Source organism: Leopardus geoffroyi, chromosome B3, assembly GCF_018350155.1.
Source record: "Leopardus geoffroyi isolate Oge1 chromosome B3, O.geoffroyi_Oge1_pat1.0, whole genome shotgun sequence".
Taxonomy (NCBI): Eukaryota; Metazoa; Chordata; class Mammalia; order Carnivora; family Felidae; genus Leopardus; species Leopardus geoffroyi.
In genome coordinates, this window is record NC_059337.1 from 21715125 (window position 1) to 21785757 (window position 70633).

At 51.6% G+C, this 70633-nt stretch overlaps 1 protein-coding gene across 1 annotated transcript; it reads left to right on the forward strand.

Annotated features, from left to right (window-relative positions):
* Nucleotides 1–7854: 7854 nt before the first annotated feature.
* Nucleotides 7855–58866, forward strand: KLF13 (Kruppel like factor 13). The gene is made up of 2 exons (XM_045448889.1): nucleotides 7855–8955; nucleotides 52816–58866. The coding sequence occupies exons 1-2, from the start codon at nucleotides 8364–8366 to the stop codon at nucleotides 53103–53105; spliced, it is 882 nt and encodes a 293-aa protein (XP_045304845.1). The 5' UTR covers nucleotides 7855–8363; the 3' UTR covers nucleotides 53106–58866.
* Nucleotides 58867–70633: the final 11767 nt, after the last annotated feature.

Consider the following 70633-nt stretch of genomic DNA (forward strand, 5'->3'; position numbering starts at 1 on the left):
TCAGACGGGGTGTGTATGAGTTTTCTATGGTGTAACAAATTACCACAGGCTTAGCAGCTTTAAACATCCATGTATGATCTGGCAGTTCTGTAGGTCGGAAGTCCAGGGCTGGTGCAGCTGGGTTTTCTGCTCAGGTTCTCATGAGGCTAAAATCACGGTATTGCCCAGGCCATATTCTCCTCTGGAGCCCAGGGCTCTCTTCCAAGCTCACATGATTGTGGTTGAAGTCTGTTCTTTATGGTCATAGGGCTGAGGTCCCCAGTTCCAGTTGGCTGTCATCTGGAGGCCACTCTCAGCCACCCAGGTTCCTTGCCACACAACCTTTCCTCCATCTTCAAAGCCAGCAACACAAAATATTCCCTACCTCAAATCCCTCTCATGCTTCCTATCTCTCTGACCTCCCATCTCTGACCCCTAGACCCAGATGAAAGGGGTCATGAGACTGGGTCAGGCCCACCAGATCACCTTCCCATCTTAAAGTCAGCTGATTTGGGTTACATCTGTAGAATGCCTTCACAGAAACACCTGCATCAGTGTTTGACTACATGGGAGGGGGTATGTGTAACCAGGGGCTGGAATGTTGGGGCCATCTTGGAACTCTATCTACCACAGAATGATCACATTGCTACCTCTTGGGCTTTCAGTTTGGGTTGCTGTTGGTTATCTCCCCATATGTAGATGTGGACTTAGCTTCCTTTCGTCTTGCCTCCTCTGCCCACATGTACTCCTCAAAAGGCCCCACTAGAATAATATAGAATAGTTCATTAGATCAATGCTCCATGTTTGTTACTCTTATTATGAAAATGCCCCCTGTAACTGAGCCAAGTGGTCAACTACAATGGACTTTCCTTTTGTTTTCTTTGGAGCTCTGGCTTGTCTTCTTTTCTGTTCATTTAATTTTCTATCTACTTACCATTAAGTCAATCCCAAACTCTTTGCCAGTTTTCTCAATAGCCTCAGAAGTCACATTTTGTAGAAGTCACAGGTTTTGTGGAAACTGTTAATGCTTCACTGAATAGCTCAGCTCCTTGCCTTCTGGGGACATGATGGGTCTGCACCTGGCTCCCTGTGGGTAGCACAGTCCTTATGACTGTTACGAACGGAAGGGACTGCCAGTGTTCCAGAGAATGGCTGCCCCACTGATCTGGATGCTGGGTTGAGGGTGATCACCCACCAGAGTAGTTCCCCAGCCAACCTTTGATATATTGAAAACTAACCTTTTGGTATTTCAAGTGATGGAACTTTTGGCATCATTTGTTACTATAGCATAACTTAGCTGCTCCTGACTGATAGAGAAGGTTAACCAAACATGGGGTGCTGCTGCAACAAAAAATAATATTTGTAGCATTGGCTTAAGGGTTGACTATCATGTATCCAATGGTAGAATATTTGTTAAATTGTCACCTGGGATAACTTGGAAGAACTAGTGAAAAGAGACAAGGGTGTCATTCTACCATCAAAGATCAAGAAGCTCAAAGAACCTGCAATTAAGTTGAGAGAGAAAAGCATGTATTAAAAACCACCATGAAAGCAGCTCTCAACAATGAAGCTAACTGGAATCAAATAGATTAGGTAAGAAGTTAACCACATTTAATTGAATCAGTTAGTGATATTTAAAATGAGAGAGAGGGAGACACAGAATCCAAAGCAGAATCCAGGCTCTGAGCTATCAGCACAGAGCCAGACACAGGGCTTGAACTCATGAACTGTGAAACCATGACATGAGCTAAATGGATGCTTAACCAACTGAACCACCCAGGCACCTGTGAAGTTCAGCCTTTTAATGTGGGTCTGAATGCCTCAGCTGTGGAGCCCCAGCTGCCAGGCCATTCAGTGTACCCAAGTGTTGACTAGGGGTATCTAAATAGCAGAGGAAAGCTACCACAAGAGAATGTCCACAACAGTCATGAAACACACCACAGATAAGGAGGACACAACAGGAAGAAATAAAAATTATAATATTCATACACATTAGCGAAACCATGGAGAAATAACATTTCCAGACCTATGACTTTGCAAGTTGATAATGTCCCTCTGTATCTTTAGTGTTCTCAAGTCTTAAGGCATTAAAAGACCTTTAGGGGCACCTGGGTGGCTCAGTTGGTTAAGCATCCAACTTTAGCTCAGGTCATGATCTTGTGGTGCCTGAATTTGAGCCCTGTGTTGGGCTCTGTGCTGACAGCTCAGAGCCTGCTTTGGATTCTGTGTCTGCCTCCTCTGCTCATGTTTTGTCTCTCTCTCAAAACTAAATAAACATTAAAAAAAAAAAAAAAAACCTTTAAATATGCATCTCATATGCTGTATAAATACACCATCTATAGTTACCTTTTTATTGTCATTGCAGAATATTTCAAAATTCTTCCTTGGTTATGATATTTTTACCAAAGAGACATGTAGCCATCAACATTGAAACTTGAATTTCGTTGCGTTCTTATATGGATTAAAATGGTAAAAACTTAACTGTTTGCTCTAGAGACTATGTATCTTAAGAAATCATATCTAAAATGCCTCTCACATCTGTTCTATTTTTAAGTGACACACATAGACTATATTTCTTGTCTTCCCCATGTTTACATCAGTGTTCTGTTGAAAATATTCTGAAAATACAGTAATTTAAGAATAAAAAGAAGAGAAGCTAACTATATTTTTGAGAGAAACTAGTAGTCCAAAGAAACCACGTACAAAGACTGATAGAGCTTGTGGCTGGAGTTTATAATTACCCTTAATCTCCAACCTTCTACAGACGGAAGTGGGCTGGGAATTGCCCAGCCCCCAAGGAAGGTGTATTTCCAATGCCTGGCCCCCCACCAGTGCAGAGGAGGAAGATGATAACGAAGAAAACCCTAAGGGTGAAACAAGACTCCAAGGAACAGTGACTGGCCAGTCCCTCCCAGACAGCAGGATTGGGATAATTCCAGGAATATCCTCACTCCTGAGCAGGGGAAAATATCTGCCTAGCTGGATTTTAGAATTGCTAAGGACACCATCTACTGGGACTCCTCCACTCCTCTGCTTTATGAATCAGGGAGTTTGTTGTGTTATCCTGTCCATTTCTACCACTGTGTGTTGGGATTGTGTATTTGAGGAGCGGTGGGGTGGGTGTGGAGGGCACAGACAACTTGTCTTCAGATCATAGGTTTCTAGACTAAGAAGAGCCAGCCACATGAACCACACACATGATGAAACCACTGAGCCTCTTATGGAACTGGACTATGTTCCAGGGAGACTACAGAGTCTCCCTCACCTCGAAACCCTGTCATCTTTTGGTTTTGTATTTCCCTGTCCCTGGCCTCTAGATTCAAATTTAAAAGGCTCATGAAAGTGGGTCAGGCCCATTTGGGGTGGGAGAGAGTAGATTTTGTGTGTGGGAAAGAAGGCATGAGTGATACGTCTGGGTCAGGGCTCTCACCGTGGGTCTTGGTCTGCCATGATGACCAGCATGTTCTAGATGGACTGCTTCATCAACCTACATGTCCCTGGGTGCCTCACTATAGACTCGCAGCATGGCCAGAAATAAACCTTGGAGATTTGCAAGTTGTTTGCACTGCACATGGCCCAGCCTCTCCTGACTGCTATAGGGATTCTATTTTACCTTGTGAAGAGGTGTCCCCAGAGCTTCTGACCTGCTCCAGCTTGGCCTAGTGGCCCCCTGTGCCTCTCCTTCCCTCCTGTGGGGATTGCCTGCTTCCTGGACTGCACGCCTCCCTCTTTATTGGCTGAAGTCTTCATTTTGGAAGAATTGTTATTGCTGGTAGCTTCCTACAATGACACAGGATGCATGGAAGGTAAATTTTGTGAGATATTGTGCATCTCAAAACATTTGGTTTGTACTTGGCGTGAAGATAATTTTGCTTTAGATTTCCCAAGGCTTTGCCCCTTGCCTTCTAACTTCTACTTGTTATGGAGAGTCCCAGAGCCATTCTGACTCCTGACAGTCTCTAAGTGACCTGCTTCTATTGTCAGGACACTTTCTGTCCCCATTATTCTGAACTTGAACAGAGATCTGCTTTGGGGTAGGGCTATTTTTTCCCAGTGTGCTGGGCTCCCTGAGGGCTCTTTCAACACACATTCTTCAGTAGTGGAGACTTTTCTTGGATTAATTCCTTGATGACTCCGCCCACTCCCTGTATTTTTTCTCTGGTCATTCTTTCCTGGTTCCTATGATTTGATCAATGGACTTTCTGTATGGTCTTCTTTTTTCTCTATTTCCAATTTTTGGGGTTCTTTTTTGTTCTACTTTTACAGGGATTTCCTCACCTGTGCCTTCCATTCCCTCTCTTGAGAGTTTTTTTTTTTTTCTTTTTCCTTTCTGATATCTTATTTTCAATTTCCAAGAACTGTTTTTGCTTGTTTGTTCTCTGAATGTTTCTTTATATGTGTCCTGCCTTCATGGGTTGCAATATCTTAATTTCTCTGATGACGTTATTGGTACTTATGTTGACATGTACTTCTCTCTGCTAGTCTCTGTTTCTTCCAAGTTGTTTAAAAAAAAATCCACTGGGGCTTTAGATTTTATGACACAAGGCTTTCCTGAGATGCCAGGTCAGCTTTGGCGGTCTGTAAAAGACTGATTAGAAACTCTGTACACATGTGTGGGGCTTATTAACAGTGGCCTCTCCTTTGGGTGATCTGGCTTAGCTGGACAACCACAGATGTCAGGAAGGTGTTCCCCTTGGCCTGATCTGATGCCCCAGAAAAGACCCTTTGTCTCCTGGCTCCTGTAATCTGCAATCCCAAAGGGGGACAGAGGTTGGTCTCAGTATCCAGTATCTATGTGCTCATTTAATCTCCCTGTTCCTAAGCTGTCAGTTGTGCCTGGTGTCTCCCAACCAAGATGCTCCCTTTTACCTTCTTTAGATAATAATTTTCCAGGACGGCGTAGGCCGCACAGAATTAGGGAGGGGATCTGGGCAACTCAATTCTTCTTAATAAGGCTTTCAGCCTTATTCTTATTTTAGCCCCTCATTCACATTCATGTCCAGAGGTGCCTACTGCCACCCATTCGTGAAACTTCTGGAGATTCCAGTTTGTTCTTGGCTTTTCCCTGGCTATCGTTTTGGGATTTCATGTACTCTGGTCTGCTAAGTATTTCAGCTTTAAAAATTGTGTCGTCATTACATCCTCCCTTCCTCTCCCCATCCTTGCCAATTTCTGTCTTACAACAAACAAACTTGCTGTTGTTTCAGGGGGCTCCAGAAGGTAAGAGTCAGTCCACCACCTTTACCAGAAACCCCAGCCACCTTTTCAGTCTTTAACCTCTTTACTCCCCAGACATGTCTGCATCTACTTGTTCTCATGTGATCTTCCCTACTCTGCTTTTGAATATTCTGTTCCTTTCTTCTGACACTTGATCCCCACCCATCCTCGTCTATACATGAGCTACGTCTGACAAAATCCTATTTAGCAAGAGAAACATGGACTCCTACCTCTGAGGAAAAGAAATGTATCTCTGGATACTGGAAGATATTTCTACATGGTAAAGGCTGTAGGCCCTGAGGCTTTCAGTGAACAAGGATCAAATGCCTGAGAAGCCAGCCAAAGCCCTGAGTTTTGCATCCAGAATGCCACAGGGCACAGGGGAAACCCTTAGGGAGGCTGCACTCAGCACTCCTGGAGAGCCCTAGGGAATGCTTTAGGCTGCGGATGGGGATGGGCTGTGTGTCAGTGCAGAAGACCTCTGACCCAGGCTGGCTTCACCTTACCCAGGGCAGGGGTCTTGTCCATGGCTGTGGCCCAATGTCTAGAACAGTGCATACTTGTGGGAGGACCGCTAGAGTGTGTGCAGGCTGGGATGTATCAGCAGGGGTCATGGAGAAACCAGAGAGATGTGGTACCTCAAAAACTGGGCAGAATTCCCCTGGCTGAGAGGGGATGGGTGCTGGCAAGTCGGTGTAGGGCCAGCTCCATCCTTAACGAAGTGACTGATTGTGACATGTGGTGGGATTAGAGGAACATTCTGAATCATTATTTGGTCAGAACACAAATCTCTTAAATGTCATCAACACAATCTGCCTGGCAAAATGATTACTTCCTGCCAAGAAGAGCCCCTCTTAGAGGGACTTGACCCCTTTCCAGAGCCCATCCCAGCATCCCCCCCCCCCCCCCCCCCCCCCCCCCCCCCCCCCCCCCCCCCCCCCCCCCCCGTCCCATAGTCTTCCCAGGGCGCACCAAATTATCAGTGAGAGGGAAGTGGGAAGTGTAGGGTTTCAGTTACAGACACCCAGGGTGTTCAGTCGTCCAGGCCAGTTTACGGTTCATCATAACATGAAACAGAGAATGTCTGTCTCAGTTCTTTCCTCATTACCTGGAAAGAAGTTTTTTTCTATCCAGGCCCCAAATTAATTTGGTGAGAAATGGCTGGTCTTAATTTGTGCTCAGGATGACCTTGCCCCACCCACCACTCTTCTCAGGTCCACAGGGTTTGAGTGCCTGGGCTGCCTTCATCCAGCAGGCTTCCCTCGCTGTCAGCTGACACGTGTGAACGTCCTTTAAGGCAAACCACCCAGGGACTGCAGTCCCAGGCCTCGGTGTTGTGGTTGGGGGGGGGGGGGGGGGGGGGGGGGGTCTTGTGGTTCAGGAGCTGCCTGAAGGGTCCGGAGCAGCGGTGGCTGCGCTTCATTCTGCGGCAGTAGGAAGTTATGTACTGACTTCTCCAGTGATGGCCTAGGCCTGTATAAGAACAGCTGGGCCGAGGGTTGGAGAGTGGGGGCGACTGTGAAAGTCAAGGGCAAGTTGGCAGGGGCAGGGCAAGGAGTGCGCGCGGACCCGGCGCAGTAGAGTATTTCCTTCGGGAGGCCCAGACAGTGGGTGGGTGGGTGGGTGGGGCGTGGTGGGCGGGGTCCTCGCAGCTGGTGGCTTTTGAAGCCTTCTCCACCGCGGTGGGAGAGGGGCAGCCTAGAGAAGTTGGCTGCAGGCCTGGGGCGGGGAGGAGGAAGGGGCCCCGCGTTCCCTGAACAGCGGCGCCGGCTGCACCAGCACGTAGTTCACTCCTGCAAGCACAGGACGCGGTGGGCACGTCACCCACGTTGCCAGCTTAACCACCAGCCTGGGGCCAGTTCGGCTCCGGCTGACCTAGGCTCACCGGCAGCGCGGTCCCCTTCGGGTCCCTAGCCGCCCGGGACCAGTTTGGGGAGCAGCCGATCCTTCCAGCGGTAGAGGCCCCGCCCCACCCGTGACCTCGCTCCCAGCCTGGCCGCACCATTGCCCGGAGCTCAGGAGAGAAAGAGCACGGAGGGGGCGAACGGCATGGGTCTCGAGACGCGGCCACCCAGGAACCCTCTTGCGGCGGGGTGCACGAAGAGTTTTTTCCGCCCCCAGGCCAGGCCTGCTGCCTCGCGCCCAGCCTGAGCGGACACGCCTCCCCGCCGTGCAAACGTCGCTCTGGAAGAGAAGCGGAGGCGAGCCTCGCCGAGGCGCACCCATCCCTGGTGCCCCTCACAGGCAGGGATGGAGGGACAAAGGGACGCCCTGCCGAGGGCTCACTTTCACGCCGGGGTTCCAGGCCGCCACCACACAGAAGCCCTGGCAGGAAAATGCCCCCGCGGGCTCCCCGATGCTTGGGGGTGGGGGGTGGAGAACGGCCCCCGCGCAGCCACGCCCCGGCCCGCCGCCCTCGGACGTCCTGCGTCAGCGTGCCCAGCTCCCGGCTCAAATTTCCGCTCCTCCTCCCGCCGGCCAAGAGGGCACGCCCATTGGCGAGGGCAGGCCCCGAGGCCGGGCCGGTCCTTCTTGCGGCCTGGATTGGTCCGGCCGCCTACCTACGAACCAACGGCGTCCGCCCCTGCCCTAGGCCACGCCCCCTCCCCAGGCGCGGGCGCGCGACCGCTGTATCCTGACGGTGCGCGCTCTGGGATCCCCGCCCCCTCCGCGCGCGCAGTTCCCCGCGGCCGCCGCCGCCTGTAACCTGCGCCGCCAGGATGTGGCTGGGGGCTGACGTCGGGTCCAGATGTGGCCCCGGCCCCGCCCACCCCCGGGGCCGGGCCGCCCACACCGAGCCGCGGCGCGCACGGCGGCTGTCCCGCCTGCCACAATGCGCGGCGAGGCTGCGGCCGCGACTTGGCGAGACAGTCACTAACGTCGCTGCTCGGCATCCTTAGGACAGGCCGCCTCTGACACCGCGCGGGGACCCCACGGGCCCGCGCCCCCCATGCGCTCACTCTTTGGTGCCCGGCCGGGCGGGCGCCTCGCGGACGCGGAGCCGCGCGGGTGACGGCAGAGGCGGCTGCGCGCCTAGCCCAGCCCGCGGAGAGGGCGCGCCGCGCCCCCGCCCCCCGCCCGCTCTCCGTAGGCCGTGGGTGCGGATGCGCCGCTGACGACTCGCAGCGACCAGCAGTGCCGCCGGCCCGCCGGCCGGAGACCGCAGCATGGCAGCCGCCGCCTATGTGGACCACTTCGCCGCCGAGTGCCTCGTGTCCATGTCGAGCCGCGCGGTTGTGCACGGGCCGCGGGAAGGGCCGGAGCCCGGACCCGAAGGCGCGGCCGCCGCTGTCGCCGCCACGCTGCCCCGCGTCGAGGAGCGCCGCGACGGCAAGGACAGCGCCTCGCTCTTCGTGGTGGCGCGGATCCTGGCGGACCTCAACCAGCAAGCGCCGGCGCCCGCCCCGGCGGAGCGCAGAGAGGGCGCCGCGGCCCGGAAGGCGAGGACCCCCTGCCGCCTGCCGCCTGCGCCGCCACCCGCCCCCGAACCCGCCTGCCCCGGCGGCGAAGGTGCGGCGGCCGCGCCCCTCAGCCCCGCGTGGAGCGAGCCCGAGGCCGAGCTCGAGGCGGGGCTGGAGCCCGAGCGGGAGCCAGGGCCCGCGGGGAGCGGCGAACCCGGCCTCAGACAAAGGGGCCGGCGGGGCCGAAGTCGCGCCGACCTCGAATCCCCGCAGAGAAAGCACAAGTGCCACTACGCGGGCTGCGAGAAAGTTTACGGGAAATCCTCGCACCTCAAGGCGCACCTGAGAACTCACACAGGTCAGTAGGGCCGCCCGGGCGCCCAGAGCGCGCGGACGGGGACAGCGCAAGCCACCGGGCCACGCCCCCGGAGCCGCCGGCCGGGCGCGAGGGGCGGTGGGGCCGGGAACGGTCGGGGCCTCGCCCCTTCCCCCCCGCCACACGGTCCCGCGGCCGGCCTCGCGCGCCGAGCGAGGCGGGTCCGGGAGCTAGGAGCCGGCGCCCACCCGGCGACCGCGCCCCCGCCGGGCACGCCCCCTCCCCGGGCACTCTCGGGCGGGGCCGCGGGGGCGGATGTCGTCATCTGGGCTGCGGGCGTAGACCCCGCCGAGGCCGGGGGGCGGCGCGAGCAGGTGCGGGCGAGCTGGGTGGGGGCCGCGCGTGCTGCTCTGGGAGACAGGCGGTGGGGGCGCCCCGGGGCCGCGGGGGGGGCGGGGTGCCCTCGCCGGCCCCTCCCCTGCGGGCCCCTCCCTCGCCGGCCGGGCGCGCGCTCGGGATGGGAGGGACCCGCCCGGCCCGGCCCGGGCGAGCGGCGGGCGAAGTTCACGCGGGGACAGGGCTCTCTCCAGCCACTCGGCACATTCTTCACTCTCCTCTTCCTGTAATTTTTCCAGCGCTCTAAGGTTTAATTTGTCCAAACCAGAGCCAGCGGCGGCCGACGCGGGTGGCGGCCCCGGTTCCCCGCCGGAGGCTCTTTGTGGGAGCCCCGCCCATCCGGCCGGCGGGGGCGCGCCCGACCCGAGGGGGCTCCTCGGCCTGGGGGCGCTTTCTCCAGAAAGGAGCGCCCTGTTCTCTGCCGGCCGTGTGCGCCTCCCTCTTCCCGGCCCTGCTCTCACCTGCCGGGTGCCGGATGCGTGCGGGCGGCACCAGCACCGGGACGGGCGGCCTCAGCGGACCGGGGACCTCGTAGTTGTTTTTTCTTTTTTTAAACACAAAGGTGGGAACAATGTTTTAAGGGATGGTAACCTTTCTCTTTCAGTTTGGCTTAAAGAATTGTGTATTTCCTCTGGGCTCACGTTAAGTCTTCTGGTACACTTAATTCTTTCGCATTTGGAGCAGGTTAAAAAACCCGTATAAATATACTGTTACCTTCCTTGTTACCAAAGATTTAGACTTCACATTTGTACAATAGTTCGGAAGCTAGCTAAAAACTGCAGTCCTGAAGACCCTGGAGCTGAAGGACCCCCGTCTCCTGGTAAATTTGGAACTGAGCTGTCTCCAGGTCTGCAGGTGTCAAGGCCAGCGGATCTCAGACAAACCTTTACCTCAGAAGCTGCCCCGCGGTTTTGGTCCCTTGGTGTGGCCGCCCCAGATGGCTCGGCCGGTGGTGGGGTCGAGGGTGAAGGCGGGGCCATTCTATTCATTCTCAGTCGGAATTTAGGGTGTGTGGACCGAGATAGGGGGTGGGGTTAGTGTAGGGGTGTTGGTTCAGACTGGGAACCTTACTGCCAGGGTGGGTGTGGCCGTGGAGGAGGGGCCAAACTACGTTCGGATCCTGTAGCACCCAGATTACGGGGGCGGGGGCAGTGCATGGGGCGTGGCTCGAGGACCTCCTTGCGGGGGCGAGGCCAGTACAGGGCAGGTAATTTAAGGATAGGAGACTCTCTGCATCCTGTTTCACGGTGGCTTTCCACTCGGCTAGTCGGGTTCGAGAATTGTGGAGGGGCTGGTTGAGGTCCGGGGCTCGCTGTCACGGACCGGGCAGGCTTGGATGGGGGCCTTAGCTGGAGGATAGCGTCTGGGTTTGCTTGCCCCCTGATCCAGGCTGTAGTGTTCCTGAGTGGGCCCCTTGGCTAGATGATTGCTCCTAGGCAATGAGAACTCGGGTCTCCCTCAGTGGGGTGGAACCCAGCCTCTCTGGGGGTGCTCTGAAACCCGAAGCAAACAGAAGAGGATGGAACCAACACTCTGACTGTAGTGTGCTGTGTCTAAGAGCAGGGAACGGGGCTTGCCATCCCTGTGTGCAGAAACATGAGGCCCTACCTCTGGAGGAGATGTAGATTTCCAGGTCCCAAATACTGACCTTCAGCCAAACACTACAGTTTAAGTGGTGCCCCAGGTGAATCTGATGTATGAACCAAAAACTCACCTCTGGAGGGAGTCTGGTTCAGCTTCTGGTGGAGGGCATGACTAGGGAGCCCATTTCCAGCCTGCCCCCAAGTGTGCAGAACATAATTAACTGGTGTTCGTAGAGGAGACAAGGGTAGCCCACAGGCCACAGTGGGTGACCAAGGGGCCACGCTACCCTGGGAAGACCTGAGCAGCAGCCCCCGGTTCTGAGATAGCTGTGGTTTGGTTTGTGTGCTTCCAGCAGCTTTCTGGGGGGTCTCTGCCGACAATGGTTCAGGTCATGCCAGGCCCTCTACTCCACTAGGAGCAACCCCCCACCCCCCAACCCACCCACCTGCAGCAATTTCATGGCAGAGGGTGAATATCAAAATCACTTTAGCCAAGAAGGCAGTTCACAACTTGCTCTGTCTAGCTCTGTGACCAAGGACGGGTCCCCAGACCTCCCTGCAGCTTGGTCATGTCTCGCCTGACCACTTGGAAGGTCTGTGGGAAATGAGGCTGTGTGTTTGAGAACCCTTTGGGAAGTACAAGCCTCAGCCTTGACTCTGGGGAGACCTGGACTTCCCTGACTGCTGCGATCTCCCAGAGCTGCCTGGCCTGCTTAGTTGTGTGGCAGTGTCCTGAGGACTGATTACCCTGTCACATTTAGGTAATTGTTGATGTTAAGCAAACACGTGATCAAACAAAGACACTCACATTTTTGCAACCCAAGCTGCTTCCCCCCCCCCCCCCCCAAGGCACTTATTATTTAGCTAATCAGAATTTCCAGCCCAGATCTGGGAATTTGCTAAGTCTTGCCTTGGGGAGTAGCAAGACCAGGAACATGTTTTCTTGGAGGCTGAAGGGCTTTGATGTGAACATTCAAGGACTTTGAGAAGGAAAGGCCTCTGGCCTTCTGAGGGCAGATCTCCACCTGAGCCAGCCAGGAGATTCCTGCTTGTTGTCTGGAGTGGTGGGGCTTGGCGGGTCCCCAGCAGTAATGGCCACTCAGTCTTTCTTGGCAGAGGTGCCTTGAATACATTCCTACCTATTTGTTCCCGCAAAGAATCATTTTCAGAATGTCTCTGTGCCCTGTTTTCCCTGCAGCACTGGGAGCTAAAAATCCAATTGCATGCTGCATGAGCTGGGCCCATTTCAGCAGCTCTGGGGGCCTTGCTGGAAAGGGGGGCACTGTGTTGTGTACAGCCCCTCCCTCCTGCAGACATCCAGAGACATGCCTAGTCACCTGGCCCTCTTTTTGGAGGTGGAGGTAGACTTAAGATTGCATTCTCAGCCATTTCCTGTAATAATTTGGGTGGGGTTAGTTTGAAGTTTAGCCACCAAACAAGGGATTTGATCATGAGTGAGATTATTGGGGCAGGGTATTCAGGGTATTTAGGTCCCCTCCCCCAACACAAACTCTGGCTATAGAGCCTGGTTTCTAACCACATTCCTCCCATGTACCCCTTGAAGGTGCTTCCTAGTGCAGCTGCTTTGGACAGGCAGCCTGTCAGGGAGTGAGTGGCGGGGATCTCCTTCACCCAGGGCAAAGCCATGCTGGCAGAGGGCCAGCACTTTGTTCGGGACACATCCACACTGGTGGGTCCCGTCCCGTCTCCCTCATAGTCCCAGGCTGCCAGTGGGCCAGTTGTGAAACTTCAAACAATGCAGAAGTGTGTAGACAGAATGTGCCAGCCTTCTCTTCCTCTGGCTAACCACTATCACCTCCTGTTGGTGTCTCCCTTTACAGACCCTTTTAGTGGATTTGCATGTATGCATGCGTGTGCATCCACACAGACATCTGAAAACTATACATGTAGGATCCTAGCAAATATATTCTACCACAGGCTTTTTTTCTGTGTGCTTATTTAACAAGGCACCTTCGTTCTTTATCTGGGCTGCATGGTATTCCCAGGTGTGGCTGCGTGACTGTACCACAACTTGTTTAGCCTTTATCTTGAAAGGATAGTTATGTTGCCTTCTCATTTTTTATCGTTTCATGCCTGTGGCAGTAGAATCCAGTATGTGTGTTGGTGCAGAGGAGCTGGCATTTCTGTAGGATTGAGACCTGGCAGTGTTATTGATAGTAGTGTAGACAGCATTTACATGCATTGTGGAGTTACCATGTTAACTTAAAAGACATGTTATGTTTTTAAAGGAAATAGCACATTATGTTTTTAAAGGAAATAGATGGAGGTCTTGGTCTCCCCAGTACTGAAGTTTCTGCTGTGTTGCTGACTTCTTTTTTTTTTTTTTTTTACTTCTTCCAGTTCTTCTTTTGCATATGTGAGATCATCATATTGAGAACATTTAAAACAACCCTAAAACCACCATTACTCTCTCACGGCTCATGACCAGCTCTCCTGCTGCCATCTGTTTTTTTTTTGTTTTTTTTTTTTTAATTTTATTTACTTATTTTGAGAGAGAGAGAGAGAGAGAAAGAGAACGAGAACTGAGGGGGGAGGGGCAGAGAGAGAGAGGGAGACAGAGGATCCGAAACAGGCTCTGTGCTGACAGCAGAGACCCTGATGTGGGGTTTGAACTCACAAACTTCGAGGTCTTGACCTGAGCCAAAGTCGGACACTTAACCTGCTGAGCCACCCAGGTGTCCCTCTCCTGCCATCTTTACTTGGCTTACCCTGCAGCCTAGCCTGGGTAAGGGCTCAATCCCTGCAGCAGTCAGCTGTGCCCTCGCACCCTGAAGTGCCTCCTGGCTTGTTGGCACTGGGGGAGGGACTGATGTGATGCCTTTTGAAACTGTCCCTCCCCTGGCTAAAAGAGGGCTGGAGCCCTTCCTGTGTGAGCAATCTGACAGGACCACCCTTGACTTAACCAGAGGTACCATGTGCAAGGCTTCAAATCTGGAAGACAGCCCCACCTCTTCAGAGTTGGCACTGTGAAGTCTGCTCACCGAAATGAGCTCATGACAGCCCCGAGACTGTAAGGGCCTGTTTGCTTTGACCTTATTCTGAATTGAGTTGGTCGTTAGGTTCCTAGATGTAGCAAGTTAAAAGGGGAAAGGGGAGATAAGATAGCAGCTACAACCAAGGAAGGAAATAAGCCAACAAGTTATTAATATGTATATGTGTGTGTATGCACGTGTATCTAAATCTATAACTCAAGAAACCCAACCCAGCCACACTGCTGGAACGAATGTGGCGCTGTTTGTGGAGGGGCCTGTAGTCCTCCTCAATAGTCCCCTAGGCCTGCATTCTATAATAACTGACATTTGTAATAGCGGTCTTGACATATCAGGGCACTATTAAAGTGTGTCTGGTTTATGCTTTAAGAAAGCAGTTAAACTCATTTTTGAAATGAAAACTTCAGGGATGATACACTCAGCTCTCTGTTGTATCTAATAGCAGGCTGCTTGCTAGGGACAGGCATTGTTCTGTTTGCATTCATTCCTCATAAGCTTTTTAATCTTCACAGGACCCTATGAAATAGGTACTGTTGTTATTACTAGTCCTCAAATAATGATGCCAAGGCCCAGATGGATTAAGAAATATGCCCACAGTCACACAGCAAATGAAGGGGGAGCTGAGGTTTGTGCCTGGGCAGCCACACTTCTGAGTTTGGGTCTGCCCGCTGTGCCTGGCTGCTCTTCCTGCCTGGACCTGTGTTCCAGGGGAGGGCAGGTGCCTCCTGGTATTTAGAAGTCTTCCTGTCCCAAGCACACTGCTTCCCTCACAAATTCTTATTGTGAAATGTTAAGGGAGTAATACAGTGAACGCTCATACGTTCCTCTAGACTCCTCAGTTAAATATTTGTCACCCTTTTATTTTTATCCTTTTTTTCCCTTTCTCTACTGTATTTTCTCCCTTGCCTATCTCTCCTCTCTCTTTAAATAGTACATATTGTGTAACATACAGTCCATATTCACTTCTAATGATCGCCAAGATGTCCCATGTAGGGTCTGGAATCCAGTTCATCACACATTGTGTATGGTTGGCATGTCTTTTTAGTTTCCTTTAGTCTGGGACAGTCTTGGCCTTTTGTTGTATTGGCATTTTAGGGATCCAGATTAGTTGTCTTGTGGAACATCCCACAGTCTGGATTTGTCAGATTGCTTCCCCCTGATTAGATTTAGCATAAACAGTTTTTGGTGGGAAATACGACACAGGTCATATAATGTTGGGCACTTGCAAGCACCACAGTGGGGGCTCATGTGGTCAGGTTGTCTGATTGCTGGATCACGTACGTGGTTAAAGTGGCGTCTGCCAGGTCTCTTCACTATAAAGGGACACAGTCCTCCTGATAATAAGTAACTGGTAGGTAGGGTGACACTCCAAGACTGGGCTTTTGGAGGGTTAGGGTGCTGCTGGTCCTGCATGTACAGCCAGGTGCTGTGTTGGTGCAGGTGCAGTGTCTGCCCATCTCTGTTCAGCCCCCTTCTGTCTGGTCCACCTGGTAGGTTTCTGTTTCATCTTCCGACTGGACAAGTCCATTGACTGGACAAGTGCTGGCATTTCTGGGTCCTGCTGTTGGAAGTCCTTTTATAGTCAAAGGACAGCTCAGCCTAGTCTTAGGAGCTCCCTTCCCAAACAAACAACACGCCCTGATTTTATTTTGAATGAAAGTCTTTCCAGATGGTACCTATAGCCTTTTTTTTAGTTAGCTCACCCTGGCTCTGTGGCCACAGGTGACCCATCCCCCAGGCCTGGTGTGGGGGGGGGGGGGCGGGCGTTGGCCTGCAGCCAGTGATACCCTTAGGATCTTGGTGGGTCTCTACATGCTTTCCAGAAGAAAATAAATATTGATCTAAGTTCGCACACCCAAGCCTGTTTTACTTCCCTTTCATAGCACCAAGTGGGGTCATTTTCTTGAGAAGTCAACTTCCCATCAAAATGGAAATAAACTTTGAAGTGTTGTCTCCAGCCTGTCAGTTGAGAAGTGACTGCTGTGATGGGACTAGGATGGGGGTGGTGGGGGTTTGGCTGCCATGGCCCCTGGGGGGGACCCTGAGCCTGGAAGGCCTTCCCCTGTTCTAGGTCAATATAATGGAGACTCAAATGCTAATTTTTTACTCTTTTGACAGTGACTTGACACTAGGCACTTGATGTAAGACAGAGAAATCTTCACCCAACCAAAAGCTCTGTCATTTGGCTACACTTACACACACGTAAATGTGCTCTCTGGTTTGATGTTGCATCCAAGCCCGGAACCTGTGATGGGACCCCCCCTTTACATGGGACCTGTGATTCTGGTTCATTTACTCAGTTTGATCTCAATCCCGTCTTCCATCATCTGTGGATCAGCCCTGTGCCAGTCAGCCTTCTTGGAGGCATGGAGTCCCCTCAGCTGAAACTAGGCTGTGATAAAGAGGTTGGTCATCTGCCCTGCTATCCCCCTTGCCCCTTTTAGTGTGCCCTGGCACTGGTGTGCCTTCCATTCAGCTCCTGTTCCCCTTCTGCCCCAGGGCCTGGACATTATCGCATTTGCTGTTGGACATCGTGTGCATGGTCGGGGGAGCAGCCTTGACCAGTCCATAGTTTTAACTAACATCATCCTGGACAAACAGAACAGAGGGTACAGGTTTTTATTTTGGGGGTGTGTGTGTTGGGGGTGGGGGCGTCTGTTTATTGTTCTTCTTTTTTGAAGTTCATCACACAAAAATACTTGCTAACCAGGAACTTGGCCACACTCCGTGGCGATTGGCCAGTGTGTCCCAAGGTGACCTGTTTGGAAAAGCACTGAGGCTTGATGCCTCAGATTAAATGTCCCTGTGCTGCTGCCACAGGGGTGTGGCCTTCCTGCATGGATGGGTGACCCATGGTCCCCTGAGCACAGGGTACAAGCTCATCGCCTTGGAGCTAGAGCCCAGGGAACATCATGGAAGAGCTTTGCAAGAAATAGGGGCCCAAATTAAAAATCACTCACCAGAGAGCACATGGTTCAGTACTTTTGTTGGGCTCCTGTCCCAGGAGCTTCTGAAGGTGGAGTTCTGGCACATGGCTGTCTCCTGCAAACATGGGGCCAGTTGGAAGGAAGCTTGGGAATGGGGAGAGGATGAAGTGGGCTTAGAGGAGCTCAGGGGGCTTCCTGCTCCCTACCCAGGACCACCACATCGACGTGGAGGGGTATCAGCAAGGCGATGGCTAGACAGCTTGGCTGGTGGTCAAGGGCCTAAATTGGGGCCTTCTGACACTCTTGTGTTAGTAGGACTGATGTCATTCTCCTTGAGTATGTGTAGGACCCTGTACACTTCCTCTCTGACTTTTTCACTTGTCTTTAACTCTCTTTTATGGTATAAATGCTTGCTCACACACACACACAAAGGATAAAGGGAACTTGGTTTGGGGCTAGAGGTAGAAGTTAGTTAATGGCAGATCAAGAATAGAGGTTTTTGCAAGGAAGTGTTGGGAAAGAGAGGAAACAGAAGAGACATACTTGAGCCTTAGAGCTCAGCCCTTTAGGGGAGAGAAGCAGGGGCCTAGGCGCCCAGGTGTGTCCTTGGCACAGAGTGATGTTTGACCTGGGCCATTGGCTGTGCTAGTTGTTCAAGACCATGTCTGGGATTAAGGGAAGGGTCTGGGAACTGGGGGTTGGCACCATGGGTGCACCTCAGACATCTTACCGGTAACAAACTCAAATGTATTTTCATTGAAGGAGAAATAATAAATGTTAATTTATTTTTTTTAATTACATAGTTGCCCTTGTAACAAGTGATGGACAATCTGGCTACTTAGCAGTCTGTTGTCTTAGTTTACATTCTGCTGTCTGCTTCCCTGCCTTACTGCCTGTTGGCCTCATTCCCTCGACTGGCCACATCTGGTTTGTCCACTATTCATTGTGGTCCCCATGTCTCTCCCCACACCCCTACGTGGTCCGGGAATACTGAATGGCGGGTGGCGGGGTAGGTGGGGACCTGGGCCCTGGAGACACCATGCACTGGTCCTGTCCATCCCATCATGGAGATCTTGCCTGCTCCTTCCAGTGGCTTCACATTCTGGATTTCCTTGTGCTTATTCATCAGTTGCCATTTTTGTCTCTGAATGGTGTGGTGGAGGAGGCGGCCCCTCATAGCAGCCTGTGGGGACCCAGAAGGGACTCCTGCTTGCAGCCCTGTGTGTTAAGGGCAGTTTCCCAAGGTTTCTTAGTCTTTTCCAGAGTGCATCTTTTTGGCTGCTTGCATGGCATGTCCTGCTTTCTAAAATTACTTTGCTGATTGGCCATAGGCCTCTGGGGTGAAGAGGAGGGTCCAGGGGCTTTGTAGGATGCTGTCTTTTATCCTGAGGAGATGTAGTATCAGAATTTTATGCCATGCCCTCTCTGTTGGGGTGGGGCTAGGGTCTGCCATCGGAGGCCTTATGCTGTCCTGGTGGTGAGCACAAAGGTCATTGTCTTGAGTTGCTGTTAGGTCTTTGGGTCTCAAAGAAAATCCAGCCTCAGCTTCTTCTAGGTTCTGATTTGAAGCTGTTCTTCCTTGATGGTTGGTGGGTGTTACATGTTAGCATTTTGCTTTGGATGGGTTGCCTCATTCTGAAGTGTACTAACTTTAGCCTTTGAAAAACTTCCACTTTCATTTCCCTTTCCCTGATCTCACTGGTCTCCTTGAATCTGAGCTGAGACTCCTTCCTACACTCAGGCCCTCCTGTCCCACATTCAGTACTGCACCATGGCCTCAGAAGACAGATATTTATGTGTGTACCTCTGTGTGTGTGTGTGTGTGTGTGTGTGTGTGTGTGTGTGTGTGCGCGCGCGTGCGCATGCACTGTCAGCTGCCCCCAAAGCTCAGGAGATTGTTCCTTTGGAAGTAAGCCAGTCACAAGGCATCTGGCCAGGTGGTACAGGCTGCAGCAGGGATGGTTTCTTCTTCATGACCCCCAGTGGGGCTGTATCACCTCAAAGCCAGGGCCTTGCAAGAGCAGAGAAGGAGGGAGTAGTATGTGCTGGATAGGGTGGGGACCCAGGAGCCAAGCTGGAGGGTGTGCAGTCCAGGTCCCTGGTGGAGTTCTCCTTCTCAGGCCATTCTGCCCTTGACCTTTTTCACTGGGGCAGACAGTCTGGTATGGGGGCCTGGATGAGGCCAGGTGCATGGAAGCTCTTTGCCTACCCAGCCGAGTGTGCAACCTGGTGTGCCCTCACTTCTCATACTCCACCACCACCTCCTGCTCCTTGCTTCCCCTCCTCTCCTCCTTTCTCCCCTTTCCTACTGTTCCCCCGCCCACCTCCCCCTTCTCTTGCTCCTTTCCTTTCCTCCCTTCCCTTCCCCCCTCCTCCCACCCCCTTCTGCTTACCCCCTTCCCTCCTCCTTTCCCTTCCTCCTCTTTTTCCTCCCCCTCCCCTTCCCCCTCTCCTCTCCTCTCCCTCCTTGCACCCTGGGACTAAGCACATTTTTAACTTGCTGTCAGGGGTTTCCAGCCCACAGGACTAAGGCAGGAGGGTGTACTGGGGGAGTAGGGCCCCAGGAACTTGAGGAGAACCAGTGAAGATACCTCTCCTTTGTGCTGTAGTCCAGGCTCAGCCTGGGAGACCCTGTGGGGCGGCTGTGGCTTCCTCCTTGCACCCTCTGGGGATGCCCTGGCAGCTCTTCCCTGGGAGGTAGCCTGGTGGGCTGTCAGCCTCCTACACAATGAGAGGTAAACAGTGGGTCACCTTGGCAACTGGCAGAGCTGGGGCTCAAAGTGCTTGTGGCAAGAGAAGTTCTCATTGTCTCAAGTTTCTGGGATGGCGTTCTGTTTTGATTTTTTCTTTAATTAGCTGGAGTGACTAAGATACCAAAATGACTGACCTGGTTCCTATAATTTCTTAATAAACATTTATATTCCCTTCATAGGAAGAACATTTCTTCCAGTGATTCATTGACTTTTTCTTTTAGACTATGGCAAGGCCCTGGCGAGGTAGGGTGGGGGTGGCACAAAGGGCCCCCACTGCCGACAGCCGTGCCAGCTGGCGAGGGTCCAGTCCCTGGGAGCACTTATGTAAACACCACACCAAGATTGTACTGGTTTTGAGGTTGATTATGTTCCATGGAAAATTTGGGGGCGATGCCTCTCTTATCTTGGGGTGTTCAGATCCCCATAATTGGAGCTTCCAGAAGTCCTCTGAGAGACCTGTAAGTCTTTCTGAGCCTAAGCAGTGCTCTTTTCACCCGATGCCAGATTCTCCTGGGAGGCCAAGGTGTGAACTAGTTTTACGTCTTGGTACAAGGTGACGCTTCAGCGTGTTTGCTGTTAAACAGTAACTGCCCATATGTGCGTAGCTTGGGCTGGATGTGCCAGGTTGGGTGGCCTCCTGCCACCCTGCTGGCTGTCTGAGGGAGTGCCAGGCCACGCAGGGCCCTGGGAGGTGCTGGTGAAGCTCAGCCCCAGGTTCTTGTGCAGGCCTTGCCCTTTACCTGGGGCTTCCTTGGGCCTCTCTGCTTCATCCCCCTGTCTATTACCCAGTACAGTCACCTGCCCCTATCGAGGAGGAGCTTGGTGAGTACGTCGGAAGGCTGAAAGTTGACTTTCTTCGTTTTATCATCGGTAGAGGTGATCCAGGTGGCCGGGGCTGGTGGTGTGTCCTTTGAACTGCTCTGCAGTTCACACCTAGGCCTGCATCCAGAGTCCCTTCTTCATCCTGGGCACGCAGGGCCCCTGGGACCCCTTCTCTCCACATAGGCTGAATTCTTGCTGGGTTGGGCCGGGCTGCCCTGTGGCCTCATGGCCAACACCCTGTGTGTACCTGTGTCGAAAGCATTTCCCTGCAGCAGGACTGTTGCCATCACTGGCGGTGGGGGGGGGGGGGGGGGGGGGGGGGGGGGGGGGGGGGGGGGGGGGGGGGGGGGGGGGGGGGGGGGGGGGGGGGGGGGGGGGGGGAAAGTCCACCAACCCCAAACTGAAGGAAATGTCTATATTTGTTGCATTTATTTGTGGTGAGTCTCTGGTGTTACCTGTTCATGTACTGTGCCTTTCAGCTTTTCCAGATTTTTGTGTCAGTTGCTGGGCAGCCTCCCTACCTGGTCACTGAGAAGCCTTGTCATCCTTTCTCCCTTTGTACGAGACCTTTTTCAAGGATGTCCGTAGAATTAGATTTTTTTTTTCTTGGTGAAGAATTTACATTTTTTATGATGTTGAAGAAAAAACACAAAGGTGTTGAAATGGCATTGAAGAGTGTTGAAAGTTCAAAGCCCTACTCCATTTGGGAGTTTTGTCAGAAATTCCGGTGCATCTGTGTGCCCTTTGTCAGTCCTAACAATTTGGGCTTTGGACTTTGGGCCCCACCCCACTGCCCTCTCCTCCCAGCAGCAGGCAAGTTTGTGTGCCCAGTGTTACAGTCAGCTCCTGAGGGAGCCTCTCAGTGTTTTTATCAGAGAAAGTCCTTTTTGCCTGATTATGCTTTGTCATTTAAACAGAGGGACTAAATGGAATGTTGATGAGGACTCCAGGCTTTGGAGTGAGAACAGATTGAGCTGGCCAGGGTTCTTATCTGTAAAGCAGGTTGGGGCATGCTGACCTCAGAGGGAGTAGAATGTGTGGCGTATGAATGTGTGGTGTATGCATCTGTGTTGCGTGGGGGTAGGGTTTGTATGTGTCTGTGTGGTGTGTGTCTGTGTGTTTAACCTGCAGGAGCAGAATTTCACCCACTACAGTGATGCTCTTGGGTACCCGAATGAACGTTTTTGCTGCCTTCTCTTTTGAAAAAGGAAAAAAAAAAAAAAAAAAAAAGAACAGAACAAACAACAACAGACAATTTAGAACTACTTTTTTGAAACAGGTGCCAGCTCACGTCCCCACCCTCTGGCACCGCATGTGGGGTGACCCTCACCGGCCTTGTGGCCCCAGCCACGCCCCAGTCCATAAAATGCCCGTCTTGAGTTGTGGGAGGATGAAGCAAGAGCCTGCCACAGAAAGGCAGGTTCCTTGAGCATCTTGTTGCTATGGAGACCTGCTTCCTGGGGAGCTGTGCTCAGGCTAGGGCGGCCCCCTCTCAGGTGAGCCTCATTTGTTACTGGGTAACCGTAAAGGAGCCCTCCCAGGCCCCAGCCAGCTGTACCTGGCCTGACTCTTTTTAAAAAGCAGAAGCAGGGGCGCCTGGGTGGCGCAGTCGGTTAAGCGTCCGACTTCAGCCAGGTCACGATCTCGTGGTCTGTGAGTTCGAGCCCCGCGTCGGGCTCTGGGCTGATGGCTCAGAGCCTGGAGCCTGTTTCCGATTCTGTGTCTCCCTCTCTCTCTGCCCCTCCCCCGTTCATGCTCTGTCTCTCTCTGTCCCAAAAATAAATAAACGTTGAAAAAAAAAAATTAAAAAAAAAAAGCAGAAGCAGCTGAACGGGAACCTTGAGGTGGAAGACCCCATCACTGGTCACCAGAGCAGTTCTGGGTGTGCCCAACAGCCTGAGGTGGACTGAGGCCTAGCAGCATCTCCCTTCCATGGCGTCAGACAGGCTCGTGGTGACAGACACTGTGCCAGCCCTGCCCAGTGACTCCACCTAAATGGAAGGACTTTCTGAGTCCAGGTGTGCTCTGCGGGAGACTTCCAGAAGCACTGAGTTCATACCCGCAGCCTAGCTCTTGAGTCCGAGGGCAGCAGAAATCCTGCTTGCCATGAAACTTGCTTCACCCAACACTCCCAGTGGCTCCTTCAAGTGGAGAGCGCCTGGTTCTGCTGCTAGAGCCGCTTAGACACGGACGCGCGCAGCCAGGGAATCCCACTCAGGACTCATATTTGCTATTTTTGTAACTTCCTGGGCTTCTCTGGTTTCAGCACTCATTCTGCTTCTTGTTTGCAGGAGTAATTGCTTTCATGAGCTTTGGGCCATCTGTGGATTTCTTTTCCCCTCTATTTTTTTTTTTTTTTTTTCTTTTTTGGGGCAGCAATTCTATGTTCGCAGATAGGAGAATTGTTTCCTAAAGGGAAGCATGAAAGCGTTCTTGAGGCTGGCTTTTCAGCTGTCGAACCACAGTTTCATACCCTTTTCCTGCTTGCTTTTCATCTTCGTGTGAATGTGTTTGGCATCAAGATGCTTCCTGTGTGGTCTGAGGTGACTATTTTGAATGAATGTAAGGGCTGAGGGCATCTAGTCTGAGATGACACCTGGGCACTAACGTGGCCTTCCTTGCTCTCTCCTGGTATCTCCTTGTTCCAGAAGATATTTGTGAACATTGGGTTGGGGCAGGGGTTCCCTTTCCTTCTGCGGACCCCACCCGGCCCCTCTGCTCAGACAGGAGAGGCAGCCAGGGGCCTGTGCTGTTTCTGTCTCCTGCTCGAGTGGCCAAGTGGGCCTCCTCCCTTTTTGGCTCTGAGTGAGTGGGCTGTGGTGAGACCCCTGAGCTGACCCTTCTGGTTCAGGTGCAGCTGCTATAGCTGTCTGCTCAATGCCACCTGGGAGAAGCAGCGGCCGGGTCTGTGGTGGCCAGGTTTGGATGCCCTTCAACGTGTAGAGATAGGCATGTCCCCTGTCCTTCTCATAGGGGTGGGGGAGCAGAAGCCAGGGCTGTCTGTGCAGCAGCCTGGACAGGTGCAGTCTCCAGTAGAGGTGGCTGACCTGGCCTCTGCAACCTGTGCTTTCCCAGTCAGCACCCCGGGTGAGTGGGGAGATTGCCTGCAGGGTGCTCACCTGTGTGGAGAAGGCAAGGGGGCTGGAGGGGTGTCCAGCCTCCTATGGGGCCCAGCGTAGGGAGGCATTTCATCCAGTAGCTGGCCTGGGTGCTCAAGAGCCCTCGCAAGGCATGGGCCCACCTGTGCTAGCCGCATCCTGGGCTACAGTGGTGTAAACTGGATTTCATATGTTAGGGTACAGTGTTCAACAACGTGGAAATGGCCTGGGAAATTTTCCTGCTTATGCTGCCCGTTGTCGAGAGCTGGCCAGCCCTGGGTGCTCAGTGTGCTCTCTGGGTTTTGGAGGTTCTGACTCTGGTCTGCCGTGACTCCATGGAAGATAGTCATGCAAAGGCCCGAGGCAGAAAACCCCAGGGCGTCTTGGGCTCTCAGGCACAGAACTGGTGTCACCTGTTTCCGAATCAGCTTGGGAAGGCCAGAAGTGTCTGCCGTCTCAGTTTTTCTGGAGGGCAGAGTCACCCCTCTGCGGCTCCTGCCCAGCCCCGGGGTGCTCCACGTGGTCATCCTGCTTTAATGTATCTTTGTTGAGGGAGTATCTTGTCACTGCCCCCTCTGCACCTCCTTTTCCTGTGGCTGAGTTTTGCATAACAGTCTCCTCCCAACGAGGCAGGTCACACGGATGAGTGAAAGGCCCCGCCTGCCCAGCAAATACTCAAAGGCCCCGCCTGCCCAGCAAATACTCGTGGCACAAATAACTGGCTCTCTGAGATGACGTTGACCTTGGGGGATGCTCCCTGCTTTTATTCAAATGTTTGTGTCCACCCCCCCCACCCCAGATTCTTATGTTGAAATTCTAATGCCCAATGTGTTGATATTTGGAGGTGGGGCTTTTGGGAGGTGATTAGGTCATGAGCCCTCATGAACAGATTAGTGCCCCTATAAAAGAGGCTCCCCAGAGCTCCCTTGCCCTTTCTTCCTTTTGAGGACACAGTGGGAAGACACCAGCTATGAACCAGAAAGAGGGCCCCCACCAGAACTCGACCATGCTGGAGCCTTGATCTTGGACTTCCTGTTCTCCAGGACTGTGAGAAATATATTTCTGCTGTTTGTAAGCTACCCCGTTGGTGGTATTTTGTTCCAGGCTGAGCAAACGAAGATGCTCCCCAACTCCTTTGGGCAAATACTCAGCAACACTTCCCCAACTACCTCAGATTAGTGCCTTGTACCTTCAAAGTCCAGAGCCTGTCACTCCAACTGCAGGGGCAGGACTTGTTCTCCCAGCCCTGCCCCTGAAGATGGGGGCACCCCAGGTCAATCCTGACAGCAGCCTGCACCTAGTCTCCCACCTGGCCTCCCTCCCTTGCAGCAGGGCTGGTGTCAGCAGAGGAGTCTCCTGAGTATGTCTTCATCACTCCCTTCACCTGAGTTTTTCAGGATGTTGACACTTGAAATGGGCTGTGGCTCAGAATTTTCTAAGCATCCAATTCGCAGGGGTTCCAGGGAGGGGATTGGGGGTGTTGAGATCAGGGCCAGGAACCAGCAGCCCCCTAGGCACTCACCAGACATGCTTCCTCAGTACTCTAGCTGGTGACCTTTGCCTTGTGGGGTGGCCTGTCATGGGCTGGGCCCACAGTGCAATGAGGGGTCACCCCTTTCTCAGGAGCCTGGCCTGAAGGTACTGTTCCTACCAGTGAGAAGGGAGAGCACTGGAGGACTCTCTGGAGGACTGGGCTGTCATTCCATGCCCTATCCCAGGGCCAAACATGGTGGTCAACAGGATTTGTCCCAAGAATGTGGGGAATGAGTTCTGGTCCTTGAGTTTACAGGTTTTTGTTTTTTTCTCCTAAAAGCAGTAGAATCTTTCTTTCGACCAAATCCCATGGATTCCAGTGTAGGACGGAGTTGGGGAGGATTGCTGTCTGGCTCTGGAGGGATTTTTGGCTGTGGAGTCTTCTGTCACTGAGCAGTCCTGGGCACCCTGCACGTACCCTGAAGACAGTCCCAGTGGGGTTGGCTGTGTTGTCCCGAGGCTAGCATAGGGTCCTGCTTCTGTACCTAAGTGACTTGGGGGAAGGAAGCGAGATGAATGGAGGTCAGCCCCCAAGGCCACAGGTGCAGGCTAACCCTTGGGGCTGGGCCAGGGAGTTGGGCCCTTATGGTCTGTGGCAGGTTCTTCTGGGGTCTGTGGTCAGTGTCCTGTTGCTTTTCAGAGGGTGTCACTCTGGCTGCCCAGGCTTTAATCAAGGGTGATTGGGTTGGGACTCTATGGGGTCCAGCAGGCAGAGGTAGTGATGAGACCCTGGCCAGAGCATGGGGCAGAGTGTGGTGGACAGAGGCACGTAAGGTCACAAGATGGTGGGCAGGGGAGTCTCAACCCACCCTGCAGCCTGGCTCAGAAGCACTGGGCTCTCAAGACGGGAGAGAGAAAGTGGCCAGGGGTCAAGGCAACGGTCTGGCAGGTGTGGAAGTGGGGTTGACCCCGCCATTGATACACACTGGACTGGTGTGTAAAGCTGCATTTGTGGGGTGTCAGCAGACAGTGTCAGGGTGGGGGCATAAGGCATGGGGTTTTGTCACTCATTCCCTGAATGCCACAAGGGTCCTGGCTCTAGCTGGTGCTTCTGCCCCTTGAAGACTTGGTGTCTGAGTCCAGCACCATGTGACCTCATCCCCACATGCTGCTGTGGGTGGGGGCACGGGGTGGGGTGGGGTGTGGGTGTCTGCATCCCTTGCTGTAGCCCTTCCTTCACCTTGGACACTCCCACCCATCCCACTCAGCCAGGCCTTTCCCTCTTTCAGATGCCTTTTCAGAAAGCAGTGGGGGTGGGGGCAGATCCAGGCCCAAGTGACCACTGTGTGTCTAATAGTGTGTGATGAGTGGACAAGCCAGAAGTGAAAGAAAGCACTTCAGCGAGTGTGAGGAGAGCCAGAGAGGTGAACTGCTCTTGTGGCTGCCTTTCTCTAGTGCTTGGAGCAGCACCCCGATGTCCCCGGATGGGTGTACTGTGCCCGGGGGCATCATCGCGGTGATGCCATGCTAGGTCTCCCACAGCCCGAGGCTGCTGTGCCCAGCGGTGCCAGCGTGCTGTCTCCACAGCTGGGGGTAGGTGGTAACCTCTCTGTCACAGGATGGACAGTCCTGGGCCAGTGCCCACTTCTGACCAGTGTGTCTGCTCAGCCAACCTGGTGGAAAGTCTTCAAATGTTTTTAACCACTGAAATCCTGTTCTCCCCACCCATTTATAATGGGCCGACCTCCTTGGCTCCTGTGGCCCCTCACCCCTGCACTCCTACCAGCTTATCACTTCTGCCGCCCCATGGATAAAGTTCTCAGCTACTGACAATAATGACGTTCTGATAAACATGCTGTGATCCTGGTTCTAAAGGAAGAGTATCAGAGGGCAGACATTTCTCATGACCTCCCCAGAGTTCAAATGGAGCTTGCGTGCAGAGGGGATATGACACCTGAGTACCCGTGTGCACCCAGCATGAGCCCCAGTCCTGGCACATGGACCCACTGCCCAGTGCCCCTCATGAATCTCCAGCCTGTCCCCATGGGAATCCAAACCTGTTCTGCACAGGACACCAGGTTGATGATCTCGACTCTGTTGTTTCTGGGAAGATCATCCAGAATCACCCATCTGTGGTTCCAGAAAACTCCCTCTTCGTTTCTCTGAAACGTGGAGATTTCTCCCCCCCCCCCCCCCCCCCCCCCCCGCCCGCCGACTCTGGAGCATTGCTGTGGGCCCCTTACTGTTCCGGCTTGGGTCATCCCTCATGGCAGAAGGAAGGCTGCACACCTGGCCCTGTTCTGGCCATCCCCCAGTCACAGTGTGGCCCTGTCTCGTCTCCCACGGGCCCTGTGCTTGGTACCCCTGCACCCCTGTCCTGCTGGTGACCCACTGCCACCTTTCCTTTCTCTTCATTCTCCACCTATCCTACCTGGTCTCCTGGCCTCTCAGGGTCCCCGGGGGCTCCCATGCCAGGGGCTCAAAGACTCCTGCTGCCTCCCCCCACAACCACAGCCTCTGCTCTGGGGCAGGCCTCCCATGATGCAATGACCTGCTTTGTCACAGTGGTTCACTTCCGTACCTTTTTTTCTCTTGCAAAGGCATCATCTTCAACTGGAAGAAGAAATGAAAACACCACCTGTGCCTCAAAACCATTCAGTTTCTAGACAGGGAAATGCCAGGCAGTTAGGCCTGGCCCACCCTTGTCCTCCACTCCTCATCACCCTCCCGAGTGCAGTTAAAGTTGGGGGTCAGCAGCCAGGCCGCTGAAGGCAGGGAGGTCAAACTGGAATGGTGATTTGGGTGGACAGTAGGGGAGAGGGGGTGTCAAGCACAGGAGGGGCTCTGGGTAGGAATCTCAGGTCACCTGGCCACTGGTCTTTAGTTGGGTCTGTGGTGGGGTCAGGTCTGGGTCGGGGTGGCAAGCTCAGTAGGTAGGAGGATTTGCAGGCTTGAGAAACTAGATTGGTTACGCGAGGAGTTGGGGTTTGGACCCCCTCACCCTCACCCCAGAGTTGTGCCGGCAGCACCAAGTCTGAGGAGAAGGCTTCTGTAGCAGGGTCTTGGGATTGCCTGGGAGTCCAGGGCCACCAGGTGACTGGTTTCTCTGAGACCGAGCTGGACTGACTGGGAGTGTCCCTCATGCTTGTGTGTGTGTGGGGGCGGGGGGGGGGGGCTGGTCTTTTCCAAGCTCTGAGCGAGGCTTATGTAGTTGAGGGGGTGGCGTGGAGGTAGACCATGGGGAGCATGACAGAGGCTGGGTAGCAAAGGGCAAGTCTGTGGGAGGTCTGGGGACCCATCCGCAGGGAGAGGCATTGCTTGGCAATGAGAGACCAGCCCCGAGGCATGGAGATAGAGAGGATTGTGCTGCTCCTGAGAGATGGTGGGGAGAGACTTCCTGGGCAGCCCTTTACCCCTGGGGTCTGGGTTGGGTGGGGGAAGCACCAGAAGAGGGGAGATGAGATAGGAAGGCCACATGATTGGGAAACCAAGGGGAGAAGAAGGAAGTGGGTGTCATGGTGTCTGGCCTGTCCTGCCCTTCCATGTCCCCTGGCTTCTGTGCTCTGTGGCTGCATGCATGTCCCCTCTGTGGGCAGTTTTGGTGGAACATTCAGGAATTTTGTTGGCTTCTCCCAGACTGAACATTCCTCAGGCCACCATCTGCCCCGCCTTCCCTGAGGATGGCCCGCACGTGAGGAAGAAAGGTGGGTTTCCAAACGTCATGTCTGGTGTCTCCTGTGTGATTATTTCCCACCTTGCCTTCTTGACCAGCCCTGGAGGACCTGCCTCAACTTTGGCAGCTTCTTCCTGCTCATTCTGGGCACCTGTCATCTATCTCCGAAGGCAGGACTGACCCCAGGCTTTCCTATTGGTGGAGGAAAGTGGAAAACACACAGGACTGGCATGTGGGACACGCTGCTTAGCTTTTGTCAGGATGCCCACAGGAGCAGTCAAGTGTAGAAAAGGAAGATCATGCAGCAGAAGCAGGCCAGGGTGGTGGGAGGCTCCTGCTACTCTCTTGAATTTGACTTTGTGCAGAAGTGACAGTGGAACCCAAGGGTTGGGGTGTGTCAGCCCAGCCTGAGTGCTTTCTGGGAAGAAAAATAACATGCATGGCACACACATGCACACACATCTTTATTGAAAGCGATATATGAACTGCAACAATTCAGAAAATATAGAAGAGCTCAAAGAAAAGATTAAGCAGCACACAGGGGTTTACCTACCTGAGACCACCATTGCTCAGCCCTATTCTGACCTCCAGTGAACCTGTAGTTCACAGACACTCAGCCCCAGGAAGCCCCTCCTGGCACCCACAACATGGCTGACCGTGAGGGCGGTGCACAGCCTGCCTGCACCAGACTCGGCCAGCTTCGTTTCTGGGAGCCCGGGGCTTAGACTGCATGCCAGGCCCCTGTGCCTTGGGCTCTGGTGTACAGCCTCAGCCACTGATGTTGGTTTTGGCATCATCCAGGGCCATTTGTGGAGGCCCGATATTGACTCGGGAACCAAGGAGTGCAGATGTGTGTGGGGCAGGATGCTGTATTCCCTGTGGGCTCATTGCCCCCACTTGAAAGGGCTTTTTGATGCTTGAGTTTGGAGAGTTATGGTCTGTGACTGTAATTCCATTTGGGGGAATCCTGGGGTCCATGGAAATGCTGCCCATTGCTTTCCTTACTTGGGCAGGTCCTGGCTTTGGCATTGTTTTCCCAGAGCTGGGAATGGTCCGACTGGGGATAGGCCGACAGCAGGTGGGCCACCCACTGGCCTGGCCCATTTGGAAAGCATGTGTCCTGCTGGGCTGCAGTGGGGGGTAGTGGCTGTTGTGTGGGCTGAATGGTGAACAGTTAGGGGGACCAGGGATTGAAAGTGCACTTGCCCCTTGCTGTGCCTGATTCTGGACCTGAGTCTCCAGGCCCCGACCAGGCATCGGTGGTGTCCAGCCTCTGCTCAGCTGCCTCACCTCTGATACTTCCACAGGCCTCTCGCTATGTGAACATGCTGGTGGTGAGGAGGAAATGGGTGGCCGCCAGGCCCCTGGGGGCTGAGTGCGGGCCAGAAAGATGGGTGTCAGGAGTCAGGAGCAGGGATCCTTGGGTGTTTGAAGTGCCTTCAGGCCTCTTTCTCCAGGGGCTGGAGGGCTCCCCAGGGCTTGGGGGGAGGGGGGTCACAACTTCCAGTACCCTCCTGCCAGTGCAAAGTTGGGCACGAATTAACAAAGAACAGATGAGTTCGGTTGTCCCTGGAATTCCACAGGAAGCTAGACGGTAGAACAAGTGATCAGCCATGTGTCCTTGGCTGAACCAGGAGTACTCCGAGAGTTGCTGAAATTCCCAAGTCCTTCAAGAAGCTCTTACAGAATATGTGAACATTTCTGTGGGTGATGTGGCTCTTCTCCACCAAGTGAAGCCCTACAGAGAATTCCCCTGACCTCCCAGAACGTGGAGGGTGGTGTGGCTTGTGGTCTCTGTTTTCAAGCCAGTATGCAAATTGGAAGCTTGGAAGGGGAAGAGTCTGCCCAAGTCACAGTGGGGAAGTGGGCTTCCTGGGCCCAGGGATCCTGGCTTGGGGAGGGGAGAAGAGGCGGTGGAGCCAGGCCAGAACCTGCCCTGGGCTCCTCTGCCAGGGCCACAGGGGGATGGCTGGGAACTTCATCTCATTACAGATCTCAGGGTGAAGTGTATGAGGTTCCAGGCAGGGATGCTCCCCTTAGGTTCTGTTTTCATCAGATGCTTAAACTTGAGGTGTAGGGAACTGTGTCCCCCAGGATGTGGGGTAAAAGAAAATGAGGCCCAGGGCTTGGTGTTTTGCACCTGTTTCACCCACACAGTGTTTAGAAAGTGCGGTTTGGCGTGTAAGGCAGCCTCTGGTCTGACATGAAAGGATCCACAGGGTAACTTTGGTCTGGGTACAGCCCTCTAGGCGGGCTTCAGAGGAGGCCTCATGGCCAGGCCGACACCCAGGGCCCAGGGTGCTTTGGGGGCTATAGCTACCTTGTCGTGGTCTTTCTGTGAGAACATGGGGGTAAGGGTGAGAGTCAGGACACTGGATGGGGGCATATTGGTGGACATCCAAGTGGAGAATCCCACAGCATCTCCAGGAATGACTTGCCTTTCCAGATGACCCAAATCCACCATCCCTGAACCCATGGCAGCTTCTGAGTTGGGTCTAGTCAACAGTCAGAAAATGCATGCTCCACCCATAGCATGCACTGGGTTTTGGTGCTCTGGGAGGGGGTCAGATGTGTGTTCCTGTTTCTCATAAGAAGTTGGCTTGCTGAGGGACTGATTTCAGTGCAGTGTGTTCATTTTCATTTCCGATTATAAAAGTTGAGCGTGTTCGTGAAAAAGGATTTTGGAAACAGAAAAGTATTAAGACAAAGATTAACAAAAAGGAGTATTGATAACTTTTATCGCACCTGCCCATGAGTCACCACAGTCAACATTTTTGCCTTTGTATGTTTTTAGTATAAGACTCAGGATTGGGGCTCCTGGGTGGCTCAGTTGTTAAGCATCTGACTTCGACTCAGGTCATGATCTCACAGTTGGTGAGTTAGAGTCCCACACAGGGTGAGCTCTGAGTCCTGCTTCTGGTGAGCACAAGCCCCACTTCAGGCAAAAACATGAGCCCCTGGTGAGCACTGCTTCTCTCTCTCTCTCTTCTGTCTCTCTCTGCCCCTCGCTCACTTGTGCCTTCTCTCTCTTAAAAAAAAAAAAAGACTCGGGATTGTCTGATGGAAGTCCTCTTATGATCCGTACTTTTCCCATGGTAACATTCCATTGCGATCACATCCCTGAGTTGATGACTGGCTCTTCTACCTGCGCTTGCCACATGAACCCTCATTGGTCATCTCCAGTGTCCTAAACAGGCCCTATGGTCGGGTGGCTGTGACATGTCCAGTGACTTGCTCGTCTGGAATATTTCATGACTGACAGCCATCCACAGTGGGCTCAGGTTCATTATTTTCACAGCATGGACTCCTGGGAGCAAGTAACGGAATGTGCAGTCAGGGGCAAATTGCCTTTTAGAAAGGGAGAACGAGCCCCTCCCCCACAGCCGCACAGGCGAGCACCCAGTCTGGCACCGCAGCAGGGAGGGCATTATGAGATATCCAAATGGGTTTTGCGGTGAAAACCCTGTGTTGTGTAGAGTTCACAAAACAAAAGCCCCAGACCCACTCTTTGCCCTTAAACTGTCCTGTTGTGTACCCCACCTCCGGACCCTCATGGCTGTAGGGTATATGGTATAGGTAGCCTCAGACACCAGGAGCCTTGAGATCTAACCAGGGAAGGGTGAGTTTTTCCTACAGCAGCATACAACCTGGGAAGGTGGCTGTTGGGAGCATTTCTCATCTTTAGGGCTCCAGCCACGCCCAGGGGTTTCCATCACTCCTCTTAGCTCTGTGGTCTACCTGGGGCCCCCCATGTGCCCTGAGGGACAAGGACAGGAAAAGTCAGCCTTGGACTTCGAGATGCTGCCTCCCAAGCTCCCCTGGTTCCCAGCATCAGCCCTGCTCAGTGCATAGACCTGGTGGCCAGGGTGGTGGCCAGCTGGGCTCTGGTCAGAGCTTGCTGGAGATATAAATGCAGCTCAGGGCAGTCCCCACGGTAGAATGTTATTCTGAGCCCACCAGTGAGGAAGGCCTGGTCAGACCCAAGCCATGCGAGTCCTGCCTGGCCTAGGTGTGGCTGGGGAACTGGTCTGTTGGCAGCTTTGGTGACTGTTGAGATTAGCACACATGTACAGTGGTGCCACTTGGTGTGGCTCCAGTCCCTGGTCCTGGGCCAGCCCCGTGGAAGAGCCTCTGGGCACCTGCTCTGTCCTGCAGACAGGAGCCCCATCCTCAGGGCCAGGGCTCCGTGTCTCCAGGCTCCTGTGTGCTTTAGTCAAAGGCTGTATTAAGTCCTGTGCATCACATGGCCAAGCTGAGTATCCTAGGAGTTAAGGGAGGACATTGTTTCCAGGTCCCAAGCTGCGAGCATCAAGATAGATAGAATCCCAAGACGACTGGGCAGTGACACCTCCAGTCTGGCTACTTGGGAGTTCTGGGGGAAGGTGGCCCCTGACCATGGAGTGGTGTTGAGGCTGGGCCGTCCTCCCCTTGTCTGTCTGTGGTCATCCTGCAGCTGGCTCACCTTGGGACAGCCAGGAGTCAAAACTGCTGCATCCCTTGGACTTGGGGCCCAGGGCCCTGGCCTCACAGCCATGCCTTGCTGTGGTCAGGGGCTCTGTTGGGCTATGTTTTGTCAGGGTTAGGGGTCCCTAAGTGTGTAGGTAGGCCTTCCAGAGGAGGAAGGGTTGCAGAAAGTGGGGCAGGGGCACTGGGCAAGGAACTGGGCTCAGGGTGGCTCCACTGTTTGGTGGCGGTGTGACCTGGCATGTCACAGACCCTCCTTGGGCTTGATTGCCTGCACCGTGATTTAGGCAGTTTACTGGGTTGTGTGAAAAGGCAAGTGCCCATAGGACCAGAGCAGGGGCTGGTGGCCTTGGTTACACGGCACAGTTGCTGGGGGATTTACAACTGCTCATGCTGGCCCTCCCAGGAGTGGAATTCAGAACCAGACTAGTGCCTGGGAACCCTTCCGAACCTTCTGTAACTCACAGCTGTAGGTGTTCTGGCTGTAGACCAGCTCACAGGGAAATAGCAGGAAGTCCTGTGGGAGGAGGGGAGCCCTGGAAGGGTCCTGGGCTGAGCAAAGTCCCTGCCATCTGGCCTGGTCTACCCGCAGCTGACCCAGTGTCTGCCTTGCTCCCGGCAGGGGTTGGGCTGCTTCCAGATTTGTTTTCATTTTCAATTCCCTTTATTGCTCAAACCACCTCAGGGCCGCAAAAAACAAACCGTTATCCTCAGCTGACCTCAGATTCCTGGCCTCAATTGTTTGCCGTTTGCTAATTTTAGCTTCTGATCATTTCCACCCTTATCCTCCCCCCACCAAAGGGAGACACAAACCAAGAATAGCTGCTGGGAAGGGGGGCTGTGGTGTTTGTGGCCAGAGTTCCCACAGTGATCTGGCAGGGTGCATGGGGCAGTTCCATGCAGCCGGCCTTCCCCTGGTGGGTGGGTCTGGGGGGAGCCCTCGATGGCAGGACTCCCCTTCCCCTGGCCCCTTTCTCACCAAGAACCCAGCACCCACAGGCATTGACATGCAGAAAAGAAGAAGGACTCTTATCTGAATGTTTCTCCTTTTAAACAGAAACCAGGCTGCTTCTTGGAAAAAAACATCCCTGTAGCCATGCGTAGCATACAGACCGCTAAGAGTCAGGCACTCCCCAGAGCTCCCAGACTCCAGGAACAAGTGGACATGCACAGTCTCGGGTCAGATGTGGAGCTTGGCCACAGTGGGGCCCAGGAGACAGCATCAGCCTGGAGGGCCCTGGCCAGGCCCAGTCCCCGCCCCAGTGCACTGTGCTCTCCCAGCCGTGGGAGCGAACACAGGGCCTGTGTGGACCAATTACAGTGGCGAGTCCAGGGCACTGGCCAGGCCTGCAGGGCGTCAACCTGCCCACGGGAGGGCGGGCAGAGAGCAGCCTAGGGAGAGCCAGAGCCAGGATGAAATCCAGGGAGCAGAGTGGCCTCTTGGCGAGGCCTAAGGTAAGTGGTTGCACCCCACATCTGTACAGTAGGGAGAGTGTCAGGCGGACACCCCGATTGAAAGGAGCATGTAACAAATGCCCACAACCCTAGTAGCCCCTCCATCCTTTTCTTTCCACTGTTTTCAAGGAAATCCCAGACACCATACCATTTTATCCATTAATATTTCAGTTGCTGCACATTTTTAAATCAAGTCCAATGTGTCTAATGCTAGAATAACACTAATTAAACATGAAATAAAGAAAGCCACAGCCTGAAGTCACCCCAGACCACTCGTTAGACTCGGGAAGTGGTGTGGGCCACACCCCTCATGTGGGTGCTTCATTGCAGGCAGAAGGTACCCAGTGCCGAACCGTTTTGGACACAGGTTTTTATCAAAATCGAAAGCAACAGCAACAAAGAAGAACAAAAGTGCTACTAGGGTAACACAGGTACAGAGGAGGAGGCCCAGCTACCTAGGAAGGGCTTTCCTCTGGTGTGAGGGGATAGGGAGGAGCAAAGCAGGTGTTAGACCCATGCCCCTTGGGTGCCAGCAGGGCCCACACCATCCCACAGCTTCTGAAGGGGTGACAGGGATAGCCTAGTGGTTCTCCACGGAAACGCTTGGCTGCCACAAACGTTAGATCTGTCCCATTTTGTAAATCATTTTAAAAAAATATTTGGGTATCTCAGTCGGTTAGGTGTCCAACTTCGGCTCAGGTCATGATCTCGCAGTTCATGAGTTTGAGTCCCATGTCAGGCTCTGTGCTGACAGCTCGGACGGAGCCTGGAGCCTGCTTTGGATTCTGTGTCTCCCTCTCTCTCTGCCCTTCCCCCCCCCGCCCCCCCCCCCCCCCCCGCTCATTCCCACTGTCTCTCTGTCTCTCAGTCTCTCAAAATAAATAAAAACATTAAAAATTTAAAAAAATATTAGAGTAATGCACCAAGTAACACATGTAGCCTAAGGACCAAATCACCCAGCTCATTTTATTGTGATGCACGGGGAGGGACCTGGCTGTGCCCTGCTCTCCTGTTCCCTCTCCCAGCAGAGGCCCCTGTTGGCTTCTTCAGTTGCCTCTTGCGGTGTTTACCGCCCTAACTCTACCCTGCATGTCCTTGGGGGCTCTGCTCTGTGCTTCAGCTTTGAACATCATGTGTTGACTTCCCATGGTGGCAGATGAGAAGTGAGGTCCCTGTCACCCTGCCCACCCCCAGAAGAGTGGGGTATTTTGCATTAGGTCAGCATTCAGTGTTTACAGATGACCCGGACTAACTGAATGCTAGTTGACAGTGACCCTAGTGTCATATGTTTCTTTTCCATAGAATTAATAGTTGCTCCTTTTGCTTGGTTTTCTCAGTGCTGTCATCCTTGGCTTGTCCCCATGCCTTGTGGCCATGTGGCTCTCGCTGATGTGGAGGTCTCCTCTCCAGACCTTTAACAGCTTCCCAGACTGGCCATTGCTGTTTGAGGCCCTGTTTCCTTGAACCCATGCCTGTGCCTTCTGGTGAAGGGAGAGGAGGCCATGTTGTGGAGACTTCCGTGTCTGGAAGTGTTTTGCTCCTAGACTAATAAGTTGCGGCAGAAGTGCTGGGTCCAAGGCTCTGTGTCCCCCAGCGGGCCCTGGGACTCATTCTTGCTCGTACTCCAGATGACAGCCCACCTTCTGTGCTCTCTGGGCTCTCTGGCCTCCTTTTATCTGGAGCTGGAATGGTTGGCTGATCCTTCCCTTATCTTACCTTTTCCTCCTATCATCCATTTACTTGTCTTTCGCTCTGTGTTCTGTGAAACTCTGTTCTTTTCCAACCCTGACCTCTGCCATATTCCCCTGTTGTGTCTTTACTTTCAGACTCAGGTTTTTGGATCTCCTTTTATAAGGAGGATCCTATCCTGTCCTTGCTTCCTGGATGCTTCTTACCTCTGAGGATGACTGACAGCTCTGGAGTTGGCTTCTGCATCCTCTGTGTTGCCTTTTTCTGCTTGCTGATTTGGATCTCTCACCCAGCTGTCCGGGTCATAGGCTTTTCTCTGTCTGATGATCCTTGGTGTCTGGAGACACTGCCCAGAGGCTGGGCCTGGTGCACAGATGGGCTTGGTGACTTTCCGTCCCTGCCTGGGGATGTCGTCCTGGCTGCAGGGCTCAGAGGGCTGGGTGGGGAGAGGGCTGGGAGTGGCAGCATGGAGTAGGTGAGCTGTTCCTCAGGCCCCCATTCAGGAGGCTGCCCTGCCCTGAGCCATCTCTGTGATCTCCAGTCCAGATCCCCCACCTCTCCTGACCCACTGAGACAGTAAATTGTTCTTTGACAGGTACAGGTAAGGCAGGCAGCTGTGTATGAAGTAGACAAAAGGCTGTGATGTGTCTATTGCTTCTTTAACATTCAGGTGCCCCCTTTTTTAGCCCCAGTGTCCCCCCACTGCTGGGGACTCCTGCGCCTGTGGGAGGTCACATTGTACAGGGTCACATGCTTCTTTGCTTTCTCCGCCATCTCTCGGATTTCCAGCCTCCAAATTACTGTTGTTTTCTCCTTTCCCTTTCACTTAGTCCTTTAAAATGCCTTTCCTTTCATTTTAGAGGGATCTGGGGATGGGAAGGTGGTGATCTGCTATCTTTATCCAGAGCTCCTGTTTGGCGTGTGGGCCAGTGCAGGGAGGTCCAGGGAGAGACGAGAGGGAAAGATGAGGACCTCCCTCATCAGCAGGAGAATCCCTTCCCACCTCCTACCTCTGCATGGGCCAAATTGTCCAGTCCCTACAGTTGCCAGTGTCCCCCTTTGGTTATTATCCAACAGTGTTATCCTGGAATTACAGCCAGAGCTACAGTGAGCAATAATCTTGAAGCAACTGAAAGCAGCTCACAGGAAGACAGTTGCCCAGGGAAAGAAGAAGGTCTAAACCTAAGGTTGGTAGCTTCAGGTTTCTTTTTCTCTGGTTACAGATTCCAAAGTAGATATCCAGGGCCAGTGTGGGAGCTCCAGGATGCCATCAGAGACCGAGGCTCATCACCTCTTTCTCTTCAGTCATTGTTGATGTGTGAATTAGGCTGTGCTTTCTACCCGTGTTATCATGACAGCTGCTGCCTCTACAACCTTGGAACATTCTCCAGGCAGGAAGAATGGTGGCAGGCACATGGTCCTCTTTATCAGGACGAGGCTTATCCAGTGGCTTATCCAGAGCTCATTTGGCTACAGTCAGTTTACAGAGCCAATCCTAACTGCAAGGGAGTCGGAAAGGAACCATTTTTACCTGGTGCATTGTTGCTACAAACTGAAGTCATGTTCTCTGGGGAAAGAAGACACAGAGAACGGGTGCTGGACCAGCTGGCACTTTGCTGTCACTGTTGCAGTTGCTGGGCGACTCCTGTGCATTTGTCCTCAAGGTGGGCAAGCATTGGTCAGAGAAGTGTCCAGCTGGCAAAGGTGACCACTGCATGAGCCAGTGCTCCCAAAGCATTTGAAGAACCTCAGAAATCATGTACTTTCTTCAGCATTTACTTTGTTCCCCAACAAGTGAGGCCATATCAGCCATTTGTACTGGCTAAGAAGTATTGACTTATTACTTAGAAATGAGCTACATGGTCACTGCTATAGTGATCACGACAATTGAGTGAAATGGGTTTTCTCTGATTTATTACCTGAACTATAGTTGTCATGCCTTCTCAGGTTCCTCATGGTGTTTCATAGACTTTCATTGTTTTCCATGGCCTTCATAGTTTTGAGGGGTTGTGGCCAGATATTCTGTACGTTGTACCTTGGTTTGCATTTGTCTGATGTTTTTCTCATGATTACACTGGGTTTGTGGCTTTTGGGGGAAAATATTAGAGGTGAAGTGCCCTTCTCATCACGTCGTATCAGCGGGAGAATGATATCCACTGATACTTATTTTGTTGCTCAATTGGTCCAGCGTTGGCCAGGAACTCTATCAGGTTGGCTCCTGTGTCCCTTCAACACATCCCCATCATTTTTGTTTTTTGTTCACTTCCTTACTTTCTGGCATTAATAAGATAAGTCAGGTTCATCTTGTATTTTTCTGGCTCTAGTCCTAGAATCAGCCATTTCTCTAAGGAGCCTTGACTTCTGTTATTGGAAATGGTATTTAGAAACCAAGACCTGGGTGTGCTTTCTGCTCTTGGGGTGTTACTGCTTCTAGCCTCTCCCAGTGGATGGAGCCAGAAAACATGTCTGTGTCCCAGCCCATTTATACACACATACCTTTAATAATTTCTCTATCTGGCCCTCTTTGTGCACGTGAGCTAAGCACACATCACACTGATGTCTCAGTCTCTGGGCCAGTCCCTCAGGAAGGACTCATTCCCACCTCCCCCTACTGATCTGTAACCTTTGTCTCCAACAGTGAGACACTGGCTCCCACCATTCACCATGTGGTCACCTGTTTGTTCAGTGCCAGCATTCGAGTGAAGCAGTTTCATAATAGTTTCTGTCGTGAGAAGTTAGAGCAGTGCTAGGTACAGTTGCTTTTGTCTGTGAATCTTTCGGTTTCCAGTCAAAACACTGTTTTTCCTAAGTGACTTAGGTCAGCTGCTTTTCCCCACCCCCCTCTGAGAGGCCATGTCATACATTTGTAATGTGGTTGGAATCTGTTGTCACAGTGTGTATTCTGTCCTGGGATCCCCCAACCTCCTTTACATGCTCAAAGTTTGCATACGTTAAAGTGTAAACTGCGATATGCAGTACTCTGGGTTTTAACAAATGCAGTCTTGTATCCACCACTCCAGGACCAGGCAGCACAGTTCCATCACCCTAAAAATTCTCCTTTGAGGTCAGCCATTTCCTGATTCCCCAACTCTGACAACCCCTGTTGTGTTTTTTGTCCATACAGTTTTGCCTTTGGCAGAATGTCATATGAATGGAGTCATACAATGTATATAGACTTTTGGGTCTAGCTTCTTTGACTTTGCAAAGTGCATTTAATTTTGCATAAATTCAACGATTTTTGTGTTTGTGAATCAATAGCTACGTCCTTGTCATCATTGAATAGTATTCCATTGTGTGGATATACCACAATTTGTTTATCCATTTACCTGTAGAAAGTGCTTATTTGTAGTTTTCACTGACTATGAATAAATCTACCATAAACATTTGTGGATGGCTTTTCAACTCACTTGCTAGATGCCTAGGGTTGGGGTTGCTGGGTTGTAGAGTGAGTCTCTGTTTAACTTTATAGGAAACTGTCAACTATCTTATAAAATGATTGCACCACATTCTTGCCAGCAATGAATGAGAATTCCAGTTGCTCCACCAGCTGTTAGTATTGTTGGTTTTGGGGAATTTAGCCATTCTTATAAATGTATGGTGCTGCCTCACTGTTTTACTTTGCATTCCTTAATGATGATATTGAGCACCTTTTCACATAGTTGTTTGCCATCTGTGTATCTTGTTTGGTTGAGTTCAGATCTTTTGTTCATTTTTAAAATCAGATGTTTGCTTATTGTTGAGATTTAAGAGTTCTTAATATATTTTGAATATGAGCTTCCTTTACTTTTGGTCAACCTCAAATGAACATTTTTATCAAGTAAATAAACCTGAATCTTTAATTGTGGATTCCAGATTCATGTCCTTGTAGTTTGAGAAAAATCTCTGAAAAGACCAACTGAAATGTCATTCCTGGGCTGTCAGCAGCTGTAACGGCTTGGTGTGCAGTAGATCACATACTCCCAGAACAGGGCTGGTGACAGCACTCTGGCCTCCGAAGCAGGAGAATGCTCCCTTTGAGAGCATGCTCAAAATGCTCCCTGTTCAGCTCAGGGAAGGTGCTCCTGGGTTCCCTTGGAGACAGTTAGTGATGTGGCCATCAGAATAGAGGGGAAAGAAATGGACATGTCTGTTCTTTGGGGTCATGTCACATGAGTCCATGCATCACATTTGATCATCTGGCAGACTATTGCAGTCCAGGATCTGGAAGTGTTTGGTGGTGGGAGCTGATCTCTCTCTGTATGTCTCTTCAGGAGAGTGTGTGTGTGTGTGTGTGTGTGTGTGTGTGTGTGTGTGTGTGTGAAGGTGGTGGGGGACCTCTAGAGCCCTTGTCTGGGGTGACTTCTGCCTGCCTGCTGGCAGAAATCATTAGTATTTTATTATTGCTGTTCTACATGAGACCTTGGGAATGGAAATTTTCAAATGTGTTTTGTAACCCTTAGCAAAAGGGGGGAAAACACCTTTATGAAATTTCTGGCATGTGGTCTTTTGACCTTTCCGGGCATGTGCACCTGTGCGTGTAAATTAGTGCTACTCCCTCACCAGAGGCCAGAGGTGCTGGGTTCTATGGTAGCAGGCCCAGTTAGTGAGCTGGGCTTTGGGTGAGCTATTATTATTTCACAATAGAAGTTTGTAGTCTATATCCATAAATACACATGTATTATGATGTGTTTATGTCCGACTTTGTGAGATAACATACTGCACTCTTTCTGATAGCAAACAGCAGCTCAGTTGAAAAGTGTAGGAATGCAGAACGAACAGTCACGCATGAATCCTGTCTTCCCAAGATAACGGCTGTGTTTCCTTCCTGCAGCTCTGGCTCTGAGGCATGTGCATTTCCTACAGGCATTGGGACAGAGGGTCTGTTTTCTTGGTTGGAATGAGACTACGTATAAGTGGGCCCCTGTCTGTGGCTTATGAGACTCTAGAGAGGGACAGGCAGGCGGCCTCCGTGCCAACCCTTCCTTTGTCTGCCTACCTAACCTCGACACATGAGGGGTAACACCACAGAGCACCCAGTCCCCCACACCCTACCTCAGGGGTGGGCAGCTTGCCCCAGCTTTCACTCGCCCTCCCTTGGCCTCAGGCTGACTCGGGTAGCCTTTGGATCAGAGTGTCCCCATGCAGAGCTGTTGAAGAAGGGTCACTCTGGGGGACTGTGGGGGCTGGAAAGCAGAGTGGTGTCGGCTTTTCTCCCTGGCTGGTGTCCTTAGGGTCAGCTCCCTTAGTGACCTGTTCCACACTAGGCTGGGGAAGGACATAGGATCAGGGTTGAGCACTAGGCAGGATGTGAGGAGGAAGAGACAGGCTCAGAGAAGCGGTGGGCAGGCCCTGTGACAGGGAAGCAGCTGGCCTTAGTGCCCTGAGCCTCAAAAGGCCCTGGAAATGCTCTTCTTTCTACACCACAGCATGGTGGGGAGAGGGAGAGGGCCGGGTGGTGAGGGCAGTGGGTGACCACCTCCTCTCTGGCAGTGGAACTCAGATTTACTGAGGAGCAAGGCCTCTGGCTTACTGTTCCAGTATCCTGTTCTCTGCAAGTGGTTCTTTTGAACAAAAGAGTGTTCTTAAAACACACTGGGTATAAATTGTCCAAGTGGCTGAGGCTCTGCTGGGTCCGGTGACCTGGGCTACTGAAGGAGAGGCTCCTCCCAGAGTGTCTAGAGCAGTTCCTCAGCACTTCAGCTGTTCTAGAAAAGGTAGGTCAGTGACTGGATGTTCCCCCCGCCCCCCCGCATCAGCTCCCTCAAAAACCGAAAGCATTTTAGAACTATAGAAAAATGACTTACTTGTTTTTATTTTGATTTATTTGCTTTATGAAACCAACTCTGACAAATACATTGTTTTGCTATGTTCTGTTTGAAACTCGTGACTTTTTTTTTTTTTTTTTTTTTTCGTGAATGAAATGGCCCTCTGCTCTGAGTACCTGGAGCAGGCCAGTGTAGGTGCTGGGTCTGGAGGAAGAGCACGTGTTCCCCAGGGGCCACGTGCTGCCTCAGGGTGCTCAGACCTTCTCAGACAGGCAGGCAGGCAGGCAGGGCCTCTTGAAAAGAAACTGCCCAGCTCGTCCACATGTTAGGTGCGGCCACGTGCTGCAGAGGGACTGGTGATTGCCTGCCAAGGTCCCCAGCAGGCAGAGTGGCCCAGTGCAGCTCAACTGGGCTGGGGGTGCCACTGGGAAGCTTCTCCCCAGGGTGCCGAGGGTGGTACCTTACATTGTGTGTGCTGTGCCACAATGCCTTCCTCTGTGAGATGGGCCCTTGGCCTTGATAGTCCCTTTTGGGCTCTCAACCCCCAGGATGCTAATGGCCGAGGTCAACTTGTCAGAACATTTCCTATTCCATGGTGGGGAGAGGCTGTAAGAATGTCCTCCTTCTAAGTGAAATTTGGACTGGGAGTGCCAGGCTTTCTGGGTGTGTGGCCTTGGTGAGGTCGTTTTGACTGTCCACTTTTAGTCTCCATATCTAAGATCTTGACACAACTCCTGTCCCTCAGGGTAGAGTCAATGAGCTTGTGCATGCTGGAAGTAAAGGCTGCCTCCCTGTGAAGCTCCATGTTTGCAGGTGTGTGTGCTGTGTGTTGTGCCCACCATTGGGGCAGCTGTGGCCAGGCTGGGGCCCTGCTGTCAAGACCCACCTGAGGGGGCAAAAAGGAGAGGACCGGAGTGAGGAAATGAAGGCTGGGGGAGGGGAGGGATACAGGAAGAGGAAGTGGACAGAATGGTTGCCAAAGGCTCTACAGAGAAGGGCCCCTCCCTTGGTTGCCTAGAGAGCCCTGGGTGTGGGCATGGGGCCCTGGGGTACAGAGCAGGCAGCTGGTTGTGCATGTTGGCAGATGGCAGCAGGAAGGGGGTCGTTTGCTCTGCTCCATGCCCTCTCCCAGGGGCCCTGGCTGACCTTGAAGACTTTTGTTTCTTTGGGGAGGGGGTAGTGCGGGCAGGCAGCCTCAAGTTGGCTGAAGGCTTGTCTGTGTCTAGGAGCAGTTTGGCTTCTCTCTGAGTCTCTGCGGACCTCCCCATGTGGCTGTCAATGACTGTTGCCACCCCAGACGTCACAGCCCAGCACAGCCTGCCAGAGGCTTTTCTGTACTGTGCCCGCTTCCCCCACCCCATCCGTGCCCGGCCCTCTGTCTTTCTTCCCTCCCTTCCTTCCTTCCTTTTCCTTTCTTTTGGTCCAAGAGAAAAACCCTTCCCAGAAGCCTGCACCCGTTCCCTAGTTCCCACATCCTTACCAGTCCCTGGCAGAAGGGACCAAGTCTCCTGCCTTGAACTTGTGGTCTGTGTCCTGACAGCTGGACGAACTCACCTGGCAGCACCTCTCCAGCAGCCAGAGCCTGGCCCAGCCATCGAGGCTGGTTCTCGCCAGTCCTGTGAGGGCAGACCCAGTGATAATTATGACAGGAACATGGTATATAGGAGGCTGAAGGGACCTTTAACACATGCAAGCTAACAGCTCTGGGTCTGCTGCTGTCAGATTCTTCTCCCTTGCCTTTTAAGTCACACTGGGTCTGTCAAACCACTGATCAGGGAGCACCCTCCAACAAAACAATTTGCAGAGTGACCCAGGGGCTTGAATCCTGGAGGTCCGTCCCCAGGAGCACCTTCCAGAAAGGTAGATTAGACTTCACTGCTATTTTTGAATTTCTCATATTCCAAGGAGCTCCCCTGCCCCCTCCCCCATTCTAAGGGGAATCTATTTTAAGGGGAATTCTGGGGATTGTATTCAGAATGTGCTGAGGAGAGTATGCACGGCCACATGTGGTGTGAATGGGTCTGGCCAGGAACTCACAGGGTTGTTCCGTGAGCTCCTGTTTTAAAATTTGCATTATTGAGGCACCTGGGTGGCTCAGTCCATTGAGCGTCTAACTTCAGCTCAGGTCACAATCTCTCAGTTTGGGAGTTTGAGCCCCATGTCGGGCTCTACGCTGGTTGACGGTGTGGAGTCTGCTTGGGATTCTCTCTCTCCCTCTCTCTCTGCCCTTTCCTTGCTCATGCTCTCTCTCTTAACAATAAATAAAACATTTAAAAAAATAAAATAAAATTTGCGTTATTTGTGGCTAGCATTTCCTAGTTTGCTATGGATTCTTGTTTTTAACTTTGTGAATAGGTAAATACATTTGCGTGTTTTGAAATCCGGGAGATTTACGCAGTTTTCAAGGCACCCTCTCCTCACCCCTCTGTCCCCAGGTAGTCTGTATCCTCCCAGAGGACCTTTCTACAAGCAAAAGCACATGTCTACACACACTGTTCCTTCTGCTCAGAACCTTGCTTTCCTTCCTCAACGGTACCACTTTAGAGATCTCTCCCCATCAGTTCAGAAAGAGTCCATTCCACTTCTTTTTCATAGTATTCCGTCACATGGGGGTTCCATAACTTATTTCACAGGCCCCAGCTGGAGGACAGGTGTTGTTTTGAGGCTTTTTCTGCATTGAATGACCAGGCCCATATCCCATTTTGTAGGTGTGCAGGTGTATCTGTAGAATAGTTTCCCAAAAGTTGTTTTGTGGGGTCGAAGGTTGCACACATTTGTAATTGGGATCAGCATCACCATGTTGCCCTCCAGAGGGGTTGGGGCACTTTGTATTTCCACTGGCGAAATGTGAGAGTGCGTATTCCTGTGGCTTTGCTACCTGACAGATAAAAAGTAGGATTTCAGTGCGGTCTTGTTGGCATTTGCTCTCTGACAGGTGAGGTTGAGCATCTTTTCAGATGTTTGAGAGTCATTTGTGTTTTCTTTTTATCAACTGTCTTATGGCCTTTGCCCATATTTCTATTGAGTGTTGGTTTGTCTTTTAATTTCTGTGTTCTCATTCTGTATTGGAGGTTAGGCCTTTGTGATATGAGCTGCAAATATTTTTTTTTTCTCAGATTGTCATTTATCTTTTGCCTTTGCTTATGGTGACTTTGTCCATGTCTGGCTTTTATAGTCAGATTTATCAATCTTTTCATTTATAGTTACTGGGCTTTGATTCATAGAAAGAACTTCTATCCTAGCATGGTCCTTACTTTCTTTCCAGAAAGTACTTAGTTGTCCTTACACGTTTTTTGGACCCTCTCCCCTCTCCCCATCTGAGATGATAATTTGTGCTAAGTGTGTTTCCCACTGTTTTGGTGTTTTGGGGTCTAGTTCTTGCATTTCCTCTCCTCCCCACCAGTCAGTTATCAGCTTCTGTGGCAGTATGTTGAATATCTGGCAGTCTGGTACCCTCACAGTATTCTTTTTTTCAGAGTTTTCCTAGCTACTTCTATTTGTTTTTCTGTATGAATTTTAGGATCTAGTTCTCCTATTCCAAAATAAAACAAAGCAACACCCAAAATGCCTACTTCAAAAATACACTTATATCTTTTGTAGGAAGGCAGATTTTGTCTGAACTGTGCCCCCAAGGCAGTGTGTTGCTGCACATAGCCAGGTGCCACCTCCCCCTCTCATCCTGCCAGCTCTGCTTGTGCAGGAGTGTAAGGCAGCATGTGATCAGCAACACCTGTGCGCCGGTAATGGTAGCATGAGACCAGAGTGCCCTGGGGCAGGGCCAGGGCTGCGGCTGTTCCAGCAAAGATGAACACAAAGTGGTATGGGGCTCGAACATGCAACCAGTGGTTCCCACCACGGTCACTTGCCACTGACTTGCTCATGAGAGCCCCCTGCCCAAGGGGCTCAGTAGCCCAGGAGCACCCCGCCCCCCCACAACCGGTGATAGTGGTGTATCTCCTATGAGCATGTATGTGCTCCCACTTAACCCTCACAGTAACTGTGAGAAGAAACAGGCAAGATGGCAACCCCTGAAGCCATCGACAAATGAGTAGGGGTGCAGGGGTGGGGTGGGTGCAGGTCTGCTTCCATGCAGAAAGCACCTCTCTGGCTACAGGCAGAGTCCTAGGACAAGAGGGGTCCCCACTGAGTGGGGCCTCACCTCCTCCACTTGTACCATGGGTGTAAGCGCTTCTAGCTGGAGCTTCCCAGGAGAGGGCATCTGCATGTCAGCTCCACGTGGGTCTATAAACCACGGGCGTTTTCAGTGACCAATGAAATAGCCAGTGGCCTTCTAAAGAAAGGAAAGTCTGCTTTCCATAATGGGGACAGGCCTTTCTGCTGACCCTGAGGCTGCCCGTTGGCCTGGGTTTCCTTGCAGGCTGACAGCTGATTGGCCCCAATGGTTGGCTATCTCCCAATCTGTCCCAGCATGGGAGGGTGAGCAGGAGGGACTCGCTGGTATGAAAAACATGTCAGTGTTGATGTGAGGAGCTGGAGGTGGCCCCATACCAGGGGCCACTGAACAGAGCTATGTATTGATGAGTGACAGCCCATTCCTTTCAGGACCTGGGTGCTGCGGCCTGGGAGCCTGGGAAAAGGTGTATCTCTGTGGAAGCCTCTCTCTGACCAGCCCCACCCCTCACCACGCTCCCCAGACACACACCCGTGGGGATTCCTTGTGCTCACTGAGGTCTCTTCATGTGACCTCAGGTACCCCTGTTAAGTCAATGGATCCATGTGCCCTTTTCCCCGGGGGCCCCCTATTCAGAGATGCATCCCCTCCCTTCTTTCTTCCACAGAGGGGAGCTCAGCAAGGCTTCCCAGAGCCTTGGTTGGCACAGCCAGCCTGAGCTGAGAAGAGCCAGCGGGAGGCCGAGGGGCCAACTGGGGAGATCACTTACTGCCACAGGCAGAAGAGGCACTAGTTTACAGACACTGTTCTGGCTCCGGGTCTTTTTTTTTTTTTGCAACGCAAAAGGACCCCCAGGACTGCCCACAAGGGGCTCACAGACCAAAAACTGCCATGTGCAGGTGCTGTTGGAGCCAGGAGGGACCCAATCATCTGTGGGAGCTGGCAGTCTGGCCCAAACTGGTTGGCGCAATTGAGAAAATTGGGAGCATGCCCTTCGGACAAGGGTCAGAGCAGGAGGGAGTCTCTCAGTGGCTCAGGGTGTGAGCTGAAACATGCACACTTCCCAAGCTGCACATGCAGGTGCAGCTGCCAGGAAGGGGGCAGGGGGCAGGGTCCTGGGCTGGGCGCTCAGTCGGGGGCTTGGGCAGGAGGAAAGCCCCTGTCCTCTTAGCCTGGCTTCTTGCGGCTTCTGGGAGGAACACACTGTCCCAGCCCAGGCCTGTGGCTTGGGCAAGAGAAGCATGTGGGACGCAGTGTTCCCTGATAAGATGAAGCAATCGCTCTCACAGCCTCATCGCAGCGCCAAGGAACATTTATGTAACCCCGCCCTGCGCCCCGTGAGCCCTTGGCCCAGGCACCCCTGCTGCCCAGCTGCCCCCTTCACGGTGCACCAACAGCACCCTGCCCTGTACCGACCAGTTATCCCCTGTCTCGCAGTCCTGCCACTTGCAGCCTGGCCCCTCCCAAGCCCCCTCCCACAGTGACCCAGCCTTTCCCCACCCAGCTTCCTTCACTCCCTCCCTGTGCACCCTGTACCCCACAAGACCTGACCTCTACCCCCTTGCTGTCACTCTGCCTCCCCCTCCCAAGTCCCTCTCACCATTCTGTCCCACAGCCCCAACCCTGGCCTCCTGCAGCCCTGCCTTTGGAAAGTGAGGGCAGGGGGACTGGAGTGGGCCCATCCCAGTCTTAGGCATCAGGCAGGATGCTGCAGAAGGGCTGATCTCCCTTCAGGGTTCTGGAATCTCTGATCAGGTTTCCTATCCTGAGAGGGCCAGTGTCACTTCTGAGCTAGACTGAGCATTCTCCTTGTGGTGGCCCTGTGGTACTATTGTGTCCTCCTATCACATGCCCAAGAGGAGGCAGATTCAGAATTGAGCCCAGCAGGATGGAAGCTAGGGTTCATTTAGTCTGGGTGGCCAACTCCCTGCTGGGCCCCACTCTACTCTGTGTACGATCCCTATATACTCACTCCGCCTAGTCACACCACCTTAGAGTCAGTCCTTAGAAGAGCAGTTTTCAAAGTGAGGCCCAGGGACACCTGTAGGTACCTGAGATACTTCCAGGAGACCATGGGGTCAAAACTATTTTCAAAATAATAATATTATTTGTCCCTTATTCTCTCAAAAGAATACAATGAAATATTCCAGAAGGTACATGATGTGTGATGACATCCCCCTGACAGCTACAGGAATGCACATGTGCTTGAGTTTAAATCTTTTTTCAGTTTTAATTTCTAATATGATAAATATCAATGGATATAACCCACATGAACAAATACTCTTTCGGTCCCTCACTACAAGTATGAGCGCTACTGTGGGTGACTCTGTCCCCCTGTCCAGGCTGCCTTTCCCCCAGCTGTTCTCGATTCTTCTGGCTGCTCCTCATCAGCCTCCTGGGTGCTGCTTGAATGTCACCATGTAGAGGCAGGCCCAGCCAGACCCTGGTGCTGATCCACTCATAACTTCTGAGTGATATATTCATCTGTTTATTGCTGTCTACCCTCCTGGAATGGGCTGACAGAGGTATAAAGGATGGAATCAGGGGGACTCTGCATAATGGCCCTGTCCCCAGGGCCAGACAGCGAGTCTGTGTTCAATAAAAGTGCTGAGCTGCTGTTACCCAGATGGACCAAGAGCTGTGTGCTGGCCTAGGGGTGATGCTGGACTTTCCTTGCCTTCTGCCACTCCAGGCTACTGGTACCAGCATCCCATCCTATTGGATGCTACAGTTCTGTGTGGCCCACACATCATTGTAGCCCATCTATAATTATACCCCTCACATGCTTCCCAGAGCTACAAACATAAGGACCTTGAAAAGGACAAGCTCCCAATGAGGGCCCAGGGTTTATTAGAAAGCAAGGGTGAGTCTGCATTTGGGTTGGTCTTCCCCTACTGCCACCATGGGCCTAAATTTGAGAAGACACAGGTATAAAAAATAGTGGATAAGAGCAATAATAATAGCTAACATTTCATAGGTAGCATTTGGCATGTGTCAGGCACAGTGCCAAGGTCTGGTCGTGTGTGTGAGCCCATGGGATCACCATTGTGTACCCCACTATAAGGATGTGGTAGTATATTCATTTCCTGTGGCTACCATAACAAATTACCATAAATTGGGTGGCTTAAAATAACAGAAATGCACTCTCACTGTTTTGGAGGGCAGAAGTCTAAGATCAAGGTGTTTGCAGCTCACTACCTTGCCCACCTCTTTTCCTTCTGAAGGCTCTGGGGGTGGGGTGGGGAGATGGAATCCATTTCATGCTTCTCTCCTAGATTCTGGGGGCTGCCCTACAGTCTTTGGAGTTTCTTGGCTTATAGATACATCACTCCAGTCTCTTCCTCTGTCATCGTTTGGCCCTCTCTTCTCTTCTTTTCTAAAGGACACTTGTGATCTCATTTCAAGACCCTTACCTTAATTGTATCTACAAAGACGCTTTTTCCAAATAAGATCACCAGTTCAAGGGATTAGGACCGGGACATCTTTTTCGGGGAGTACTCTTTACCCCACCACAGGCAATAAGGTACTTATCTGAGGCCACACACATCAGTATACTGTGAGAACAGATCTAAGCCTCATCTGTCAGACGTGGCACACCAAGCTCTTGAACTCAGCACCTAGTCACAGGAAAATGAATGTTGTGTTTAATGCTGGACCTTTCCAAACATCTAATGACCAATGTGCATTGTGAAGTTCCTAGACTGGACTTAGCATGTAGCATTTCTCAAACATTTTTTGTTGACGAGATTTTTTTCCTCCAGAACCAATTAACAATGTATTCAATTCTAAAAAGACACATAACACAGAAGAGCTTACAACAACAAAAAATCCTGTTCCCAGTGAGGCATCACTTTCTAGAGACCAACACTGCTCTGATTTTAGTTGTCTTGGTAGTTACTGCCATAAATGAATTATATGATATATATATATATATATATATATATATATATATATACATATTTTTTTTTACTGTTCTTTGATGTATCAGATTTATATATAATGCGTTATCTCCCTGCCATGAAATTGAAGGATTTACCTCATTTCTACCCCTCCCCTCACCTCCCCCTGAATTGATGAATATATTATTTTAATTTTTTTTGTTGTTGATTATCCTTATAACTTTAACCTCATTTAGACATTTCCTTTGTGCATGTGTGTGTTCCTACCTTTCTCTTAAATCCACATTCTCTACTGGGGGCCATGAGTCAGTTGTATGGGCTTTGTCTATAACATTGATTCTAAATACTGACAACTAGTGCTAGGGTTCACATGACCATAACTGTGTAAAGATTGCTTCCATATGCCAGGGCCTGTGGTGGGATTTCATTCCCTCCTGCTGCCTCATGGGGTTGTTGTGAAAGATAAATATAACATACAAAAAGCCCGTAGTACAGTGTTTGGCTCAGAGCTCTTCCCTGATGGCTCATATCTTATAGCACTTTAGATTGCTTCAAATTTAGATCCCAGTTTTCTTGCATGTCTTCTATTTTTCCTGGAGTTTGTAATTGCCTCTCTTTTTTCTTTTAACCAAAGAATAGTATGTGCCTTCACTGTGTCCTGAAGTTTATTCAGCCTCTTGATCATACTCTCTGATGCATGGAATTCACCTTCTTCTTGAAACTTTCCCCCTGTGATTCCTGCCTCTGTGGCCACCAGGTCTCTGCCTCACTCTTATCCTGAGATGCCCCTTCATTTTTCACTAATTTCCCTGGCTTCTCATTTTTTCTTTTCTCATTTTTTGCTGGAGTTTGAGAGGTAAACTTGGAAGACCCTGTTTCTTTTTCATCGAGCATCCAGTGTGATTTACAAGAAGTCTGGTATTCCCTCATGGTTGACTTGGTGTTTGTTCTCACCTCTTTCTAATAAGTTTTGTGATCTCTTCATTTTACCCAGTGTTCTGGCTTTGCAGAAATTCTCACAGCATTGCAGAAATTCTTGCAGCAGGAGCTTTTACTTACTACCCTGCCCACCTCTCTGCCAGCCCTTTCCATGTTACTCTCCTGTCTTGTTTGATTCTGACAGATACTGTTTTCTTGTTTCTTTGGTAATTTACTCTCCTCCATTTTTTTCTTTTGTTTTTTCTAACAAACAGAAATTATTTAAATATATTGCACCCCCAGGATTGATTCCCTGTAACTCTGAACTATCATTTGTAACTATCAGATAGTTTTGGGATATGATGGTTTGCTCTCTTGATTTTGAATTCTCCTCCCACACACCCCCTTTCCTGCTCCCCCCCAAAGCCCCTGTAAAATCAGTAACAACATATACAGCCACACAGAGCTCTTAGTTTCAGCATTACTAGGAGGCAGAGAACACTGCAACATTCACATATTTTCAGAGCTTTTTTGATGTTGTTCCATTTTTATGGGTATTTCCTTCAGTATATTTCCATCTGTTCTATGAAATTTTTGTTTGGGCAATAATACTCTCAATTTCTAAACACTATTTTTTGTTCTCTCAACTTCCTTTTGATGGTATCATGTTCACTTTATGCATGAAATTTTGTCTGAAAATTTTCTCAGAATACTAATTCAAAGTTTTAGGTTGACATTCTTTTCTGTCTCATGGCTTCACTCTTTTTCCTCTAGAGTCAACTTTGTTTTGTTGCTCTTGGCCTTTTCCCTTTAATCTTGCTGGTTTTCCTTCGCCATCTGGCCATCCTTGAGTGTTTATATTTAAGGTTGATGGGCTCATTTAGGGTGGGTGGCGTGGATTTCCTCTGCTGGGCACAGGTGCACCAGCTTCAAGGACTGGCTGAAGGCTTTAGGGCCGGGGGCGGGGGGTGGAGAATGGAAAGGGTGGCGGTGTGGCCACCCCCAGTGCCATAAGGGCTGCATTCTGGGGTGCCAGAAGCCCCTGCTGATTCTCCCTGAGCAGTTGATACCATTTTTTTGTGGTTCAGAGTTTGCCTGGGTAAATGATGGTCTGTTCCTTGCTCTGAGGGATGGGAGGGGTGAGGTCCTCATTGAAGTCTACCTTGGTTACCTCCCTCTCAGGGAGTGTTCTGGGTAGCCACCCTTGTCTGTCACTGTGTTTGGGTCTGCAAGAGTCTGTTGCAGCCTCTTGTTCTGCTGGCTGTTACCTATTGGCCACACTGGAGGTTGAAAGAGCAACATGAGAAGCAAATTACCTGGTCTGGGTTCCTTATGTTATTGATGAGGAAACTAAGGATCAGAATAGTAGTAGAGCACTCAGGTTGGGAATTGTCTCTTGGCCCTGCAGGGGTGTGGGGCTCTGGAGTGTGGCTCCCTTCAGGCCAGTGTGAGGCAGCTGGACCCTCCCTGGTAGGCCTGCAAGTCCTCCCCGGGCCCTAGACCCTTTACTCCGGATTCCCAATCTCAGAGCCTGAAGATGGGCCTGATCTCCCCTCGGGCCAGGGCCAGGGGTGCCTGCACAGGTTGTTGGGGGTCATGCTCTGCCGTGTGCTTGGGACTGCCACCGCCAGGGGCCTTGGGCCCTGCTATCACAGTTACTGAGAAGCTGCCATTTCATCCTGGGAGATGCCTGCTGCCTTCCTTGGGTACTGGCTGGAGGGCACAGGCATGGCACATGTTTGCCCTGATGGGTTGGTTACAGGCCGGTGGAGAGGGAGGGGACGCGGCTAGGGATGGGGAGGAGCAGGCTGCGTGGAGGGCAGGGCCAGGACCGGTGACTAATGCTCTGCCCTGTCGCCCCGCAGGTGAGAGACCCTTCGCCTGCAGCTGGCAGGACTGCAACAAGAAGTTCGCGCGCTCCGACGAGCTGGCCCGGCACTACCGCACACACACAGGCGAGAAGAAGTTCAGCTGTCCCATCTGCGAGAAGCGCTTCATGCGCAGCGACCACCTGACGAAGCACGCACGCCGCCATGCCAACTTCCACCCGGGCATGCTGCAGCGGCGCAGCGGGGGCTCACGGACCGGCTCCCTCAGCGACTACAGCCGCTCCGATGCCAGCAGCCCCACCATCAGCCCGGCCAGCTCGCCCTGAGCGCGGCCACCGCCCGACGCAGCACAGCCCCGCCCACCCCTCCGCGGGCCCCGCCCACCCCTGGCTGGCGAGGACCCTCCGCCCCTACTACAGCCATGAGCAGATATGCTCGCCCTTCCTTTTGTGATGCCGTGTCTTTTCCTTTTGTAATGAGAAAGAAAGAACTTTCTGGAGTCAAAACAACAACACAACAGACAATTTTCTTCACCTCAGGTGTCAAAGTGAATTTGTAAAAAAACGAAACAAAAAATTTTCAAAAAACACCATCCACAAATTGCACAATAAACATACCCACAAAGGTGAGATTCAGTGGTGTTGAACCCCTCCCCCCCTTTCTCAGGGATGGACATGTTCCACGAGGTCAGTGAGGACACCCCCTTCCTGCCGCCTTATTCTGTACATAGATTTGCACTCTGGAGTTTTCTGTTAGGTTCGGGAACACACTGGGGACAAAGACTGAGCAATGCAGGTGGAGCTCAGTGTCTGGCCCTGGGGTTAGTCCGTCAGTCATTTCTGAGCGGATGTGGTCGCTGACATTTGCTTCCAGGCCAGATTCCTCAGCAGGGGGCCCCAAGTCTCCACGCAGCCGCCAGCCTCTGCCCCAAAAGCCCGGCCGGGCTCAGGACATAGATGATTCAGAGGGATGCCTTAAGCTGTGCTGGGCGAAAGAAGCACTCCACCTGGGGAGACCACAGAGGCGCCCACCCTCTGCGGGGCCCTGCCAGTCTCCCTGTCCCTGCCTCCAGGAGCCTCTCTCTGGGCCTCTCAGCACTGGGAGCAGAGGTGCAAGCCCCAGCCAGTCAGACCACTGCACCATCAGAAGTCTAATGCAACAGGGCCCGGGCCACACCTGCCCCACCCTTGGCCTGCCTGAGGCGCATGCCCTGCACAGGGACACCGGCTAGTTTGTGTCCTGAAGAAGGTACATGGGGACCTCTCACTTTTATCATGTTCTCTGACTGGAAAATAGAGGCTACGAATCCTGGTGTTTTCAAAGATGTCTGAAAGTGTCTCTGGTGCCTCCAGTTCCTGTGTTCTCCTGGACCCGTCCTGCTATCAAGACACCTTTGTTGGAAACAATGGGGAAGGTTGTTGGGCCACCTTGCCAGAGGCCCCGTGTGTGTGGTCGTGCATGCGGCATCGCTCAGTGCTTCACAGAGACAGTTCTGTAGCAAGAGACCGGAACATTGTGACTTGGAACTTTACGGGAGTGGTGAAGCAGATGTTATGGGAAATGCTGTCAGAGAACGTGCATTCTGTTTGCTCCCCAGGGAACACCAGACAGAAAGTTGTGGGAAATACTTTGCTCAGACCCACTGTGTTCCCAGCTCAGAATTAGCAAACCTCCAGCTTCTCCATGAGCTTTGCACCCCCTGGACTTCTCCCTTTCCCTCCCGTTTCTCCCCTTCTGCCTGGGAGGCCTCAGCCCACACCCTGCCTGTGGCACATTAGGGCTGTGGGGGCTCCATCGCCAGCGTTCTCCTGCCAGGGGAGGAGGAGCAGAGAGCTGAGCAGTTTCTTGTGGAGCCCCAACCTTGAGCCCTGGTGAGGCAGTCAGGCTGGGCTCCAGCGTGCTGCTCCTCTGCAGACATTTGGAGGTTCCACCTGAGTGCTGCCCAGGCACCACCCTTTCCTTCCTCCTGAGATTTGGGGCCTGTAAATACAAGCCCCCAGGACAGTGCGTATGTGTGTATGTGTGTGTGTGTATGTGTGTGTTGGGGTGGGGGGTGGGTTTGGGGTGGACTTGGGGTATCTTGCAGAGACCTCTGCTCATTTTGGTGAGGAGGAATGACCCTTGGGACCTCAGAGGGCTGTAGATGGGCTTCCTGGGCCCAGAGTGCCTTGGTTGTGACCACCCTGCTTCCACCCTCACCCTGTCACGGCATGGGGTGCAGCACAGAGAAGCCGTAGACACCCAGGCCTGGCTGGTGCTCACAGCCTGTGGCCATTGCTTTGGGCCAGCACCTTCGTCCATAGTGACCACAAGGGTGGCAGTCTGCTGTTGACAGCACTTGGGTGCCCCTTTCTAACTCCACTGTGTGTCATCTGGGATTGACGGGTGGCATGGTGGTGGCTTCCAAGTAGCATGTTAGGTACCAGGTTGGGCAGTAGCATTGTTCTTGCTGTGGGTGGAAGCCAGGCAGGGCCAGGGGATCGGGTGCAGAGCTCACTGCCCTGGCTGCTGGGCCCTACTCGGGCTGCCTGCTTGCATTTGGTCTGGGAGAGAGGGTGGAATATCCTGTAGAGACCTGGACAGAAGAGCGCTCTGAGTGCTCAGTGTGAAAAATCCTCCTGCCCATTTCCAAAGTGAGGCCCGGAAGGCCCTCAGAGGCCCCTCCCAAAGTTGTTTCCGTGTGAGGCAGAGAAAGCCACACTCTGAATACATTTCATGTCTCAGGAACTCACATTCCAGGTTCAGGAATTTTATTCCAAAGTCCTTTGGTGTGCTCACCGTCCACGGGTCCCCGAAGGCAGAGAGAGGAGGCTGTGGGTCTCTGGGAGGCCAAAATGCTGTCCTCTGGAGGAGCCGAGAGTCTCCTTGTGATCTGCCTACTGGCATCTCAGAAGGAGGGTTTCTAACCCCACTTCTGTCTGCACATAAGAAGGGGAGTAAGGACTCTAAACCCAGTCATCTTGGAATAAAAGAAGAGCTGGTTTGTTTTAGAGGTGGGGTGGGGGGTGGGGGAGGGAAAGCGGGTGTTTGCTGTTTCCAAAGAGAGCACTTAATTTAATTTTTCCTCTAAATGACCCAGGGCTGTTCCGTCGGATAGATGGAAGGGTAACATTGCCTTAAAACAGAAATATGCAGGCATTGGCTATTTTTGGCAAATGAGTGTGTCTTCGTTCCCAAAGCAGTGCTGGTCTAATGGCAGGGTGCGGTCCTTCCTCTAGGGGCCTGGCCTGGGAGATGGGCACTGCTCTGCTGACTTAGGGCACCTGGAGAGAATTCCCGCCTGGCACCCCTGGGCACTAGGCCTGGGGCTCCAGTCGGACCATGCCAACTCATCTGGGGCTAAAATTCATCTCACTTGAAGGGTGGGAAAAATCCATGAACCTTGGTGAGATTTAAATGGGCTCTCACTGGCATCTCATCATGAAATGAGTGCTTGTGGAAGGGGGCGGTGGACCTTGGAAAGCTGGCCCCCCTGGGCCCCCGCTGAAAGGGGTGGACCCTCTTGAAACAACCTGCATTTTCTTCTGAAATGTAGAATGTCTTCCCAGCCTGGGTCTGTTTCAGGGTCTTTCATTTTTCTGGTTTATGGCCATGCTTGCCCGGCTTCAGTGTGATTGAGGAACCCATAGGACTCCTAGAAATACTAGTGAAAACTCAGACCTTTATTTTGTAGCAGACTTGTTCTCAAAGGCCAAGGGGGCAGAGGTCTCAAGATGAAGGATGCCTGAACAAAGGAAGAGTTCCCCTCCAAAAAGTCCTAAAAGGGACCCTGGACCCAACCATCAGCAGGCTGGTGTTTAGCTCACATCCCAAATAAGAAAGCCCCTCTTTGCATCAGCCATGTTAGGGGACCAGTTGTTGGCTCCCCATATGCCCACTGAATCCTACAGCCATCCAGAAAGAAACAGATGAACACAGCCGTTTCCACAAAGGGCCCTGGGTCCTCTTCTGTAGGGTGCTATGTAGGAACAGGCAGTGATGCCCTTGATGGGAATATAGTCCTGGAGGTGCCCTACCTGCATCCCACTACACCCCCACTTATGGCACTTTGAGGTGCAGGACACCCCCCCACCCTTTATTCTGAGGCCATGCAACCGGGCAGGTGCAGGATTCGCCACGGTGCAGCCTCCAGGTGCAAACATCAGTGGCAGTGGGGTCCCCAGATCTCACCATGCCCTGGCTCTCCGCTCAGACCAGTGGAAGGTGATTCAAAGATAGGGACAGACAGGCCACAGGTGGCCCCCAGCCCACTTTTTGGGACATGAAGAGAGGGCTGGTGGCTTTCTAGGGTCCCAAGAGGAGTGTGGCAGAACTGGGGTCTCCATTTGAGCCTTCTGCTGCCCAGCCCAGTCTTCAGAAGACCCACCCTTCTTTCTTGCCAGAAGCAGGTGCTAAGGTGGACTGCACAGGGTCCTAGCACTCCTTGGGGACTTCATCCTCAGCAAGCTGGAGTGCCACCTAACAAGAAAGCGTGATCTGAGCAATAGCATCCCCTTGTTTTCTGACTCCTGATTTGGGCTTGTTTACCAGGCTACCTGATGATTTTGACTTCTGGCAGGTATCATGGATTTTTTTTTTTTAAACCCATTTTTACAAAGTCATTCAGTCAAAAACACAGTGCTGGAAGGTTTAAAGTGTCTGATGTATTGGCCACATTGAGACCAGTAAGAAATGCTTTGTAGGTCACCCACATCTTTTTTGCTATCCAAAGATTGCATATGCGATTCTGGTGGCCGTATTTTCCAAAGCTAAAATGGAGGGTGTGGGCTAACACTTTATGAATGCAGGGTTGCCCTGGGAAAAGCCTGCCTCTATGACTGATGTTCCTCATTCTAAGGTTAGGTTTCGAAGGTTTGTCCAAGACACATTCCAGAGAATTTTGTACCAGAATTTGGATGTACAATCCAGCTTACTACTGATAAATGCCTGAGTGTCATTTAGGGAGAGGCCCTTCCCCCACCCACTGTCCTGTCCCTCACTGGTTAGAAGATTGGATTCGGTGGTGGGAGCTGTGAGCCCCGGATCCATGAGGGTAGAGGGGCCATACCTGGTTTCTTGGTTTCTACTGACCCCCTGTAGCAATGTTGGACTTGGCAGTGCGTCCAGCTGGCCCTGCCCAGCCTCTCCCTTCTTATGCAGCTTTAAAACCTTACTACTTTTATTTAAAGATGAACAGGATGGGAGGGGAGTGGACCACAGGAGCAGCTTTCTCCTAGGGCTCAAGGGAAGCTTCCTAGTGACACATTGACAGGATGCTGTACACGCTCACTTAGAAACCCAAGTATGTGTGAGCTGAATGCCTGCAAGACAGCCACAGGTCTGGTCAAAGATTTTCCTTCCCACTCAGAGCACAAGGGCTGGGTGTACCGGCTGGATCCCTCCCCAGCCTGCCCTCTGTGTGGGGTGAGAGGGTCATTTCCCAGGGCGGCTCAGACACCACTTGGGGAGCAGTGTGGTGGCCATTCCTGGTCAGGGTGCCCATGGGTGGGTGGGTGGCTTTGCTCTTTAGTCTCAGCCCGGAGAGTCCATGTGCCTAGTGCCGGGGATCCCAAGGGCTCAACGGCGTCAGCACGAGCTATGCATTGTGGGGCCTGGGGCTTGCCGTGGTTCCCACAGAACCAGGAATAACTTGTGTGGATATGTTGGGTGCATGAGTCAGCCACCCCAGACCCACACAAATGACCCCTTCCCCATCCAAAGCCATTGATGGAGTTTCTCTGGAATCGTTTGCCAAAATCCCAAGGCAGAATCCAAGGGTCCAAGACCATTTCCATGGAGCACACATTTTCCTTTTCTGTAGGAACTTTTTTTTTTTTCTTTTTAACCAGCACCACACCATGCTTCCGAAGGCCACGTTTCATCTTTCCTGGATCACTACAGTGAAGTATTACAGTTGTACAGTTCCCAATCTGGCCTTGGCTTGCTCGGATAAAACTTTGTATGTATTTTGTATGGCATAGATTCTATATTGTAATGATGTCCTATGCAAAAAGAAAAAAAAATTAACTAAATTGTAAATTTTATTGTTTTAACGTGTATGCATGTTTAGTGACGTTTACATTTTGAAATAAAATTTATGATTCATTATTTTATTTGCCAGAGCTGGTTCCTTGGAGAGGCCGGGGTGGGGGAGGGGAGGGACCAAAATGGACCAACTCCAGCAGCTGTATGTAATTGCCTGAGGGGCAGTAACCGACCCTGAGCTTTGTAGGCCTTTTATAGAATAGAAGGCTTTGCAGAAAGTGGGTGCCCCTCTGGCTATCCCCTGCCTATTTCAGCTTATCACATTCCCACCCCTCAACTCTACTCCCTCCCCCACAAAAAGCTCAGCCTGACAATTCCATCCTTCAGAGCATCAAGGAGAAAGGTAGACCCCAGGGAGGCAGTGATGACAGGACCTTGAGCGGGGCATAGTGCTGGTCCCTAGAACCCCCCCCCCCCCATAAACACCTGCTCCCCAGGGCAGCAGCCCCATTTCTCAACTCCAGTTGCCCTCCGAGGGTCTGAAAGTCTGTCAGACTACACTGTCACTCAGCCAGATGGCTGCCTGCTCCCCTTGCCCCTGCCCAGGGCCCAAAGAGTGACCTGTTTGCAGCCACAGAAGACCCTGAGGTTGGCTGTGGGAACGGACCCCAAAGCACACTGCCACAAGTGCCAGGTCTGGGGCGCTGGGGACTGGCATGGTATGTGTTGATACCAGAGCTCACTCAAGTCTCCTGTGATAATTAAGCACCCCTGGCTGCTCCCTTACCACCCAAATCAGGGCATTTCCATAGCAGGCAGTATAAAGCCTGTAGCTGGTGGGAAGAGATGGGCCCCAGACCTGTGCCCGAAGAGCATGGAGGGAAGGTGCAGGTGCAGCCCTGCCGTCGCAGCCCCCAGCCAGGTTCTCATCCAGGACTGAATCCGGGTCTGTGCCTGATTCTTACGTGATCGCCTATTGTTGAGAGAACACATGAAAACACGATATGGAAAATAGTAATAACGAAAAGCACTGCAGTCAATCAAAGGTGATTTTTCCTAAACCTGGAAAACATCTACACTGGCAGGTGTTTCCTGATAAAATCTTTTCTGCAGCATAGATTAGGAGGAGGAGCTGTGAAGTCCCTGTTAGGGGACTGACACCTGTTAGGAAAACAGGGCTTGTTTTCAAACAAAAAACTTTTAATATGGAGACAGAGCCCAGTCTTGGTCGGAGGATTTTCCCAGGAAAGTGATCGTTCTGCCTTCTCAGAGACTGTTCCTTTTTGCTCAGGAACTCCCTGATTGTGGCAAGCTGAATAGATTCACTTCCATAAATAGGTGTGTGTTGAGAGGAGCCCAAATGCTTTATAAATATTAACAGGGTGGGGGCAAATGCAGCCATCAGTTGTGACATCGCTGCTGAGGTTTGCAAGAAGTTTTGGGTTCCTTCTGGTGTTCCTTTCCAGAAGATGGGGGCCTGGCATTCAGGAAGCCTCCATCTCAAGTCCTAGGGGTGTCCTGAGACCTTGAGAGGCACCCAGTAGCATAGAAGGAAGAAAATGTTCAAGCGATAGATTTTCCTGGTGTTTAAAAAACCAATGCAATGACGGGCACCTGGGTGCCTCAGTAGGTTGAATGACTGACCCTTGATTTTGGCTCAGGTCATGATCTCATGGTTCCTGAGATTGAGCCCCACATCAGGCTCTGTTCTGACAGCACAGAGCCTGCTTGGGACTCTCTCTCTCTGTCTCTCTCTCTCTGTCTCTCTCCCTCTCTGCCTGCCCCTCCCCCCTCTTAAAATAAATAAACTTAAAAAAAAAAAAAACAATGCAGTACTGCGTGTGGCATAAACAGCACATAAGTAGTGTGGGGGGAGGGTCTGTGATAATAGGATATCAGAACTGAGCAGGTACTGGGTGTTACAGAGTGGTCAGCCCCCAGACACTCCTTGCCCAACACCCTCTGCTTTTTTATCAGGACCTTGCATTACAAAGTCAAACTTGGGGCAGTTAGGTGAAGTATGCAGTGTCAGGGAGGGTTTGCACCTAGATGGGAATGTAGTAGTAAAGTTCTTGGATAACAGAGTGAGGATTCAAAATGACATTGGCAGCCAGTAGAAGGACAGCAAGTCCCTGATCATAGCCAGCAAGATGAAGTGTGCCCATACCAGATAAGATAGACCCATCTTACCACATCGAATCTGGAGGCGATCCAGCCTATGGCTGGTTGGTGCTGACCTGCAGCAGGTCTCTGGGGGACACAGGGCCTGGGAGTAACCAGATAGTGCTGTCTTTGAGAAGGTGGAGGCTGGCATCTGGTTGAGACATTGTCAGAGGGCAGAGGCTGGCCATGGCTCACAAACTACAGGAACTTACCATCATTTGGCGCTGGCTTGCAAACAGTGACCACCCCACTGCTGGAGGTATTCAAGCAGAGGCTGAAATGCTACTGGCCACAAATGCCATAAAAGAATTCTGGATGGGAGCCTGTTTAGTAGTCAAAACTAAGGCTGCAATATTTTTCAGGAGGACCCACTGGGGCATGATCCTCTTAAACTATCTCTTTGTGGCCTTGTCAGTCATGTTGGGGGTGCAGGCTGGTGTTTGGTGGGTTGGGCTTGACTGCAGAGGGCTTCAAATAACACGTTAGACTGTGTAACTGATTCTGAGGACATGGGTGGCTCAGTACCCCCTAATCAAACCTCATATATCCCACGATAAAATTCCCGCCATTAGCACCACTTCTAAGGTCTGATGAGAGGAAAATGGCTTAGCCCAGCGATGGCATCTGGCTACTCCTGGCAAGGTGGCCACCTCCACACTAACTTTGCCACCATCACGGATCAGAGACTCCACAGCAGTGCACAGGACAGGCAGGTTTTGATGGAGATGGTGTTGGAAGCATACAGCCTGTGTTAGTTTCCTATTACTGCTGTAATAAATCACTACAAACGTAGTTGCTTAAGGCAAAACATTTCTCTGCTCTGCTCATCATAGCTCTGGATGTCAGAAATCTGAAATGAATCTGATAAGACTAAACTCAAGGTGTCATCAAGACTGGTTCCCTCTGGAACATCTTTTCTTGATTGAAGAAATGATGCCTTGACTCCTGGCCCCTGCATCCATCTTCCAAGCCAAAAGTACAGCAACTTCTCTCTTCTTTGACCTCCAACTTCCCTCTTATAAGGGTCTTTGTGACTACATCAGGCCCATCTAGCAAGTCTGGGATAATCTCCCCACCTGCCCCGGTCCTCACAGCCTTGCTGCACCTGCCCTGAGCCAAGGGAGAGCACAGTGCCACTCAGGCTACAGCCGAGAAACGTTGGGCCTGATCAACTCCCGCATGGTGGGAGAACCCTGCAGTCACACAGTAGATTAAATTGGACTGGGCTTCTGCCACTTGCATTTTGTAGCCCTTCACAGTATTTTCCTTCAGTTGTCAGCTCTGAAAAGTGGAAATAACAACAATGAAAATATTAGTCACTGTACTTGAGTTCTTTTTTTAAAAGCGGGGTGTCCGGGTGGCTCAGTTGGTTAAGCGTCCGACTTCAGCTCAGGCCATGATCTCACGGTTCGTGAGTTCGAGCCCTGTGTTGGGCTCTGTGCTCTTAGAGCCTGGATCCTGCTTCAGATTCTCTGTCTCCCTCTCTCTCTCTGCCCCTACTTGCTCATGCTTTTCCTCTCAAAAATATAATAAACATTTAAAAGTAAATAAATAAAAATAAAAAAGTGATTATCCCTCTCGCAGCCATCTCACTCAGAGCGAGGCTGAGTCTCTGCACCAGACACAGCTGGACCCAGCTTTCAGTTCTGAACGTGCCGCCTGAACAGCCCTAGAGAGGTCCTTCTCTGAGCCTTGCCTTCCTCAGCAGGGAAACAGCCTTGGCTGGGGGCCACACAGGCTTGTTGTGAAGTTTGCATGGAGGCCCCAGATGTCAGGCGCCAAGTCAGCTGGAATTGCGCCTGTGCCCAGGCTCCCTCGGGCCTGGCCTCCACTCCCACTTGCAACTTCCAAGTCACGAGCAGTTATGAGGCCCAGGCCTCCTGTTAGGGTCCTCCCCGCAGCCAAGCAGATCCCTTTCCCCACTATGCAGCCATGACTACCTGCTCCCCACACCAGAGACAGATGGCCCTGCAGTCATTACCCTCAGTGACAAACGGGTTCCATGACAGCGTGAGGCCTGGAGAAGCCGCACTCAGGGATTTAGTCTGCTTCTCTGCCCCCGTCCCTGTCACTCTGTCATAGTGTTTTCTATTCCTATTCTCACATCAGGGCAGTGAGTTATTTATTAATTCCCCAGGAGCACTGGGTGAGTATCAACAATAAATATCAATATGATTTGCATAATCAATAGGCTTGCTCCTCAGAGGAGTCCTCAGCACGCAGAGCACCCCATGAGGTCTGCTTATTGATTTATTATTGCTTTTGGAAAATGGTTACTGAATGCTGGCTCTGATGAACGAAAGCTATGCCCTGTCTTTTGCCTGTCTCCTGCCCTTTCTAACTATAAGCACATTCTGGAAGGTTAGCTGAGACTGATCGCAGGCCTGCCAGGGCAGGACACCCAGAGCAGGGAAGGTGGCTCCATCCAGGGTTCTGCAGCTCTCTCCCAACCATGGTCCAGGGAATTGCTTATGTGAATCTTTCACCTTGGGGAGAGCAGCTGCTGCTAGTGCTTGAGCTTTTTGCATAATGGAAGCACAAAGCCCATGTCGAGGAGAGTGGGTATCTCTACCGTGGGGAGCACAGGACCCTGTGAGGTGCCCAGGGTCAATGTCAGTGGTGACCGGCTTGTGCCTGGGTGGGTGCCAGGTGGGGGGGTGTCAAAACTCACACTTCCATTACACTTCCATTCACACTTGTGAATGCAGCAAATATTAAATAATAAAACACTTAAAAGAAAACTATCTGTTAAAAATACCAAAATGTTTAAAATAGCATAAATATGAATAGGGGATTGACTTAACTATGTGACATCTACTATCTCCAGTATCCAATATATTAAGTAAAAAAGGCAGGTTATAAAACAGTTTGTAAACTATAATCACCTGTTATTTAAAAAATTTTCTCACCTGTTATTTAAAAATATAATAATATATATATATATGTATATATAGTGTGTGTATATATATATCCATAGAAAGATTACTGGTAAGAGACAAAGCTCAAGCAGTTTTATGTTTAGTAGAAATTACAAATTATTTTTCTTTACTTATTTTTATTTCTTTTTTAAGTTTTCACACCACTCAGGTATAACTTTTGTAATTAAAAACTACCAGAGCACTTTTATGAAGCTAAGAGCTTGTCAAAGATAAGCTGGGAAGCTCACCTCCCACCCCCCAGGAGATGTCCACTGGCGTCCATGACTGTGACCTTATGGAGAGCAAAACACACCCCAAGGGCTCCTAAACATGCATCCATGCAAGGAGGGACGTGCCCAGTGGCTGTCTGCACAACTGTGCAAAGGCACAATGCAGAAGCAAGTGCATCAAACTTATCCAAAAGCAGTGCTGCATAAAGAAAGCAAACTGCAAAAATGAACCACTGCCATAGAGTGACATGCTTGTGAGCGCTGGAAACACAGAGCAATGACATGTGTTCTTCGTGCATCCATACCCATAAGCCAAGTGTGCAGAGCATGTTGGGGAAGTCAGGGCAGGTGGCTCAGAGGGCTTCACCTGTACCTGCTAGGTGGTGGGAGTTACAGGTTTTTTTTCTTTCTCCATATTTGCTCTAGATGTAAAATGTTTGACGATTTTACATGGTCCAAGGATTTGGTTCCCGCATCTGAGCTTGTCCAGGCAGGCTTGAGGGCCATCCCTGCAATGTGCAGCCTGAAGTGTGCTGTGATGGCTTTGGGCTACCACCCCCCCCCCACCCTGCTGGGCAAAGCCTGGCACCAGGAGCATGGCTGCTGGCTGGGACAGAAGCTGTACAACACAAGAAATAAAAATAGAACTGCTCCAGTCAGAGGGAAGCGGCAGGGCGGGGACTGGGGGTTGGGGAGGAGGTGAGCTCCTGGATGGGAAGCTTCTGCAAGGAAAGAAGTGTTCATTGATCTGAGAGTAGGGAAGGATGCAGGCCCTGAGTGCAGGGTAGGGTCCTGGTTACCTGCTGTGGTACCTGGAGGCACCATCTGGGGGTGGAGGTTGGGGCTCATTATTCATCATCCCAGCTGGCACTGTACCCTTAGGTAAATGTTTGGAACTGTTTTTTTTTGTTTTTTTGTTTTTTCTTCATGTATACAGTAGAGTAAGGAAGGCATGCTTTGTATACATTTGGTGATGGTTGCAAAACTGATTGAGAAAGTTCCAGTAAAAGAGCAAAATATGTTTACTTTGCTTTATGGGGTGTTGAGTCATGGTATTCAAGGACTTTGGAAGTAATTCAATCATTGGTTTCACTTTTAACATTTATGAATTTTAATCAAAGTAATACAAGGTTAAAAAAACAAATACCAGTAAACCTAGTGATAAAATAATCTCTCTCTTCCTGCTCCCCACCCACCTCCGGCCCCCAGCCACCGAACATTCCACCACCCCAGGGCTAACCCTTTTTTTTTTTTTTATCATTTCTCTTTTTAAATATCTTGTTAGTTATTCCCTATGCCTCAATGAAATGCTTGTCTGTCCTCCTGCTTTGTGATTTATGAGCATTTGACGAAATAGACTGGCTTCCTGATATGAAAGAAGATTGATTAATTCCATCTATCCACCCTGTGCTTACATGACAAGGAATGTTTGAACTCTGTAGGTTCCCTTTGAAGCGTTACAAAATGCTGTTTCTCTCTCATAGATGTGACCCTACCTTTGGCCCATGTCTCTACTTCCCTTTCTGGAAGGTGAGGGTCCCAGGGCCCTTACCATCCACCCTTCTTGCCCCTCTCTGCCCCCCTGTCATGTACTCCTGCAAACTGTACAATAAAGGTGGATTCAGGTGGCACAGCAGCGGGAGCCTCTACCTGCCAGGACTGCGAGCATTTACATGTTACATGTCCCTCACTGCACAACCAGTTCCTGGACTAGGGGACATTTCCTTCTCTGTGAGCCTGCAGAAGGATATTCTTAGCATCCAGGGCAAGTTGGGTGAACACACTTCATTCTTTCATTCCATCAATAGCTTAAAATCATATCTTCTTTTAGTTTGCTTTATATTTGAGACTTAATTTCATTGTATACATTTTTCCCGCTGTAGCTTTTTAAAAAATGCTTATTTATTTTCGAGAGAGAGAGAGAGAGAGAGAGTGCCAAGTGGGTTAGGGGCAGAGAGAGAAGGGAACAGAGGATCCTAAGCAGGCTCTGTACTGACAGCAGAGAGCCCGATATGGGGCTCGAACTGCCAAACTGTGAGATCATGACCTGAGCTGTAGTCAGGCACTTAACTGACTGAGCTACCCAAGTGCCCCTCCTCTGTAGTTTTTAATTACCTTTCTTCCTTCTTATTAACAAACTATAAGGTGCCTCTGCCATAGCGTCAATTTTACCACTGTTTTGTTCCCAAGGCCTCCTCCCTAGCATGGCCCCTGCTCCTGCCCCAATCTGGCTGCTTGCTCCCTGACTCTGCACAGCTGTTACCTGGGACTCCCTCTACTGTCCCAGAGAGGGTCACTCTATACTCTATACTCTAGACGCTGTGTCTTTTTTTTTGGTTTTCTTTCTCAATTTGCTGCAGTATGTCCTCAAGTAACTGTCCAAGGAAGGATATTTGTGAGGTGTATATATATTTTTGAATCCTTGGGGGTGTGAAGATATATTTATTCTGTCTCATACTCTGAGTGGTAATTTGGTCAAGTATAGAAAACTAGGTTCAAAATTACTTCCCGAGTGTCTTCTTACATCTATTGCTACTGATGGGAAGTCTGAACCACTGTGATTCTCCTTTGCAGCAAACCGTTAACTTTTACCCTTTTTGCAACCTTTCAACATTTTCTTCCTCCCTGTTGTTTTGTGCTTTCATGCAGATATTTCTCAGGTCATTTTTCCTTCATTCTCTGTCCCATGTGTCTCTTTAGACCTGGAAATGTTTTCTTCTGATATTTTGTCGCAAATTTTCCTCACTTCATGTTCTCTCCTTTTTTGTTTCATAGTAGTTGAAGGTAGATTTACAGAGTCAACCTTCTGTATCTCTTGTCTCTGCTTTCACTTTTTCTGTCCTGGATTATCCTCTCATTTATCTTCCCTCTTATCTCCTGGTCTGCTCGCTGAGTTGGAATGGGCTTCTTTACTCAAATCTCACACATCCTCTAAGACCCAGACCACACTCCTGTTCTTTTCCAGCCCTCCCTGGCATCCCTGTCCCCAGCCAGTGCCCAGGCCGCCTCAGCTGGAAGCACCTTGTCCTGACTCTTAACTAGGCTACCAAAGCGGGAAAGGATGCGGGATTCTCACCGCCTGAGCCTCATCTACCAGGTGGAGGGCTGTGGGAGACTGCGGGGTGGGTCTGTAGGGGGTACTGTGGGGGAGTTTGGGAGACTGTAGGGTGGAGTTCTAGGCGGGGAGGTGGGGGACTGTGGGCGGAGTTGTGAGCGAGGCTGTGGGCAGGGCTGCGGGGATTGTGGGCCGGGCTGTGGGCAGGACTGTGGAGGCTGTGAGGGCTTTGGGGACTGTGGGCGGAGCTCCTAGTGCTGTCGGCCGGGCTATGTGTGAAGCTTTGGGCGGGGCTTTCGGGACGGTGGGCGGTGATTTCGGGGCTGTGGGCGGGGCCGTGGGTGAGGCTGTGGGTTGAGGCTATGGGACACTGCACCGCCCAGGCCTTCAGGGGCTCCTCGAAACTTTCAGGGAGAGGGGATAAGAGGTGTGGGAAGGAGGAAGGCGAGAGGGGCCAGGCAAGCCAGCCTTGCTTCCCAAGGCTCCAGTAAATTCCTGAAATTCATCAACTGCTCCCAGCGAGAGGGTTTTCTGTAGAAACCAGGAAGGCTCAGGATTCCTGTGTGGGCTGACAGGTAGTTGTCAAAGAGTCAGCTCATGTGACAACAGGGCTAGAGGCAGGGGGGCTTCTTCACCGAGGCTGGGTGCTCACATCCAGCCTCTCCCTCTAAACCAGACCCCGCCCGTCACGGTTCACCCCTCCCAAAGCTCTGCTTTCCTTCACAGCTCCACTTAGTTCCATGTGAGATGGCATTCCGTGTTGTCTCAGGCTCCCGCCACACCCGTGGGCCCTCCCACACCAGACGTTCATGCAGGCACCCACAGCGTCTCCACCTACATCTGAATCCTCCCGTTGCATCCTGTGTCCCCAGGAGTGCTCCAGTCCACCCTCGCACTATCTACCCACTTCCATACCAGAGCGGGGTGGATTTCTGGCTTTGCCCTTTGCCTCCCAGGAAGCGCCCTTCGGCTTCCGCGTTCAGCTTCCGCCCAAGGTCGGGCCCAAGGACTCCTAGATGCTGCCCTTGCTGCTGCAGTTTGTATTTCTAACCCCCAAATGTCTTTCAACCCTCTGGTTCTGAGAACATAATCCACTCTGGGACACACACACACTACTTATGTGATAGAAAGAGGATGCCATAGTTTCAGGGAACAGTGACGATAATCGTAACTTGCATTCTTCTATGCACTTTGCAATTTTAAGGTGCTTTTACTCACATGAGCTCATTTAATGCTGATGATGATCCCCCCGGAGACAGGGAGAGGAGACTCCATCCTCATTTACAGAAGGCACACTGAGGCTCCGCAGGCCACATACCTGGCTGTGGCCACAGCGAGTGAGGGGCTGAGCCTAGAGCCCTCTCGAGGTCTTGCCATGCTCCATCTGTGAGGACAGTGGCCCCAGGGTCCTCACCTACCAGACCAGAATCCCCAGGTTTCTCTGGTCCACGATTACATGTCCTTTGTCCTCCACCTACTAGAGAGGTCTGCAGGCACATCCCAGTGACTCTTCTGCTCCCTCATGCCTATCCTTTGGGGCCACTGCTGCTCTGCTTCATCCCATGGGGCTCCTTCCTCCATGTTCTGGAGCCCTTGGGGCCATAAGTCCAGAGGACCCCCAAGGATATCTTGGGGAGGACCAGAGTAGCTTGGACAGGTGTCATTTTGGAAATTCAGTAGAGTCTGTTCATGTTATTTTAACAATGTGGGCTCTGGATGGACCTCAGACATGGGTCACATGTGGGAACTGGGCCTAGAGCCCCATCTGGGGATCCACACGCATTTCCTCTCTTGACACTCTTACCCTCTTATCTCTGGAAGCTTTCGGGAGGTCTCTGCAGCAGACATAGGCTTGTGCTAACAGCTCTGGATACATGCCCAGGGCTCAGCTAGGCCCTGCTGCATATGGAGATGGACAGATGCAAATTCTGTTGGCCCTATCATCAAAGTAGATCCTTCTCTGAAGGCTTTGCCACACCTCCCCAGAGGCCATTCTGGCTCCAGACCCCGTCTTCTCCTCCCTGGATTAAGACAGCAGCCACCACTGACAAGCTACATGCAACTTATGTCCAACCCAGACCCCCCCAGGAGCCTTACAACTCTAGAGGCAGATGGGTGGATCCTTTTCTGATGAGAACCTGAAGGTGGCTTCCCTTCCCACTCACACGGAGCCAGACCCTACTTGACTTGGCATGTGCCTCTCCCAGAGCTTTGCCTCACCTCTACCTTCTTGCCAGCCCCTACCCTGCTGGAACCACACGGGCTTCCCTGCAGAGTCTGGCATACAGCAAGTGAACCCTGCCCGGGGCCTCTGAAATTTTTGACCCAGATAGCAAGGTTTGCTCCTCACTCTGTGCAGGCCTCTGCACAAATGCTCCTCATGAGGGGGGCACACCTGCCCCATCACTCTCGGCCCCTCCCAGAATCACTCTGACCGAAGTAGGATGCACTTAGGCTGTCCCACCCTTTGTTCTTCCATTTGAAGGCCCCTGCTCATGCCCTTACTTGTCTCCCCCTTTTACTGTACTCAGCCCCACTGTACTCTGTGGTGAGGCGTCGGCTGCCTCTGCCCTCAAAGCACAAAGAGGAGGCACCGGGCCAGGTGGCAGGCGGATCTTCCCAGCCAGACACTGGCTTGCTTGGCCTTGAAGGTGAGGGTAATGATAATAGGAGTTCCCACTTAAATCATGGTCATTATGTCCCAGACACTGTTCTACGTCTTCGACCAGTATCAACTTGTTTGACTCCCACAACAGCCGGTTTGCAGGTGAGAAGTTGGAGGCCGCAGGGACCAGCTACGGAGCTGGAGGGCGCGGCAGTGTGCAATAGCCACCAAAGAGCGCTCAAGTGTGCCTGGATTCAGGAGCCTCCCCCAGTGAACCACCAGGACAGAGATGAAGCAACAGGTAGGCATGGGTGTTCCTAGTGGTGCATGACACCCCCCACCAGGAGGTCCTGGGTACCCATCGAAAAGACGGAGAGACATGGAAACAGCTGGCGTTAGGATACACTGTTAAGTTAAAAAAAAAAAAAAATTAAAAAAAAAGTAAGGTGCCAAATTGTTCACATAAGACACTACTACTTTTATAAGAAAGTAGGGGACATTAAAAAAATATGTATATATATATATACACTTCACTTATTTTGCAAAAAGAAGTCCTGTGGATACAGGCAGAGGGAGTAGGAGTGGAAACAAGATTTCTCTGGGCACACATTTTTTGCTACAACAGTTTCATTGAGGTATAATTCATATATCATACAATTCACCCACTTCATGGATACAATTCAATGGATTTTGGTATATTCGGAGATAAGTGCAACCATCCCCACAGACAATTTTAGAACATTTTCATCACCTTAAAACACACCCTTTATCTCTCACCCCCTCTATTCCCCTTCCCCCTCCCCCACAGTCATTTATTATTCTATTTCATGTGAATTGGAACCATTTAATATATGGCATTTTTGTCTGGCTTCTTTCACTTATCATAATATTTTCAAGGTTCATCCATATTATAGGGCAT

Excerpts from the sequence above, each read along its gene's own strand:
- KLF13 (XM_045448889.1), top strand. The coding sequence starts at position 8,364 with ATGGCAGCCGCCGCCTATGTGGACCACTTCGCCGCCGAGTGCCTCGTG. Across the intron at positions 8,956-52,815 it reads GCACCTGAGAACTCACACAG|GTGAGAGACCCTTCGCCTGC; the intron begins GTCAGTAGGGCC and ends GTCGCCCCGCAG.